The sequence below is a fragment of the Antechinus flavipes genome, chromosome 3 (assembly GCF_016432865.1).
Source record: "Antechinus flavipes isolate AdamAnt ecotype Samford, QLD, Australia chromosome 3, AdamAnt_v2, whole genome shotgun sequence".
Classification (NCBI taxonomy): domain Eukaryota; kingdom Metazoa; phylum Chordata; class Mammalia; order Dasyuromorphia; family Dasyuridae; genus Antechinus; species Antechinus flavipes.
In genome coordinates, this window is record NC_067400.1 from 331,688,636 (window position 1) to 331,760,724 (window position 72,089).

The 72,089-nt window shown below is 35.1% G+C and overlaps 1 protein-coding gene across 1 annotated transcript; it reads right to left on the reverse strand.

Moving 5' to 3' along the window:
• Nucleotides 1-19,133: 19,133 nt before the first annotated feature.
• On the reverse strand, nt 19,134-43,830 carry RBP2 (retinol binding protein 2). The gene is made up of 4 exons (XM_051985639.1): nt 43,692-43,830; nt 30,666-30,844; nt 23,925-24,026; nt 19,134-19,398 (listed from the first exon to the last, which is right to left on the reverse strand). The coding sequence occupies exons 1-4, from the start codon at nt 43,762-43,764 to the stop codon at nt 19,348-19,350; spliced, it is 405 nt and encodes a 134-aa protein (XP_051841599.1). The 5' UTR covers nt 43,765-43,830; the 3' UTR covers nt 19,134-19,347.
• Nucleotides 43,831-72,089: the final 28,259 nt, after the last annotated feature.

The window sequence follows — 72,089 nt, forward strand, 5'->3', positions numbered from 1 at the left end:
CCACATGATTATTTGAGGGCAGCATAAGGTGGGATTTGGACAACCTGACCCTAGAAGAGTGGTCCCTCAGTCTAGCTGGAATTAACCTGGTTCCAAGGGTCAATTCTTTGAATTCCCAGTCATTGCCAGACTAGCCAATTGCTTGGACCAATATATATCTGAAAAGAGGCAGCTGATTCCTAATCAATGCAGTCTCCACAACCTTGCACTGATTAGAGAAAACAGCACCATTGTTTCTAATTATCCTGGCATTTCTGAAAAGGCCATTTTCCCTTAAACCTGCGGGAGCTTCTGAAAGAGCTCCAAGCTTGCGCCAGCTGAGTCACATGGCTTAGACATTGACTTTCAATGTTTCTAGTGGAATTTGAAGTTGGAAGTACATTAACATTCACAAAAGGGCCATAAGACTGATGGCACAGGGAGCCAAAGGGAGAGGGCACTTTTGGAGGGCATCATTTCAAATATCACTGCTAGGAAACTTCTACCTGGAAGAAAGTACTTCATGGACCAAATCCTAAGTTTTGTTTTGTTTTGTTGATAAGGAAGCATACCGGGTTTAGCAGTGACATCCTAAGAGAGCTAACATGATGGGACATCTATCAGGGAGTGTATAATGGAAACACAATGGAAAACACACCCAACAGAAAGAAACCAGGAAACAAAGTATGTGTATAAATTGGGGAATGATTAAACAAATTATGGCTTGTGGACGCAATGAAATATTATTGAAATAGTATTGTTCAATAGGGCAGGAATTCTAGGAAGAAAGCAATGAATCACTGAAGATTACATAATCCCAGAGTGATGAATCAAAGTCAAAAGAGCGAGCTATACAATGAAGACAATAATATAAACTAATGTCAGCCCTGAGAAGCAACAGAATTCGGGTCAAGTACAACAGTTAATGGACAGAATGTTTCTTAATGTTAATAGGTAGTAAAATATGGAAAATATAATGTGGTTTCATTTGTAATCAGTGGTTTTGTTTATCTGTTTTAATGTTTTTTTGGGGGGTGGAGAAGGGAAGAAGGATTTATTAAGCACTTACTATGAGCCAGGTACTATGCTAAGTTCTTTACAACCATTATCTCATTAGACCCTTACAATAAACCTGTGAGATAGGTGCTATTATTATGAACTTTTTACAGAAAAGGGGACCAAGCAAAGAGAATTGAAGTGACTGGAGTTTTGTCTTAGGGCACCAAATGAAAGCATATTAACAATATTTGTCATTTAACATCCTGGAATGAGTTCCTTCCATTCTGCCTTACCCTGTGCCACCATCCCCCATCAGTGCCTTAAATTGGTATTCTGGAGTATCTCTCCCCATTATAGAACAGCATTGCATTTCCAGGATCTTTCACATTATTTTCCCTGCTACAAAAAATGTCAAGTTATGGCTTGAGTCAAAAGCTTCAGTCTCATTCTCTTCATCAAATATTCCCCAAATGCTTTACTTTTCCTCTGACTTCTCTAGGCTTTCATCTCCCTTAATACTTAGAGTTTGTGCTCCATTTTGTGATTTAATTATGCACTGGCTAAATATGCTGATATGTGCTGGCTAATTATTTATTGGCTTGTATTATTTTGAAAAGTTTTTATGTGTAGAGATTTTATCTCCTCTATCAGAGTAAACTCCCACACAACAGAGACATCATTTTCTCTTGTACATCCTCTAACATCTAGCATAGAGCAGGGGTTAGGCGCATAGGTTCTCAATACTTGGATTATAAAAGATTAGAGTTGGAAAAAACTTTAGAAATCATTTAATTCAACCTGTTCATTTTACAGAATAGAAACTGAGGATCAAGAGAGTATAAATTGGGTAAGGTTACATTTTTGTCCTTATTCAATCATTTCACTAATGTCTGACTCTTTGTAAGTTCATTTGGGTTTTCTTGGCAAAGATACTGAAATGGTTTGTCATTTCCTTCTCCAGCTCCTTTTACAGATGAGGAAACTAAGGCAAACAGGATCAAGTGATTTTCCCTGAGTCATACAGCATTTTATGTCCGAGGGCAAATTTAAATTCAGAAACTGTCTCTGGGGCCAGCACTCTATCCACTGTTCTACCTCATTGCCCACAAGTCATATAGCTAGTATCAGTCCTTTCTTCGGCTACCATCTGATTTCCTCTCTTTTCTACATCACGTTTTATACTGATTAACATTATTTAACTATATAAATGAGTGAAAACTATATTTCTTCAAGTAGGAGAGCAATTAGGTAGTATATTTAATAGATTCCTGGGACTGAAACCAAAAAGACCTGAGTTCAATTCTGGCCTTGTCACTAACTATATGATCTTGGCCAAGTCACATAAGCTCTATTGGTTTGTTTCCTCAATTGTAAAAAGGGGATGATAATAGCATCTACCTCATAGGTTTGTTGTGAGAGTCAAATTTGTAAAGAATTTAGTATAATATCTGGTTCATAGTAAATAAGTGCTTAATAAATGCTTATTCCTTTCTTCCCTTCTCCCTAAAAATAAACATTGATTTTAAGACTACTAAGCAAAACCACCTGATTAAAAATTAAAAAAAAAATTCCTGACTCTTTGTATAATGTGCTTCTGGCATGGTCTCAGGAAAACTAACTCTCAGAACATCATGTCCCCATGGCCCTGGGTCTTTGGAGCAGTGGTCATGCAGCATCCCTATCTTCCTAACTAATTTCAAAAGTATCACTCAATTAATATCAAATGGTGAGATTGGATCCCTAGAAAAAAAATCCTCGACTCAGTCATAGTTTCTATTACAGTCCTGAGGGCCTCAATGCATGCACAATTTAAATGATAAACAACTGTCATATAGAGCAATATTGTGAAGAAGAAATAAGAAGCAGTGTTTTTAAAGAAGGGCACTTATCTATTTGCAGCACGGACAGTTCCTATTAGAAATAAATAGACATTAATCATCAACAAATATTCAAGTGCATTTTTCTTTTATGGGTAAATTCATTCCATTTGTATTTGCAGTTATGAATAAGCATTTACTCTTGTACTTTTCCCTCTCTCTCTTTCTCCCTCCCTCTTATTTTTAATGAGAAAGAAAGCAGTGACAGAAAAGCTTGCTTAACTTGACATTAGTGATCTATTAATAACATGATCTCTTTCTTCTCTTTTTCCCTTGTTTTTTTCTTTACTCCATCATCAATGACAAAATTTTGCAATTTCTTAATTTTTAATTCTTTCTTTCTACTTCATCCTCTGACATTAGATTTTTTTTTTTGCTTATGATGACTGCCTCAACAATTTTGTTTAACCCCCCTTTTTTCTGTCCCTATCTTATTCTATTAAGTTTAAATGTCATGCTATATGTGTGTTTTTATGTATGCATCATATCTTCCTTTTCACAGTTCAGATGAAAATGAGATTCATAGGAAACCAATTCTGTATATGGTTCTTGTCATGCTCCCCACCCCCCCTCCCCTGTTGTATAAGGTAATGCATTTTTCACCTTTCCACTTCCTTCACTCTCCAATATAGTCCTCTAGCCAGATGTGTTGCAGCCAGATCTAACGTTTATGAAAACACATGGCTAAATTTTCAGTGTGAGCATTTACACTTCAGAAATCAGCAACTGCTACAAACCAAGGCTTGATTTATGGTTTTACCGATTGTCTGGATTTAAGAAAGCATTAATAATAGAGATTAAACTTAAAAGTGTGTGTATATACATTGCCCCTGCTCTCCAGCTTAGACATTAAACATTTTTTGGCACACCCTGTGTTACTCTATAATAAACATTCTTAAACTCAGCAGGAGTTCAGTAGAAGGCTCAGGGAATAAAGTTATCACACAGCCCTTGTGATTGTAGACTAATTATAATAATAAGAGAAAGTGGCATTTGCTGCAAAATTCTGAAAGTGCTTTACAATCAGTTATCTCATTGGAGCTTCACAAAGCCTTTGCTTCTAACAGTACACTTTTTCTGCTCTGAAGACCATCAATAAAACAAAAACACTCTTAGTGACTGCAGTTGTATATAGAGCATTGGACATGGATGGATTCAGGAAGTTCTGAGTTGGAATATGCCTTCAGTTACTTACTATCTGTGTGACCTCAGACAAATCACTTAAACATTGCCTGCTTTAGTTTCTTCAAGTGTAAAATAAGCAAATACTAGCACCTACTTCACAGGTTTTTTTGCAAGCATCAAATAAGATAGTACTTCTAAAATACTTAACATTGTACTTGATACATAGCAAGCACTTAATAATTATTTCTTTCCTTCTCTTCCTTCAGCCTTGCTTAAACCTTTTTCTGTGATTTCTGAAGGTATTTTGGTTCTGAGAGAACACTTATTACTTCTCTCCTATTACCATGTAAATAATTCATCTTCACACATTCCCTTTTTATTGGGAATTCTTGGTAATCTGTAGAAATACTTAGAAATCTTTTTTTTTCAATTAATGATTCATTTTTTTCCTCCATATAATTACACTCAGTTTTGCTAGTAGGTTATTCTTCATCATAAGTATTTTTTGCCTTTTTGAATTTATCATATTCCAAGTTTATATCTCTTTTATATAGTGGCTGCCACTTCCTATAGAATCTTAACTTTGGCTCCTTGATTCATGCTTTCATTTTAACAGGTTCATTTAACTTTTTTATCTTTATTTTTTCCTGTTACATGTAAAAAATCAAGCATTTTAAAATTTTTGAATTCTAATTCTAATTGCCTCCTTCCCTCAAGATGGCAAGCAGATTGATATAGATTATACACATATAGTCATGTAAAACATTTCCATGTTAGTTATTGCCAAAGAAAATGCAGACCCCCCCAAATCCCAAGAATAATAGTTATAGATATAGATATAGATATAGATATAGATATAGATATAGATAGATAGATAGATAGATAGATAGATATAGGCACACAATACATATACATTATTATGAATTTAGACTCCATAAGTTCTTTCTCTGTAGGTAATTTTTCATCATAATCCTTTGGAATTTTCTTGGATGTCTGTATTGTTGAAAATAGCTATTTATTGTGATAAAATGTTGCTATTGATATGTACAATGTTCTCCTGGTTCTGCTCATTTCACTTTGCATCAGTTTGTGTAAGTCTTCCTAGGTTTTTCTGAAGGCATCCTGTTTGTCCTTCCTCCCTCCCTCCCTCCCTCCTTCTTTTCCTTCCTTCCTTCCTTCCTTCCTTCCTTCCTTCCTTCCTTCCTTCCTTCCTTCCTTCCTTCCTTCCTTCCTTCCTTTCTTCCTTCTTTCCTTTCTTTCTTTCTTTCTTTTTTTCTTTCTTGTTGGGAAATAGTTTTTTTTTAATTAAAGTTTTTTTTATTTTTAAAACATATGCATAGATAATTTTCAATAATCACTCTTGCAAAACCTTGTGTTCCAAATTTTTTCCCTTCTTTTCCCCTATGCCCTTCCCTAAATGGAAAGTAATCTTATACATGTTAAACGTGTGCAATTCTTCTATATATATTTATACAATTATCTTGCTGCACAAGAAAAACCATATCAAAAAAGGGAAAAATGAGAAACAAAACAAAATGCAAATAACATTTAAAAAAGCGAAAATATTATGTTTTAATCTACCCTCAGATGCCATGGTCTTCTGCGTGGGTGTAAATGGCTCTATCACAAGATCATTGGAAATGGCCTGACTCACCTCACAATTGAAAAGAGCCATGTCCATGATTGATCATTATAAAATCTTTCTGTTGCTGTGTACAATTTGTCCTGTTTCTATTCACTTCATTTAGCATCAGTTCATGTAAGTTTCTCCAAGCATCTCTGAAATCATCCTGCTCATTGTTTCTTATAGAACAATAATATTTCATAATATTCACATACCATAACTAATTCAGGCATTCTCCAGTTGATGGACATCTACTCAGCTTCCAGTTCCTTGCCACTACAGAAAGGACTGCTACAAATATTTTTGTATATGTGTGTTCTTTTCCCTTTATATGATCTCTTTTGGATACAGGCCTAGTAGAGACACTGCTGGATCAAATGGGATGCACAGTTTGATAGCCCTTGGGCAGCTTGTCATTTCTTATAGGACAATAATATTCCATCACATCCTATATCACATCTTGTTCAATCATTCTTCAGTTGAAAGGTATCCCCACAATTTCCAATTTTTTGTGATCACAAATAGAACTGCACTAATTATTTTTGCACATATTGATCCTTTTCTTTGATTTTCTTTGTTCTTTTGAGGATACAGTCTTAAGAGTAGTTTTGTTTGGTTAAAGTGTATGCAGAGTTTTATAGCTCCTTGAGCATAATTCCAAATTGTTTTTTAAAACATTGATTAATCTCTTTCTTTTTAGCTGTGCATTATATTTTTTTCTTTGAGCTGGATCCTCTGAATTTGGACTATAATTTGATTCTTTCCATTTTTACTTGCCTACTTATTATGAGAGATCTATGTAGTTTTCTTTTAAGAATTTTTGGTAATATTAGCCATACTTTTTTTTGGAGGGGATTCCATTTTAATTTTTATGGAGTCCTTAGGTAAGGTTTTCCACTGTATTTTCTAAATTATCGATTTTCTTTTCCCTCCCTTCTCCTACCCTTCTGTTTTTCCATTTTGTGCTTCTTATTTTATTTCTTCTCAGTATCCTCACTGCCAAACATTCTTTTTTTCTGAGGATGTATTTAGATTTAATTTGTACTTCCTCTCTTTTATCTCTTAGACTTTTCTCAATTCAATGCATTTTTTTTTCATTCTGTATAGTGCCTCCATTTCTGCCTTTCCCCCCTCCCTTTAATTCTCCCCTCCCAATTAATTCATCTTTCTGGGCTCGGTTTCTGGTTTGGGGCTTTATATTTGGACAAAAATTTGCTCCCAATTTCTGGGCAGTGTATTTAGGCCCTGCATGATCTTCACTTAATTAAGATCAGGCCCATCTTTGCCAGAATTTAGTTTTGTCTCCTCCTATGGCTCAGAACTAGGCTTCCTGGATACTAGTTTTTGCTTTTGCCATAGGTCAAGAATGGAGATGAAGTTTTTGGGTATAGCACAGTGAACTGATTGTGTCCTATGTCCTGCCCTGAATGAGGATGAAATCCTGAATTTTTCCTTGCTTTTCTGGTCACTGATCTGCTCCCTCCCATTTCCTTACTGCCCCTTCCCTTCTCCCCTCCCATCCCTCCCATTATCTTGTTGCTGTGTACAATGATTTCCTGGTTCTGCTTACTTCATTTAGCATGAATGCATGTAAGTCTCTCCAGGGCTTTCTGAAATCCTCCTGCTGATCATTTTTTATAGAACATATTCCATAACATTCATATACCATAATTTATTCAGCCATTTCCCAACTGATGGGCATCCACTCAGTTTCCAGTTCCTTAGTATTACAAAAAGAGCTGCCACAAACATTTTTGCACATATGGCTCCCTTTCTCTCCTTTAAGATCTCTTTGGGATATAAGCCCAGTAATAACACTGCTGGATCAAAGGGTATGCACAGTTTGATAACTTTTTGAGCATAGTTCCAAATTGCTCTCCAGAATGGTTGGATCCATTCACAACTCCAACAATGTTATCAGTGTCCCAGTTTTCCTGCATCCCTTCCAACATTCATCATTATCTTTTCCTGTCATTCTAGCCAATCTGAGAGGTGTGTAGTGGTATCTCAGAGTTGTCTTAATTTGCATTTCTTTGATCATAGTAATTTAGAACATTTTTTCATGACTAGAAATGGTTTCAATTTCTTCATCTGAAAGTTGTCTGTTTATATTCTTTGACAGGGTAGTAAATTTAAAGAATTTTGATAACACTATCAGTGTATGTATAAATATAAAGTTTACACAAATTAGCAGAAATAATTAAAATAGGAATCTACCAGATTATAGATTAGGAATAATGCACCTACACAATCCCCACAACATTCCCTCTCCATACTCTGCTCTGGACTTCATAGTGATGGTATCACACTGGTTTTCCAGTATCTTTCCTTCTCCTCTCCCCACCCCCCCTGCAAATTACTATATATTTCATGCCATTTACTGTGGTACTTGTCCTAATCATAAAATTTATAAGTATTAGCTCTGTATTTGAAAGGCAGAAATTAAACTCTTGAAGTTGGAGCAGAGGGTTTAATATAGAAGATTAGTGATGTTGAGGACAGAAAGGTGAGTAGTTGTGGTCAGATTATAGAGCATTTTGAATTCTGCTTTTAAAAAAGAGGCTAACCACAATTCATGTAATCACTCTTCTGCGGTGAAATCATTACTTGTAAAGGATAACCATACAATAAGGTCTAAGTTAGAATATTTGCCCAACTACTTTTGGCCAGCTATCTCTCATTCATCAAGGGAACTTGCCAAAACCCCAGAGAAAATCTTAAAGAAAATTAAGTGGAGATCCCCATTGCTTCATTGCTTCTTAATCTTAAAACAATAAGGTTAATAAAAATAAAACATTCCTATTGAGTTCTTTGAAAATAGTGTTAAAACAAGTCAATAAAGTAATCTGCTTTTTTCTTGCTCAATACTGTTTTCTTTTATTAACTTCATTGTATTTTAAGCATTGAATTAAGATCCTTTCTGCATTTGGGAAAGGTCACATTAGTCAAAACACAGATGGACTGATCAGATCATATAGTTGGGTAGATACTCTCACTTTAATTATAAGTATCTATATCTCCTTTCCAATTCTAATTCTGCAATTCTTTCTACCTCTGTCTGCTTATCTATCTTACACATGACTGCCCTTTGTTATACTCCAACATTATTTAATCACAGCAACAACAGAGCACATGCTTTAATTAAGTGTGAAGCTCAGAAAAAAAATTATAAAATCTTTTCAGCTCTTAAAATTTTTGCCTGATTCTATTTTCCCTTTAATATCTCATTTTCACAAAACCTAATCTTCTAATTGTATCCATCTATTTATCAAGTATAATCAGCAAACCAAAATTAAACTATTCTCAATCCTGCCCTTCTAATCAATCACAAATTAAAAGGGAAAGAGCCAAATCAAGTGGGGAAATCTGCATTAGGGGCCCAAATGTTTCTATCCATTATATCAGACTCTCCACATGGAGGTTAAATGTATAGGCACTAATTAGAGAGAATGCAAATAAATGACTTTAAGTGACTTTCTGTCTGAGGTGGAATTAGTTTTACAGGTACAGATATCGACTTAGAAAATGAAACTTGATTTAAAGGAGAACAAGAAGCAAAGATATTCTATACTAGGCCAAGGATTCAAAGGCTATAGGTAGAGGATGGATAGGGTGTTCTATCACCTCCATATTTAGTGGTGTTCTGCATATAGGAAGTAATTTGATAAATTCTTGTTAAATTGAACTTTTTTGAAACTTTCTCTGCTGTGTGATAAAACTTCTGTTCAGAAGGCTCAACCTGCTAAAAAGATATGAAGGGATAGGGTTGAGTGGTTTTATTGTCATCAAGGATGCTCTCGATATGAGTCAAGGTAATTCTCATAAAGATTAAAAATCTCTGTGTAAGCTGTGAGAAAGTAGGTATAGAAGGTAAATCCTGATTTCTCCTTGAACACTTAAAAAAAGTAATCAAACTATCCGTGAATGTTTTTCCCAATTTGGGAGGGAATGTTTCCCTATATGAGATGTCTTGAAAACTCACTCCTTTATGCCCTTAAAATTTACCACATGGGAATTGTGAACTGATTCAACCATTCTATAGAGCAATTTGGAACTACACCCAAAGGGCTACAAAGCCGTACATATCCTTTGACCCAGCAATACCATTATTAGGTCTATGTCCCAAGAAATGGAAAAAAAGGGGAAAGGACTTATTTATACAAAAATATTTATAAAAGCTTTTTGTGGTGGAAAAGAATTGGAAATTGAGGGAATACACATCAACTGGGGAAAGCCAGAAAAAGTTGTATTATAAGATTCTAATGGAATATCATTATATTATAAGAAATGATGAGCAGAATGCTTTCAGAAAACCTCAAAAGACTCACACGAACTGATGCTGAGTGAATTAAGCACAACCAGAAGAACATTGTACACAATATCGTAAGATTATCAACTGTGAATGACTACTATTTTTGACAATACAATGATCCAAGTCTATTCCAAAGGATTCACAATGAAAAATGCTATCCTACTCCAAAGAAAGAACTGATAAGAATCTGAAAGCAAATCAAACTTAATTATTTTTCACTTCATTATTTTCATGGTTTTTCTGGGGAGTCTGTATTTTTTTTTTTACAACATGACTAATATGAAAATATGTTTGCATGGTTTCACATGCATAACCAGGGATAAAAGGAGAAAATTTGGGACTCAAAATTTTTAAAAAGGGAAATGTCAAAATTATTTTCCCACAAGATTAGAAAAGCAAAATAGTATGCAAAATTTTTAAAAAATTTACTGCATAGATTTTTTTCTGTATATATTTGGTCATGTCTTACTACTCATCTTGACGTCATCTTTTTCTTAAATGCCTTTTTAATGTCCTCACATAGCACATCCTTTATCAATTCACTAAAGGGTCTCTTTTATTTCTCTTCAAACTTTCCATCTATCATTCAGATGCCTTCTGCCATTCTCCTCTACTCCTAGTTCACATGATAAGGTGGACTTACACTTTACCCAAGGCTAAGCCACATACAAGCAATTCTATTTCATTCCATTTCCTCTAATAGATTGCCTCTTCTGCCATCCTCTCTGGTACTTACTTTCCATCTCTTTCTCTCCTCTACCTCTTTCCCTACTATTTACAAACATTTCCATGTCTCCCACATCTTCAAAAATTTCTCATTTGATCCTTCCATTTGGGTTAATTGGAATTTAACCACAAAAAAACTGTCTACAACAGGTGGAACATTCTTATCTCTCATTCTCTTTTTAATCTCTTGTCATCTGTCTTCTGAATTTATCCCACTGAAAGTGTTTTCTTCAAAGTTATGAATTATATCTTAGTTACCAACTCCAATAGTCATTTCTCAATCCTCATTTTCTTGACTTCTCTAAAGTCTTTTGTCACTATTGATTACCCTCTCCTCTTTGTACTCTCTTCTCATAAGGTTTCCTTATTCTTCTCATTTCTCTTTATCTTTCTTTAAATGAGATAGCTAGATGGCTTAGTAAATAAAGCACAGGGCTGGAAATCAAGAAGACTCATTCTTGTGAGCTCAAACCTGGTCTCAAATACTGTGTGATCTTGTATAAGTCCCATTTATCTCAGTTTCCTCATCTGTAAAAAATGAGCTGGAGAAGGAAATGGCAAAAACCACACCAGAAAACTTCAAATGAGGTCACAAAGAGACAGACAGGACTGAACAACAACAAGCTTTCAAATCATGCCCTCCAACCGTAGAAATCCCTGGGCTCTCCTTCTCTCTGGACTAGTTCATTAGTAATCTCATCAGCTCTCATGGACTTATTTACCATCTCTATGTTGACAATTCTCAAAATCTACTTCCACTGCCCCATCCTCTCAGCTGACCTCTAATTACCTTTTAGACATCTCAAATTGTATATCCAGTTAGCATTTAAACTAAATATGTTAAAAAGAATTCAATATCTTTTCCCCTAAACACTAACTTTATCCAAATTTTCCTATTATTATAGATGGCAGCAGCGTCTTTGCATTCCCTTAGACTTTCAACTTAGTAGTTATCTTTAAGTCTCACTATCTCTCATCCAGTTTGTTGGTAAGAACTGTTGATTTTACCTTTGCAATTTTACCTTCTATATAACCTCTTTATTCCTGCCACCACTCTAGTGCAAGCAAACTTTATCACTTAATGCCTGGATTTTTGCAATAGCCTACTGATGGTCTATCTGCCTCAATTCCCTCCCTCTCCATTTTCCACTCAGTCTCTAAAGTGATTTTCCTAAAGCACATGTTGGATCATGTTACTCCACTACTCAATAAACTCTAGTGGCTCCCTATTGCCTCCAAGATCAAAAGCAAAATCCTCTGTTTGGCATTCAAAGCCCCTCCTAACTTAACCCCCTCCTACCTTTTCAGTCTTCTTAAACCTTATTCCCTGAAATGTACTCCTTGAAACTGGCTACTTGGTTATTCCATGAACAACACACTCGATCTCTCAGCTCTAGGAATTTTCTCTGGCTGTTCACATGCCTAGAATTTTTTTCCTCCCCAACTCTGTTGGGACATCCTTCAAATTGTAAATAAAATCCCATCTTTTACGAAAAGACTTTCCTAATTCTTCTTAATTCTAGTGCCTTCCTTTTGTAATTATTTTCCTATTCATTCTATAGATAGCTTGTTTGTATTTTTTTTCCCATATTTCTCCAGCAATAGATTGTATGATCCTTAAGGGCAGAGATTACTTCCTTCCCCCAAATCCTCCCCCCCCCCCCTGCTTTTTTTTACATCTCCAGTGCTTAGCACAATGCTTGGCACATAGGAGATACTTAATAAATTGAGTAAATTTTTTTTCGCTATTACAAGTAGTGATATTAATCAAAAAAATGCTTGTAGACATATGCCTTTTCATGTCTATTTATTGTCCTTTTAGCTCCATATATAAATATTAGGATAATTTGAAATTTTACCTTCTATAGACTTACATTCTTCCCCACTACTTTTACCAATTATATTAGATAGTACTGCTCATAATTTTCCATCTTTCTACTTTGTTATATTTTGCAAATGAGCTTATACACTAAAGCAGAAAGTATAAATTAATTGCCCTTCAGCAAGTTAAAAACTCCCAAATGTAGATAATGTAATACAGATAATATTAATTCATGGTTTTCTAAGTCATATATATGTTAGGTAGGGATATAAACATAAATAAAAATTTATTTGAGTTTAACATGACTTCTCTAAAGCAATGTTGGCTATGGTTGTCATATATCTCTATACATTGCCTGTTGATTGATCTTTTGATTTACTTATGATGCATTGATTATACCTCTCAAAGAAATGTTGATAATTAATGTCTTCACTTTTATCCATTTTTCATTTTTAAGAGTTAACAATTTATTTACATAGGTTAAATCAGGACTAACGTGGTTTGAAATGATATATTTTCCTCATCTTTAGCCTTTAATAAGATATCAGTTTTGAACTTTGTTCTAAAAAGTCCATTTGTTCCAACAAACCAATCTGATTATATAGATAACTGATTATGAAATTACTTCCTATTCTGGAACAAATCATTTCTTAGTTATTAAGATATGGGCAATATCACTTTAGGTTCTTTTGTTTGATTCTGGCAGAGCCAAGGCCTTTGGACTCTATTTCTTAAAGAAAGCTTTCATGATATCTAGATGTAAGACTTCTAAGTCACCTGCAAACTACTGTTCTCTGATATATTAATTGCAAACAATATTTTCAATGTATTTTTCATCATTCTTCCCTCTTCCCACCCTCATAATGTATCACAAAGTATCAAAAAATATTTTGATTTCCTTTGGGAGATCTTGACATGCTCCTTATTGAATTGATCTACTTCATCTTTTGAGCTAACATTGGAAAAATTTTCCTTGCAGTCTTGTTGCTTATGCTTACTGTGAACAATCTAAAGATAAAGAATCTCATGACATGACGGATTTTGGGGTGTTGATGACTGCATGATAAAACCAACTCTGTCAACTCCTATATTTAGCCCTCTGAGAAGTTAGAAGCTGGCCCTCTATTTAACTGGAATTTTGTTGTATATTCTCATTTCCTTGATAGCAAGAATATCCATCATAATGTATTTCAATTCCCCTAAAAGTTCATCAGCTCATTAACCATTAACCAAGGCTTTTTCACTGATTTCATGCCTCTAATATTCTTTCTCCTTCTAAAGTGTTATAGAATACCTTGACCTCCTTCAAAACTCAGCTCAGATCCTACATAGTTCAGGGAGCCTTTTAGGTCCTACTTCTTCTCCCATTCCCCCAATGGCTAGCACCTTGTCTCTGAAATTACCTCCCCTTTACACTATATATGTATGTGCATAGTTATTTTATGTTGTTTTTATAGTGATTTTTAATGTTTCTATTAGTACATAAGCTCCTTAAAGTCAGGGACTGTGTTTTAGCTTTTCTTTAGATCCTTAACACTTAGTGTAGTGTCTGCCAAATAGTAAGAGCTTAATAAATGCTCTTTGAATGACTAGTGTATTTAGGCCCTGCTTACATAGTTCCTGAGACATGCAGTAGTTCTGCAATATGAATCGATAAATATACAGCAGGATTGAAGACTTTGGAGAGAGAACTTACATGAAAGGGGCTAGAGAAATGATTATCAACTGGGAAATCTGCTGTGCCTGGGACTTCAAAAGACAGGTAACTAAGGGGTTAATGGAGGTAGCTCATACCATGTCTCTCAAAAAATAATTATTAGATTTTCTTTTTTCCTCTTAGAAATCACACACATACAAACACACACACACACACACACACACACACACACACTTTTGGATAAGAGGCTAAAATGTGGATATCTGAATTATTTCGTATATAATGTTTTTCTTTTTAAAATTTATTTTCTTTTTAATTTATGGAATAAAACATAATATAATAAGATGGACAAAAAGTCAAGACTGTCAAAGAAACCAATTATTAGATTTTCAATGTAAGCATTTGTACCTCAGAAATTGGTAAATGCTGCAAATTAAGACTTGATTTATTATTTTTATTCATTGTCTAGACTTAAGAAAATGGTAGAGAAAATGTTAATAATTCAGATTAAACTTAAAAATATTTACAGCACACTTTTTGTTTTTCTTGAGATCCATTCTAAAAGATTTAGCAGCATTCTCCTGCAAGCAACCTATTACACATGTTGAGCCCTGAATATGTTTTTCAAAGATCCTGTTATATGCTTTATTTTTCCTTCCATCAAATAAGTTCTGGAGGACATAGGACCTACCAGTCTTTGATATATAGCTAAGGGTTGAGAGGAAGACACAGACTGAGAGAGAGAGAAAGAGACAGACAGAGAGAGGTGGGGAGGGAGGGAAAGAGATCAAGAAAGGGAGGGAGAGAAGGAAGGAAGGGAAGGAGAGAGGGAGAGAGGGAGAAAGAGAGAGACAGAGACAAAGACAGAGAGGGGGAGAGAGAGACAGAGAGATACACAGAGAGAGACACAAAGAGAGAGAGAGAGAGAGAGAGAGAGAGAGAGAGAGAGAGAGAGAGAGAGAGAGAAGAGAGAAAAGGAAATGACATATGAAGTAGGAAAGCAAGATCATCTTTTTATTTAAAATCAATATCTAGTCATCAATGTGGTGATTTTAGAAAGATTCCTTAGCCCAGTGAATTTTTCCCCACCTGTCTAGATCTGTTTCCATTAAAATTTTATGCTTCAGCATCGACCATGTAGACCAAATATATGGATCTGTTACCTGTGTGGAAGTAGGCAAGTCACCATTTCTAGGTTCTCAGCTTCCTCATTTCTAAATTAGAGGAATTGGAACAGAAAATTTCTTTCCAGCTCTAAATCCTATGATTCTAAAGGAGAAATCAATGGACCACATGACACTAAGGAAATTAGAAAGTCTAGTGAAGGAAGAAGGTTAACTTCTAATATAAGTTATTTTATATAAATTAAATTCTATAGGTTTATTCTAATCACTGGGCACTCACTGATCAGGAAGGGAAGACTTGATTGGAACACTGTGGTGTAAGACTCTGAGCCCCCGGGGGATAAGTATGAGAGCTTTGGGCATCATTGGGGCAGAACTGTGTTTGGGGGACAGGTGAAGGTTTCAGAATGGGGAAAGGAGTATAGAAAGGAATAGTGGGAGGAAACCCAAGATAAGTTTTACCTGTTTCACACTTTTGTTGACAACTTTTCACAGAGTTATAGATTTGGAGATATGTTTGCAAATGAGGAAATTGAGACTAAGAATAGTTAAATGCTGAAGTACAGATTGTTACATCTTTTCTATTTCTATTTCCAGCACTCAACCCAGTGACTGGCACATGGCAGATGCTTAAGAAATTCTTGTTGATTGATTGGTTGCTTATCCAAGGTCATGTGGCTTTAAAGTGTCAGAGCTAGGATTCAAATCCAAATCTTCTTATGCCAAATTAAGGGCTCTTGGCACTGATTCATTCTTTTGTTGGCAGGACTTGAATTTATTCCACTGCTTTTTAATTGACGAGTTAGAAAGAACTGTGCCTATGAATAAAGTACCCTAGTGCCCATTTTTTTTCCATCAGACTGAAACAAACACTAACTTTCTCAATTCTTAGTTTTACTGATAAATAGAAATACTGTCTCTAGCACACTTGGGGATGCTTCCCAAATCTGGAGAGAGGCAGTCAGACTCTAGCTCTTCTTCCAAGTAATCAGAAAAGGGCAGAAGCCAGGATTCACTCTCCCCCAAATTATGAAATGAGCACAATTTATCTCTACACATCTTCTTCCAGTCAATCCCTCCCTCCTTAGTCCTTAGGAAACCATCTGATGAGCCAATTCATAGTTTAATTCAACTCCATAAACATTTATTAAATCCCTACTATGAGCAAATCATTGTACTTTTTTGGTTATTTTTGACTCCACCTGAATTATGATTTCATTTGTTTAGGCAACTCCTGGTGAGTAGACATCTACCAATGCAGATAAACAATTGTTTAGCAATTGTTTAGTTTTAAGGAGTTGTTTGGGTGAGGAGGCACCAATAAATTAAGGGATTCACCCAAGGTCACACACGGAGTAGTTAAGAGCATGGACAGGAATCTAGGTCATCCTGACCCTCATAAGCCTTACAAGGCTGCTTTAAATTTTTTTAATGTACTGAAAGGCTGAAATTAGAGAATTACAAACTTTCGATCTAGAACAGAATTTAGATGTTGTTTATTCCAAGTTCTCCCCTCTCCCCCATTTTACAGAATGGAAGTTAGACTTAGAGAGGTAATTGTGACTTGTGGAAAGCCATACAGTCAGCAGGTGGCAGAGATGGGATTCAAACACAGGTTTTCTGATTTCAGGGATCATTTTACTTTACTGTGGTATTTGTGATACAGGGAGCCAGTCTTGCCAGTAGCTCTGTGCCCAGAGGTCTCTGCCAGCCCCATACTCCAGCCCTTGGAGCTTGCTCTGGCTGGTTTTTCTTAACCAATAGCTGAAATGGAAAACTGCTAGGATTAATTAACTGAATGGTTTAAAAGCAGCAGGCAGCCTAGCAAATATTAAGGCATTATTACTTAGTGTCCACTCATCCGGACCCCTGGAATTGTAGATTTAGTGGCCTAGAACTAAATTAATTAGAAAATACAAGCAGTTTGGGCAAGGGCTCAATTATTCCCCTGGGCATGAAGGGGCTCCAGAATAGCCTGGGGATATTTTATACTGGGAGAATTTTGGCCTCCTGTTGGCAACTCTGTGGTTAGAGCCTGGGCTGAGGAGTTTCAGATGCGGTGGAAATGTTTCCAAAGCCATATCTTGAGCCATTCCAAAGTGATTTTTGCAGCTCATCCTCCAGAGGTCTCACACTGGGCACACATCAAGAATCAGGAAATTCTGAAAATCAATCTCATCAAGCAGGATCTTGTCCTTTCCTTACTCTGTACATATATGATATATGCAGTCCTTCCAAACATTATCTAGGCCAATTTCTACTCTTCCTGTCTGTTGATAACCAGAGGAATTTTATGATAGTGTTGGCTTGTACATTAGAATTGACTATTATGTTATTATATATAGAATTAAAAGTGATATCAGAAACCATCTAGCATCCTAGGAGTATAGATTTTCAATAAAGCTGAGTCTTACACTCATTTAATAGATAAAAAAACAATGAGGCCCAGGCAGGGATTTGCCCATAGTCTCATGGCAAAATTAAGTAAGTCCACTTTCTTTGTTCTTTTTCTTGCTTCCAATTAATGGCTAATGTTTAAAAGTCTTTTTTTTTAAGCAAAAAAAAAAAAAAAAAAAGACTAATGCTTTCATGCTCCCTTCCCTTTTACCTCTTCCCTTCAGGGAAGAAAGAGGTCTAGTAATTATTAATAAGCAATAAGGATCTAGAGTTTTAATAGGTTTCCCCTTTTAGGGGAATAAAAGCACAATTTCCTGGAAGTAATGCTTACTTTAAATGAATAAAACTCTACTGGTAGAAAATTAAGAATAGTAAGATATGATTATAATATAGAATGGCAAGGTTCATGTATTAGAAAGAACATTGAACTAACACTAAAGGGGAAAATGATCAAAGAATCTAGAACTGGGAGAGACCTTGGTGGTCATCCAGTTCAACCCCTTTCATTGGGGACTTGAGTTCTAACTTCCCATTTCTATTCAGTAACAATATGATCTGGGAACTCTTTGGGATCCACTTTTATGTGTAAAGTGAGAAGTCAGATTACAAGATCTTTAAGATCACTGCCTGAATCAGGAGATCATTATACACTTCAACAACGATACTGTATGAGGATGTATTCTGATGGAAGTGGATTTCTTTGACAAAAAGACCTGAGTTTCAATTGATAAATGATGGACAGAAGCAACTACACCCAAAGAAAGAACACTGGGAAACGAATGTGAACTATTTGCATTTTTGTTTTTCTTCCCAGGTTATTTTTACCTTCTGAATCCAATTCTCCCTGTACAACAAGAGAACTGTTTGGTTCTGCACACATATATTGTATCTAGGATATACTGCAACATATCTAACATATATGGGACTGCTTGCCATCTAGGGGAGGGGGTGGAGGGAGGGAGGGGAAAAATCGGAACAGAAGTGAGTGCAAGGGATAACGTTGTAAAAAAATTACCCTGGCATGGATTCTGTCAATATAAAGTTATTATAAAATTATATATATATATATATATATAAGATCACTGCCTACTCTCCAAGTCAATGAAACAGTTGGGGAGGGGCACTATTCAGGGTCCTTCAGATTATGTCATCTAGGCATTTGCTTACTGTATCAATGCATCTATCTTATTCTGGAAAAATGATGCTCTAAAAGCAAGGTTCTTCACTTGAAGTCCATGCAATGTCAAGTTTAAGGGGTCCATGAGTGTGGCTGGGGGAAAAGTACATTTTATTTCAATATAATCTTCTGTGTTTTATTTTATGTTTATAAAAAACCTTGTTTTAAAAAGGGGTCCATTAGCTTCACAAGCTGATCAAGAGTCCATGAAACACACACACACCCAAACCCCTCCCCATACACAAGTTAGGAACTTTTCATCTAAGCAATTAGTTCTAAACATGAAGTATAGACAGAACTTTCAAGACAACTCATTGAGGTGGGTTTTTTAAAGTTATTTTTATTTTAATGTCAGCTCAGAAAGAGGAAATATTTGTTTGTCGTTCTCACACATTTCCCTCTGCTTAATACTCCACACAGATACATTCCCAAAGCTATGTTAAGAGTAGGAAAAAGTTCTGAAACTTTTTTCACAAAACACAAGAAATAATTCCTAACTGGTAATTCAACAGGTTTCCCAGTCAACTGTTACTTCTTTATAAATACTTGATGGCACACTTGGTCTTCACATGTCAGCTCCTGCAATGTGAAAAATGACCAGTTAATGAGGAACAAGTAGATTTTTATTCCCTTTCAGTGTTTTGGCCTATACTGTGACCCTTGATTTCTCAGGGAGAGATAAAGTGAGTGACCACAGGGAAAAGACTTTCAGAAGCATTTGTTAATGTGTTTTTCATGAATTTAGTGAACCAGCACATACTGTGAGGCTGTGATGATTAGGTTCTGATTGGAGATTGAGCTTTTACAACTCTAAAAATGAAAAATGCATTGAAATCAAGCTCTAATGGTGGGATTGCTGATACTGTATGATTAAAACAACATGGTGTAATTTATTAGAAGTAATGAAGCAACCTAGAAGGTAGGAAATAGAGCAGGAAAAGCTTTTAAAAGTGACGGGAGAGGGAGAAGCTGCTCAATAGAGTGATGTGCCTTCACTCCATTAGGTCTTGTGTTTGTAAGGGAGCTCAGCCCAATGTGGGAGGTAGATAATTAGAACTTTGCCTGGAGGAACTATTGGCAAATTTTGGATTTATGTTGCAGAAAGGTATTAAAACCCTGCCTGTAAGCTGACTAGGACATTGGTTTTGGTTTAGTTAGAGAAAAACAGGCTTTATGTTACTCATAATGAACCTTTGAGAGTGTGAGAGAGATATGGAATCTTAGAATCTACACAAACATTGGAATTGAAGGGAAAATACAACCCCTTGGGGCAGAGACATTTTTGCAACGTTTTTAATATGCAACATCCCCAGAAAAGGCGAAAAGAAAACTATTTTATATTTATCTCTAATTCAGTAAGCTGTGTGATACAATCCATGGTGAATGGTACTTCTAGACCAGGAGTTATGTGAACTATTAAAAAAAAAAAAATGAGGCAGCTAAATGGTGCTGACATGGAATCAGGAGAGTTTTGAGTTCAAATTCTGCCATAATGACTTAATAGCTGTTTAACCCTAGCAAGTCATTTAGACTCTCTTAGCCTTAGTTTCTTAAGACTAATAACAGCAACATACCTCACAAAGTTATTATAAGGATAAAATGAGATGCACTGAATGTAAAACACTTTGCCAAAATTAAAGCACTTATTATTAATTCTTTCTTTAAAAAAATTGAGGAGAAGCTAGATGGCACAATGGATAGAGCACTGGCTCTGGAGTCAGGAGGATCTGAGTTCAAATGTGGCCTCAGACACTAAACTACCTGTGTGACTCTGGGCAAAGCATTAACCCCAACTACCTTAAAAACAACAACAACAACAACAAAAAGAAAACTGAACCCTGAAAAGTAACATTGCAAAACTGAAATATAAATGTTTGGTTGATACTAAACCCACAAATTCCCTGATGGGCACAGAGAAGGCATTGTGGCACTTGATCTTATTTGAGTTTTATTTATTCAGTGCCTATTTTACAATTGATTTACTTTGCATCTTGTATATACTTATGTGTGTTATACATGTGCATGTTCTTTTTTCTCATCCCCCAAGCTTCTTTAGGACAGGGACTATTTTTTTTTTTTTTTTTTTTTTTGGTATCTCTAGCATTCAGCACAATGCCTGTTGTTGATTGGTTGAATGGTTGGAGATTTCTTTTTGCAGATACTACAAAAGCTTGCCTAAACTATCCACATAGAAAAAAAAAAAGTCAAAAGCAAGTGAAGAATGAAAATTGTTTACTCTCTAGACTCTAAGGTGCAGCTGAATGGACAACTTATAGCGCACATCCATCTTGGCAAGACAATGGAAACAGATAATTGAAAGAACCTTTGAAGTAGGACGAAGGGAAGCCTGAATGACTTTTGGGAAATTGCCCAGTTCTTATGATGACCTCAGGTGGTACAGTTGAAGAATAATATAGTCTCTGAAGAAGTGAAGTTGAGTCACCCCAGAATTCAATAAAAAATGAAGGGAAAAAAAATGTGGGAAATGAGTAGACCATTAAACATTACCTGAAAGGAATTATATAGGAGAACTAGTATAATGGTTGTCACCAGAGAGACATGTGACTATTTAAAAATTGATTAATTACATAGGGAGAATGAACAATATTTGCACAACCCAGGTGCTCCATTGGTATTCATGAAATTGTGCATGGTGTTGGAGAACTAACCATGGAACTTGACCTTTTCTGAGTACATATGTCCTTCAGCAAAAGACCAGAGCCATCAAAGGGTTCAACTCCATTATATTTACTACAATCCAAAATCTTGCTACACAATGTTAACATAATTCAATGAATGTCCCTAGTATGTTGGGTTGACCTATGTTAAATATATGGAAAGATGATAGCTAATATTCATGTAGCACTTTTAGATTCACAAAACATTTGCAGATTATGTAATTTTATCTTTACAAATCAGGGAAGTTTGTGTTATTATTAATTCTAATTTCATAGTTGAAAAAACTGAAGCAGACAGAAGAGACCTTCCTACAGTCACAAAATTAGTATCTGAGGCTGGATGTGAACTTGGATCTTCATGACTCTAGGTCCTATCTTTTATCCACTGAATCATCTAGCTGGATGCACATACCTAGGTTGGAATATGAAACACTGGAGGCAGACCAATACCTAACAAAGTGCTTTCCTCAGAGCATGAGGCTTCATAAATATTTGCAGCGTTAAAATAAATTGAAGAAACACATCTCTTTTTACTAAAAGTAGAAGCTGCTTATTGGCATTATACATTTCAAATTTTTGATATTGTAAAACTGTTATGATAGAATTCTGGAGGACCATTAATTAGGGAAATTTGAATAAGGCATCAAAGGGAACCTGGAGGCTGAGTAGAGCCAGCATTCTAAGCCAAGGTTTAGGACTTTGGATGTATCAGTCATCTCTATTCTACAGCAAAACTGAATGCTGAAAACAGTGAAAGGGAAAAGTAGGCAGAGTAGGAAGTCCAACCCAATGTGATAGCTTCTAAAAGGAAATCTGTGAATTCTTTGGCTAGTATAGATAGAGGGAGATTGCATAAACTATTTGGACATCTCCTATAATGATGTCTACCCTCAAGGTCATATATTTACTAGTGAGACTAGACACATATGCTAGTCTAGACCCACAGGAGAAAAACAAAACCTTGCTGAAGAATAATAGATATTCAAGATAGGAAAGAAGTAAAATATCGGTAAAAGCTCAGTATCCCCTAAGTTGTGCTAGCTATGTCATTTTGTAGCTAAACAAAAAATTAGGATGTAAAATCTATACTTTGTCAATTTATATATCTTTTAATTTTAGTTTTTCTTCCAAGAAAGTTCCTGATATTTTCTCAATTTAAAAAAAAAAAAAAAGAGAAGGCTTTGTCTGTTCTTAGGGCAAAAGAACCAGGAGAGCATAGGATCCTGGAAGTCCAGGCCTGGGTAGTGGAAACAGTTCTACCACTCCCTTGGGTAAAGTTATAAAATGGAAGCTAATGGAGAAAACTTAAGAGAATCAAAAATGATGGGCACAGTAGAGATTGTGATTGTCACTACATTTTTTGCTGTCACTCAGTCTATATCAAACTCATTCATTTTATCACATTGAATTGAAAAAGAAACAATTGAATTCACCAACCAGATTCTGGATTCTCAGGATACTAGCAGCTATTTTTTACAATTTAATTTTCCCCTTACTACACTGACTAGATGTTTTATGATATGTAGATATAGCTTCTCTTTGACCAGGATAATTGCAAAATGCTTACTTGTAGAGTTTTTTTGTTTGTTTGTTTGTTTGTTTCAATTATTTTCAATTCTATCTGAATCTTTGTGATTCCATTTGGTATTTTCTTGACAAAGATACTAGAATGGCTTGGCATTTCTTTCTTCAGTTCATTTTGCATATGAGGAAACTGCAGCAAACAGGGTGAAGGGACTTGTTCAAGCTCACAAAGCTAGTAAGTGTCTGAGACCAGATTTGAACTTAGAAAGATGAGTATACTCGATCCACTGTGCAACATAGCTGCCCATCCATAGAGCAGGCATCCTTTTATATCTTTGATTATTTCCCAACTCTCTCCTTTCTAGCTCTGTTTCTAATTTGTTGCATGACTTTATATCACTTTGCTTTTGATCCCTAGTTTCCCTCATTTGTAAAATGAGGGTATTGCATCTCTAAGATTCATTGCATGTCTGAACATTGGTGATTCTGATTCTTCTCTCTATTCTGTTTCTGATCTCTCTTTTTCAGACAGCAGGATATTTCTGCCAATTCTCCTCGGATTTGCCTTAGCCCCATATTCATTTCTCTCCCCAGATCCAGATGGTCTTTTGCAGGTTCCTTGCTCTTCTCCTTGAATCTTAGATTCCTAACTCAGCAGTTAGAGGTTTAAAAATAATGCAACAGTTCACACAAACTGCTATCGAGATTGTTTCCTATATTCCCTTGGGCAGGATAGAAATGGCTTTCTGGTCTGTGTGATGATGTGCCTTTGGCTGGAACTCAAGAAAGTAGAGTGGGACTGTTGTCTTGTTTTGTTTTTTCTTGTTGAGGAGTCACACTGGGTGAATACTGTGGCTTATTATTGAAAAAATATGGGGAAAGTGAATGAAAACCACTTCTTACCAAGTGCAGTTTTCCTCCTTCAATCCATTGCTTCCATCCCCGGTTATTCTTCTCTCCTTTCTGCACACACACAAGCTTATCTCCTTCCCAGATCACTAGAGTCTGTAAGAGAGTTAGAGCAATCCAGATAAGAAAGCCTAGAACAAACTAATGCAAGATGACTGCTATAATTCCTCGAAGATATTTCAGTCATTTCTTCTTTTCACTTTATCTTACTGATAAAGTCTGGACTTCAGGCATTTAAGCCCCTGACATTTTAAACCTATTATCCCACTACACATACTCCAATCAAATTGGTCTAAACACTGTCTCTCCTATTCCCACTTCCTTTCACACGTCAGACAGTTTACCAATTCTATCTGGTCTCTTTGCTTTTGTTCAATATTCTCTCTATATTTAATCCCCTTACCTTTCCTTTCTACCTATCTGGGAGCAAAGGGTCATAAAGAGCTAGAAGGGGCCTTTGGTCTTATCTTGCCCAACTTTATTTTACAGATGAATAAACTGAAGCCCATGGAGTTTAAATGATTTTCCTAAGATCATAAATGCAGTAAGCACCAAAACCAGAATTTGAACCTATATCCAATGATTATCATTTCAGCAATCTGAGGTGAGCCCTCTTTCTATTAGTTTGCCTCTCTAATTCTTACTTGATCTTAAAGGCTCAGCTCCAGATCAAAATGCAAAACATCTTCAACCATTCATTCCACAATGTCTCCTTTTCTTGATTTGCTATCCCTTTCACTGGCTGTACCTTATTGTGAGAGGAGGGTGGTATAGTGTATAGATGATTGTACCTGGAATCACATTTAAATTTTCCTTCACATACTTACTAGTTGGAGGTAAAACATTTGTATATTTTTTAACCTTGGTTTTCTTATCTATAAAATATGGATGATAACCTACCTCATAGGATTGTTGTTACAACCAAATGAGAGAAAAAGTATACTGTGCTATATAATAATAGATCTAGAAATGGAAGCAACCTCAGGGGATATCAAATGCAACAACTTTCTCTGACAGTAAAAGGAAACAGTCCCAGGAAGTATCAGGGGATCCCCTAAGGTGATATAAGCAATGAGATTTGCATCTAGGATCTCTAATTCCAGAGTCATGAGGATGACTACTAAGACATGAGGCAGTTTTATTATTATCACATGTATCACATATTATGATTCATGTTATCTTTTCATATGTTCTAGTTATCTCCTCAGGCACATTGTAAGCTTCAGTAGGGAAAGAGTGTTTAATCTTTTTTTTTTTTTTTTTTTTGCATCCTCAACCAATTACAATCCAGAGCATCTAATACATTGTTTCACAAACAATAGAACTCTATTGGTTGATTTTTCTGATTTTGTCGAAATGATATTTTATGTAAAAAACTGAACATTTGACTATATTATTAGAAATCCTCTAATAATAATATTCAATAACGATAGTTATTTTGAATAAGGAGACCACCACCACTACTTATTATTTCAAGAATTCAAACTAAAATGGTCAATTTCAAAATTATTCTAACCAGAAAGTAACTGGATATCAATGAATCATAGGAATAAATACAATATTAATATCTTTCCTTCAATGTGAAACAGACAGTAGGAGGGAGGGTAAGAAACTCTTTTAATAGCATTCAATATACCACCATTCAATTCATTTTTATATGGCACCCTTCATCTCCCATATCACAGAACACTTGAAAGAGACTCAATTATCTTCAAAAGAGCAGATGGGAAAGGAGGTTATAAACAGAGATGGAAGTCAGAATCTTGCAGGAAGAAGATAAAGGAAAATCATTTCAAATAGTGCTCAGAGAGCTGGATTCACATATAGTCAGAGTAGATGACTGCCCACATGTGTAATTTGAAGGGTTCCAGGAAAGGCATCCTTCCCCAAAATCTCTCCCCACTGTCCTGTTGGAGTGTCTAAGATCTTCACCACTAAATTTGTTCATTTGTATTAGGGCAATGGATAAAATGCACACCCTACCTGGAAAGGGAACAGATGTCTAGCCATTATTAGCCATTAACACCTTAGGGAAAATTAGGTCACAAGATTATCAAGTCACTTAGTGGGTCCTGAGGGAAAGGAATAAATGAAAATGACTATATTAGGATGAGGAGTAGGATGAAGGAAAGATCTGGAGCACAGAAACTTGTTCAGACAAGCCCAAGTGGGGTGCTGCCATTAGAAGCTCTGAGTAGCATGAAGGTGAGTATCTGTACAGAAGAAAGAAAATTGATATTAAAAAATAAGATAAAAAGAGACACTGCAATCAAATTGTTTTACTTTTCAGTTTGTTCTAGGACTAGTTTTAAAAGATATGTACAATGGAGAGCAGGATAGAAATATGCTACCAATTTATCCTTGCTCTTTTTTTTTTAAATAACTTTTTATTGACAGTTGTCCTTGCTCTTAAGAAAGTACTAGGCCCTATAACCAGTCCCCAACACAACATCCCTAGTTTACTCTGTGACTTTAATATATGCTGAATGACGAAAGGAATGAGGGGAGCATGGAGAAGTTCTGTGTTCCTCCTACAAGGAATAGTCTGATTTGTGTTTGTTTTTTGAAAACAGAAAAACACAGAGACACAGAGAAAGACAGAGACAGAGCTAGACAAAGAAAGACAGTAATACAGAGAGAAAGGGGCAGAGAAAAAGAGAGACAGATTCAGAGAGACAGAGATAGATGGAGAGGCAAAAACAGAGAAAGAGAAACAGACAGAGATAGAGAGAGACAGAGAGATAGAGATTGAGACACAGACAGAAACAAATAGAGAGAAACAGACCCCACATATACACATACACACAGAGTAAGGGAGGGAAGGATGGAGGGAGGAAGAGAAAAAGTGCAAAATGCTTTGTCTACAATAGTGCTCAGTGATGTCCAAAGGTTTTCATTTTATGACACTTCTCCCCAAAGGCATTCTCTTATCTACTCCCTGCCACTATTTTTTTTTTTTTTTGGTCTACATATCTCTTTGCCCCAAAACACACACTTACACACGTACACACACACACACACACACACACACACACACACACACACCTGTATTTATAAAACATTTAAGACACTTTAAGGCTGACAAAATACCTTCTTCACAACTCTCTGAGATAGTATGATTAAACCATATTTTACAGATGAGAAAACTGAATCTAAGACATCTGTAATGAATTGATTAGGGACAGATAGCTACTAAAGATTGAAAGTAACATCAACCCCATTCTTCCTGACTAAACCTGGTCTTACTTCCATTTTCTTATGCTATCTATTATTCAACATATGACTTAGATATACATACCATTTAAGCAAACAGTTACTCAGACTATGTATGTATAAGGTCAGTCCTGTTAATATCAGTTGAAATTCTGTTTATTTCATTCTCTTTCTCCAATATTATTTATGCCTAGAAGAATGCAAGTAGGCTTTGTGGTATGGTGGATAAAGTGCTGGGCTCATGAGCATCAGATCCCACTTCTGACACTCAAATCTACACAGGATCCTAACTTTAGAGCTGGAATGGGCATCTGAAAGTATTTAGTCAACCTTCCTCATTTTGCAGATGAGAGTATGTAGCTTGGAGAGGTCACGTGACTAATCTATGGTCAAACAACTTATAGACCCCTTAGGTCTTTGCCTCCAAGTCTGGCACTTTCTGCACTACATCAGCCACCTCAGAATGATGTTACCGAGCAAGTCACTTAACCTTTACGTGCCTCAGGTAACTCCCTAACATTCATCTACTTATCATGTTCATATAATGTCTTGTGAAGCAACATAGTTCAGGGATAGAGTGCTGGGCTCAGGATCAGGAAAATGTAGATTTGAGCCTTCCATGTGTGCAAGCCAATCTCTAAGACATAACTTGCAGAACAACTGGTAGCATTCCCTCCCTGGAAGTTCCCTATAATGATGAAAATATGCATGATTAAAAATAATAATACATGATACTTTGTGTTATATAAACATGTATACATTTATATATTTACATATATGTATATATTGAAGAAATGGCAAACTCACTCCAGTATCTTTGACAAGATAGGGTGATGAAAAGTTGGATATAAATGACTGAACAGCAATAAATCTGTATATACTTATAGATATATGCACATGTGTATATACATTTATATATATATATATGAAAATGCACACCCACAAATACATAGAAGTATATTATTGTGCTCTCAAATTTGAGAATCTTCTTTTGAAATAAAGAGGCTTGTAACAAATATCCTCAGGCAGAACCTTCTAATAAAATGGATAAAAAAGATTTTTGCCCAGGAATTCTGGGAGAATCCCTATACATTCCATCTTGTCTCTAAAATTACCTTCCTTCCTCCACCTCTTGTGATTGAAAAGAGAGGAGATACTGCAAAAGGGATTTCATATGTTTGACAGGATTAGTAACCGATATTGAGGGTGGACAAGATTTAAAGGGAAGAGAGTCTATTAAAGGCTGAGGAAGAGGCAGGATGGCTATGAACAGATGGGATACTCTTACCATCAGCAAAAAATTTTGGAAAATTGATTATTCTGAAAGAAATGGAGACACTATGTGCTATAAGAGATACTAAAAGAATAAGGCTAGAGGACTGGCCTAGTTTCTAGTGAGCAGACAACCAGATCTGAGAATGGAAATGAATTAAATGATGTATAATATTCATTTTGAGGTGACATTAGAATGATGCAAATACTCAGGCAAGTTTTGGCATTGGTTCTGATTTCTGATTAATTAGTTTTCAGTCTTCATAACACAATAACTCTTCATCTATCCAACTTTATAAGAAAATGATGTTTCCTACAGAAGTGAATTTTCAAAAAAAAAAAAAAGGGTGGGATGGGAAATGAAGTTTGTTTTTTGTTTATTTGTTTTAGCTTTCTTAAATAGAATTCACTAAACAAAATAGAGCTTTTTCTTGGTGCCTTAGGATCTCATCACTTGTGTTTTGCAAAAGCAGGCTCCCATGTTTCACACATACTTCTCCTCACCTACACCTGTTAGAAACATTAGGTTCCTTCAAATCTTGGCTTAGATTCTCCCTCCTAGTTGTATACTCTCTCTCCTGAAATTACTTTGTTTTATTTTTTTAAATCTCTTTTGTACACATGTCCACCTAATAATATAATATATTAATATCATAATATTATATTAACAATTTAATGATTACATATTCCTGCCTACACCCTGAAAGCAGGAACTGTTTCATTTTTTGTCTTTTTATCTCCTGGATCTTGTATGTAGAAGGTACTTAATAAAGGTTTGTTGAATTGACATGTTTGTTGAATCACTATGGATTTAAGTCATTTCTCCACATTGTACATGATATGATATGCTGCCTTCTGAGACTATTAAAATGCATAGAAATTTTTATTCCTTCAGTGAATGGATGGTCTTTGACTGCTGGATTTTTATATTTCATTTCTTATTCTTTTCCATACTGTACTATGTTGCCACTACTTTGAATATATTACTATGTTTTACATGTGATTGTAAGGGTAAAGCTCTATTTTGTAAGGGTCTTAAAGTCCCACCTCATCTACAATGTAAAGGGTAAGAGCATTATTACCATTAAAAGCCACTCTAAGACTTTCTTTAGTTATTTGAATTATTTTGAGGTTCCCAGCTCTGAGGGGAATTATTACTAATAAAATATTACTAATCTGCCCTTGGAATAAGTGGCTCATTTATTTATAGGTATGTACATATACACATATACTTATTATTTATTAATACATACATATCTACACAAAATACAAATAATGCAATAATGTATGGCTATATGTCTATATGAATTTTTGCATGTCTTGTTGCTGTTCAATTATGTCCCATTCTTCCTGATCCCATGTGAGATTTTCTTGGCAAAGATCCTGGACTGTTTTGGCATTTCCTTCTCCAGCCCATTTTATAGATAAGGAAACTGAGGCAAATAGGGTTATGTGACTTGCACAGTGTCACATACTAAATGTCAAGCTAAATTTGAATTCAGGAAGATGTATCTTCCTGACTCTAAATTTAGTGCCCTATCCATTGCCACCTAATTGTTCACTATATGCTACATACTTTGCTAAGAGCTTTAAATTTTTTTATTTCATTTGATTCTCACAATAACTCTGGGATACAGATGATATTATTATCCATATTTTGTAGATGAGGAAATTAAGACAAACAGAGTTAAGTGACTTGTTCAGGGTGTTACAGTAAGCACCTGAGGCTGGATTTGAACTTAGGTCCAGATGCATCATCTACTTACTATAGATAGATAGATAGATATAAATACAGAGATATGCAGATAAAAAGATATGTAGCTATGTAGATAAATATAAATATACATGTGTGCATATATTTATTTATATGTGTACGTATGTTTATATATATATAAATATGTGTATTCATATAATTCAACTATGCTACTAAAATACCATATAAAACATATGTATAACATTATATATACATATACATACATACATACATATACACATGTATTTTATAATCTAAAAATAATCAGGAAATTAGAGCCAGATTTTTAATTCATGACCCACTTTTGCATGAGCAACACCATTCATAGCAAAAAGAGAAAGCTTCATTTGCTCCTATTCATTGCTAGTATCAAAAAATCCTGCTTCCCCCAGCCCAATTCACTTAATTGTTCATGTTATTTTCATATCATGTACCAGAATAGCTTGACCTCCTATTAAATGCTGCATGAAATACAAAATCAAAATCCAGGCTAGTACCTTCACATGTCTGTTATCCAGTCCTTTAGTGTGCTCATCAAATTCAACTCCAACAGTGAAATCCAAATCATAGTTGCGCAATGTGCTGTTTGTTTTTGTCTTGAAGTTATCACCATTTTGTTCGATTATCTTTGTTTGAGTTAGGTGCTTGGCAATTTTGCGGGTGGCAAAATCAATATCTGTTGGCAAAAAGAGCTGTTGAGTTTACAGTGCTCTAAGCAAGATCATTCATTTCTTTAACAAGACCAAACATTCAGCATCTATAATAAAGATCATAGTCAGGTATCTTTCTATTATTTATAAGCTAATTAAGAATTGTCTATCACATGAAGGAGTTGGGTGGGGGTAGTGGAGATAAACTCTAATTTTCTTGTGTCTTGAATGTTGAGTGAACTTCTTGCAGCAGAAAACAAGTTCACAAATTCTTTTTCTCTTAATGCATTCATTCTGAAAGCAAATTGAATGATTTACATGAAATAGTGAACTGAATAAGCTCAGAGCTAGGAAGACCTAGATTCAAACCTAGTTTCTGACGCATACTGGCTGTGTGACCCTCAGCAAGTTTTTGAGCCTTTCCAGTGCTCTAAGCAATTCTAAGATTTAGAGAAGGTTCCAAGATTTAGAGAACCTGCCTTGGGAGAGGGAGTTTCTCACCAGGGAGTTTCTTATACCAATGAAATCAAAGGTCCAGGAAGTAGTTTCTTATTCACAGTAAAAACTTTAATGCTTTATCTATCATCTCTCTGTTTCTGTCTCTCTCCTAATATATTTAGTGAAGATTTTCTACATTGTTAATAGCAATAGTACACATAATTTTCACTAAATAATTAGTTCATTTATATAATGGTGATTCTTAGCAAATGAAAATATTGGCATTTTCAAAAGTACATATAAAATCTATATGTCTTGCAATTTATATATTAGTCAGTCAAATTAACCTAGAACTTATGCCAATAACTCTGGTCATATCAGAATTTTATGCACTACTCTAAGTCTCAGAACTGCTATTAATTAGACAATAGTTTTATAAGCATTCATTAAACACTTGCTATATGCCAGTCATTGTGCTAAGCACTGGAAATCCAAAAAAAGGAAAAAAAAAAAATTCTACCCTAAGGAGCTTACAATCTAATGGAGGAGACATAAAAAAAAAAAAAAATGTACAACAAGTTATATACAGTTTAAATAGGAAATAATTAACAGAGGGAAGGAAGATACTAGAATCCAGGCTTTCTGTAAAAGGTAGGCTTTTAGCTGAAACTTGAAGGAAGGCAGGAAAGCCAGTAAGTAGGCAGAGGTGCAGAGGGAGAGCATTCCAGGCATGAGGGACAGCCAGTGAAAATGCCTGGAGCTGAAAGATGGAGTGTCTTCTTTGAGGAACAGTACAGTGGCCAGTATTCCCATTAGGAATAGAGAATAGCTTATAAGTTGTTTATTGTTCTTCCCTTGTTGTTGATTTAGTTAGAATTTGATTTCTAGCCAAATACAGCTATTAAGTCATATTTGCTATAGCAAATGCTAAAATACATATATTTGTATGAGTGAATTGCTCTAGAATATTTAACCAATACATAAAACCTCCTAGTTTTCTTCAAAATAATTACCTAGCAGTGTCTCATTCTTTAAAAAAAAAAAAAACAAAACTACTGGGACTGACTATATAGCATGAACAATAGTGATTATGGTAATAATAAGAGAGTTTGAATTTTTAAAAGTTATTTTTTTCCAAGAAACTAAAATATTATACCAACACTTTTAAACACTATTATTTCATCTAGCAATAAATAGATAAAATATTATCATATTTATTAAGAAGTTGAAGAAATAGTTTAGCATCTGACATTTCATGCAACCCTGATAATAAAATATTCCTCATATCTTTCTTTGTCTCACCTCCCATTATTCTTTTACATTAAATTATTTATTCTTTCTCCTAATTTCAGAAGATTATAAAATTTTAAGATGTGAGGAGCCTGAGAGTTCATGGAGTAAATACATTCATTAATAAAAAAGTGTTCTTTAAGATGAAAAAACTAAGATGAAATAATTTGGCTAAATTCATACAAGTAGTGAGTACAAGAAATGATTTGATCCTGTGATTTGTGAGTCTCCACCCATTTATCTCAGTAAAATTGGAAGAGATGTCAGATAACCTTGTAATCAATCTCTTCCCTTTTGTTGTTGTTCAGTCATTTTCATTTCATTCTAAATAACGATTTGGGGTCTTCTTAACGGAGAGATGGAATGGTTTGCTACTTTCCTCTTTAGCTCATTTTACAAATGGGGAAAGTTAGGCAAGCAAAGCTAATGACTGGCCCAGGATCACATGGATAGTATCTGAAATATTCCTGACTCCAGGTCTCATACTCTAACTCATACTCATAACTCATTGTACCACCTTGCAGCCCCTTCTTCATTTTATAGACTTAGAAAATGGGGGTTAAGAAAAGTTATAACTTCCCCAAAGTGGAAAATGAGGTAGCAACTGAGAGTTCAGATTCCAAATCTAGGGTTGATTCCATTGAATAATATTTCCTCATGTCAGTGGGTAATAAAAGCAAAGAACAGAAAGTGTAACATATAAACTACTGTAAAGAGTCTCAAATGACAGGGTATTCTATAGACCAGGACTTCTTCAACTTTTTCCACTAGCAACCTCTTTTCACCCAGGAAATTTTTATATGACCTCAGGTATGTAAGTATATAAAATAGTTTATACAAATCAACTAATTACTAATAATGAATTATATTGTTATGATCCCACATTCAGTTATGGTTGTGATCCACAGCTTAAGAAGCTGGGCTATATAGACAAGGATGAGCCAGTGAAAATTTTAATAAGAATATGACATGAATTCAATGCTATTAAAGGATGACTAATCTGACCATGGTACCATGTGAATTTGTGGAATAAGAAACTGGGAGTACGGAGGGAAGTTAGAGAGAATGTTAGGGTTAATAGTCCAGAGGTGAAATGGATAAGAGTTAAATCAGCTTGATAGAAATAAGAAGGGAAAGGGAATGACAGATTAAAGAGATATAGTATTATGAAATGTTAAGAATTGGAAGGAACTTTGGAACCCATCTATCTCTAAAGTCCTCATTTTTATGGATCTAAAAGCTGAAGATCACATAAACCAAGTAACCTGTTGAAAGTCACTCAGGAAGAATGAAAAGGACTTGATAACTAATTGGATAAAGAAGAAAAAGTCAAAGATGATTTTGTTTTTATACCTGGATTCTTTTACTCAGGAAAATGATGGTACAATTGACAGGACAGAAAAGTCAAAAGAGAGAACAAGCTTTGTTGGAAAGTGTGATATTAGACATATTAAATCTTAAGTGATAGAGAAACATCTAATATTAAATGCCTATCAAACAGATAAGGGGAACTAGAGTCCCAGCTCTGGGAGATGAAACTAGGGAGAAGAATAGAACCAATAGAACTCACCATAAATATTTGATTATTATTTACTAAGGAACTCTAGAAACATTTAGGAAAATGTCTCTGATTTTTTGAGATTAATTTTAAAGAAAATGACTCTGTTCTTGGTGGTGGGCACAATATGTATCTTTAGACTGGGCTCGTTTTCTGCAGGTGTTGAAAATGTCAAGATTTACGTGTTTTAGTTTGTCTTAGGAAAGAATGATAAAATATACATGAATATACAGAAGTATACTAAAGAATAAGGGGAGATTTTCCTGCAGATCTACTGAATGTCATATCTATCCCTGTCTATTATTTGTTTTTGAAATAAAAGATAATTTTATTAACAGTTCATGGCTCATATTCTTTGGTAAGTTCACATACCATCTAATTACAATTAGGGGTATCTTTATCTGAAAGGTGATCATCTTAGTGACTGCTAAGAAAAGTTGGTCAGAAAAAAAAAAATGTGTGTGAGAATAGAGAGGTGAAGAGTGGCAATTAAAGATCCTAAGAAACAGCACTTCAGTAAACCCAAATGACTAATATGGGATGGTGACCTTGGTAAGAAGCCTATTAATAACATATGAAATATCAATGCCAGGTTACCAATGACCCCTTGAGCCATTGATATAGCTTCTTGGTCACTTAAATGCAAAAAGTCAGAATTAGAGGAGTCAGTAACTTATTCCTCATGCCCCTGACCAGCAGACCAAGAAGGCTACATCAAACAATGGTATATCCTTGTTGAATATCCTTTTCTCTGTTATGACAAAGTAAATTAATAGTAAGGTAATCTATAGTGGGCAGCTAAGTGACACAGTGGATAGAACACTGGGCCTGGAGTCAGAAAAACCCAAGTTCAAATCCATTTTCAGACCCTTACTAGCTGTATGACCCTAAGCAAGTCACTTAACCCTGTTTGCCCAAGTTTCCACATCTGTAATATAAAATGGAGAAGGAAATGATAAACCACTCCAATGCTTTTGTCAGGAAAACCTCAAGGGGGATCATGAAGAGTTAGACATGACTATAAAATGACTGAACGACAAGATCTGCAAATGCCTTATTTCATTCTAGTTTTTAATCTGCAATAACAGACTAATCTCCATCAGGCCTAACCTACAACATTTTTCTACCACATTTATGTTGATGTTCCCAAAAGAAACTATATTCTGGATTGATTGAACCATGGCTCTTATTCCACACAACATGCAATTTTAAAATGATTCTAGAGAAAGTTTTCTTGAATTATTCTTGAACAATATTGGAGTTGCTCTACTCTTAAAAGTGTCGAAGCTTAAAGATATACTGTCTTGGCTTATGTACCTCCTCTGTCTTGTTGAGATATGAGTGTCTTTATTGTTTGTCCCTCCCCTCATTGCCACAGGGACTTCTGGGACTCAGCTGAATTACAATTCTCCTTCTTTGAAGGTTTATTCTTTACACAGATGGATGAAAGTTATCTTACTCTTGCCATCACATGCCATCCCTGCTCAACACCAATTGCTTCCCATGCCCACGGCTCTTTCTAAAACAAGCCCCAGCTGGAGAAAACACACTTTAAACTCTTTAAATTCTCTGTCAGCTATTTAGGAAACTTCTGGTTTAAGGAATTATCCAGTAACATTTTGAAGTATCATAGCCTGCAGGGTCAAAAGAGAAATAAGGACACAAACAATCTCTGTGACTTTTTTGTACCTCTAATATTTCTATTCTTAACAGCTAGCATTTATGTAGCAGATTCTAAATAGTTCATTTGGCTTGCCTAACACTAGACATATATCACTATCAATATATATGTATATATATATTGATATTGATATATATATATATATCATCTCCCCCCTCCCCCCAAAACACACACACACTGAGACAAAGAGAGAGGGAGAGAAAGAGAAGAAGAAGAAAGAAACTTTCTAAAAATATTTGTTGTTGCCTTTAGAGGAAAAAATATCCTTTATTGAATAAAGTGATCAAGTATTTTGGACTGGTGCTTCCTTTAAAAATCCAGTGAAGTATATCTTCCGGATTCTAAGTATTCAAAAATCTTCCTTTGCAGGAGACAGGAAGGATATGAAAAGGACAATATTTATATCTTCACCCATAATATTCCTGTGTTGCTGTGCTAGAACCAAACAATAAAGAGTAATGATGTCTCTCTCCACCTTCTCTTATTTTTCCTGACTCCCCAGTGTAAACTTTCTGTTTTAAATGGGCCAAATTCCCCTTATTCACTACTCTTGGTCAGATAATTCCTGTCAACACCACATTACTCACACCATTTTCCCTTACCTTGAATTATCTTTTGCCTGCAATCTTTAAGCCCCGACTCCATTGCTAGCTCCTTAATGAAACCTTCCTCACCTATTTCAGTATACTTTGACCTGTTCTTCCTCTAGCATTCTGTGGAACCACACACTAACCATATATTTAATGCTGGAAGTGACATTAAAGGTAATTTTGTCTAACTCCCTCATTTTACAGTAGAGAAAGTTAAAAATGATTGTTTGACTCTGATCACTTGAGACAATTAAAAAAAAAAAAAAAAAAAAAAAAAAAAAACAAAATCTGATACAATCACTTGCTCTTATCCAAAGCTGCTGTTAGACTTCTGGATATTTTGTCTATATGACTCAAGGAAGCAGTTTGGCTGAATGTTTCATCAAACTGAATGAATCATTTTGCCATTATATAGACACAGTCTCAGTTGCCTAGCAGGCCCTATGAACTGAGGCCCAAGACCTGAGCTCCAGTGAGCTGTGCTATTCAAAAATCCAAGGAGCCATATGGGAGAAAGGGAAGAGATCTGGTCTAAAATGAAAGGCAATGGAGTATAGTAGAAAGAGTGTGGGACTTTGAGATTTGAGCCCATATCCTAGATCTATCACTTAGGAAGATCATAAATTCATATTGCTTAATTGTGCAACCATAGGCAAGTCACTTATTTTTTGTGAACCTGTTCCTCCATTTGTAAAATGTCTGAAATCTCTAGATCATCTAGAGACCTCTCCCCTCTACTCCAAGATGAAAACAATTTTTCATCATTAACCTCATAACAATATTGTTATATAGCCCTTTAAGGTTTTTAAAGTGATTTCCCCCCTACACAACACTATTGTTATGATATAATGACCAAAAATTGTTCTCATTTTGGTCTAGAGAGGAGAGACCTGTGGGAGAAAAACATCTTCAAGATCATCCTTATTCTTATAACTGTACTAAAATTTATGAGGAAGGTAAGCACTAAAAACTGGACATAACAGCTACCCAATACCCAAGAGGAAAAGACCCTGATGGCCTTGTCAAAATTGAGATTCAGACTTTATGCTGGCCTTTCTCTACATTCTGCTTAGTAGGCATCTCAAAAAAGGCACATAATAAAAATTAGTTCTTGCCTCTGGGTACCCAGGAAGGAACCAAAATTATATACCTCTCTCCCATGACTCAAGCTGCCCTGGTCGTGCCAATATCCACTGCCAGCTACAATCAATATTTCCAACCAGCTCCCAGGGACTCTGAAAATGGAGCTCTATGCAAATGAAAACATAGTATGGGTTTTAAGTTGCCTTTTTTTTTTTCTTTTCTTAGGGAGTGAAAAATGGCTTGGCCTGATAGCCATTCTTTAGCTTTTTCACATGTGAGTTAATCATGTCACCTCCCACTTCCTCAGGAAAATGGCACCAAATTTTCTATTGGAAGCTACATGGTTCTTCTAATCAAAAGGAGAGGGAGGTTTGACTGAAACAACTGATTACACCCCCACCTCCCTCTCCACACACTTGAACAGAATCATTTTGTTTTTCCACTTACCAGAGGGAATGGTTCTCTTATTTGGTATTTTAGTCCAATAGTTATCAAACATATTTTACCCGCTTTTATGGATTAAAGTTATCTCTAAACCTGATTTATAGCCAGGAAAAGTGAATTTAGATCTCAGAGGAAAGAATCTAAAGGCAAGCTATTTCTGAGTAATATATAATTCTTGTAGCTGCCACACATAGGCACCCCCCAAAAAACCTAACCAGGAGAGACTTTATTGAAGCGTACTTTCCATAGCTGCATTCCGAACAATACAAGTCATAAAATTGATCTATTGGTTGGCCACCTAATATGAAAATGCTTTGTAATGGGCTGGTGGAAAAAAGCTAAGGTTCCTGTTTTAAAGGGCAGCTCTCTTTGTAAATTAAAGAGCCCAGATCCCTATGTACTCATCTTAAGAGATGTGCGAACATCTAGAAGCTCAGCTTAAATGGGCTTTGAACCTGAACTCCTTAATACTCAAAACATCAACCATCTTTAAAATCATGAGAAACAGAGTGGAAGAACAATCTTCTTCTTATTTCCATGCCATTTCTTTTTGCTGCTTACACATTTAGAGAAGGATTATATATTTAGAATTTTAGACTGAACAGGCTCTTATTCTACCATCATGCACATATTCATAAACATGTAAACATATTTACATATCAACACATATGTCCATACATTCTCACATGTATTCCCACATACACTCACACATACTTATACATATATTCACATGCCGTGCAGTTTAAATAAGGTTTGAAGGTCTCAAGGCTAATAATTAACAAAGGAAAGATTCAAATACAGATCTTGTGAGATCAAGTCATAGGATGGTAGAGTTAGAACTAGAGCCTAGAAAGCCCAGCCATCTCATTTTACAAATGAGAAACTGAGGTATGAAGAGATTAAGTGATTTGCCTAGGGTAACATAGCTAGAAAGTAGGATTTTAACCTCAGTTTTTCTCATTCCAAATCCAGGACCCTACTCATTAGCTGATGTTATCTTTCACAGTGAGTGAAATCTATGATCAGAATATTAGAAAGCTACAAAACAGTTTTATATCAGATCTGAAAAGAAAGGTTATGTAAAAGGAAGGGAGGCTTCCTTTTTTAGGATATATCCCTTTGTCCTCTATCCCAGTGTCTCACCTGCTACTCCCTACAAAGGAAAGAAATAAGAATTTATTAAGCATCTACTATGTATACTACATAAGTTTAAATATTATTACTATACTATTTTCGATTGAGGAAACTGAGGCAAATAGAGGCCAGAGTAAAGCAACTAATAAATGTCAGATCATATTAGAAGTAGTGTTCCTGAGTCCAGACCCAGCTGCCCTAGCTGTCCTATTACTCATCCTAGCCTAAGGCAAAGAGAAATTCGGTCGCCCCAGTAGCTATCCACTTTCATTCCTTATTTCCTTCATTCCTTATTCCCCTACAGGGATTGTAAACTCCCTGAAGGCAAGAATTTTCTTATCTAAGCTTCTCATCTTTCTAAGCATTTAGGGCAGGGATTTTCAAAGAGACAAGAGCTTTCACCATATCATCAATGTGGACTGGAAAAACAGTTTGGATAGCTAGAAGGCTTGCTAGTTACTACAGCTGTAACTTTCCCTAGTTTTAAGAGATTTCTCCCAAATTAAGATCATCACCTCTAATCCCATCACTGTGTAGCTAATTCAAGTCTTGACTGACATCTCCTCTCCCCACTGAGTGTAGGGCTGGAGGGTAGAATACAAACTCTTTCCATTGCTTTCTTTTATGAAGGACAGAAATTAGACTCAACTCCTTTCACTTTGCATCTATTGTTCCCTCTGGTTTCAACTCTTTGGAACACATTTATACATGGTACATCTTACTTTCCTGCCTTCTTTTTATATGTTACCAGCTCCACCCCCACCTCCTTTTAGATTGCTAGATCCTTGAGGGCAAGGACTGTCCTTTTTATTCTTTGTATCCCCGGAGCTTAGTATAGTACCTGGCATATAACAAGCACTTAATATATGTTTATTGAGTTATTTTGCCCAGTATGCACATATTAAATTATATGCTTTTTTTTTTAAATAAAAAGAAAGATGATTTTTATAGGCTAAAGTCTGCTGATTTTACTTTTTTTGAATTAGAGAAAAAAATTGATTTTATAGAAGCATTAACATTTGTGGGCTAAACTGTGTGCATCAAAAAAAAAAAAAAAAAAAAAAGCATCTGAATTTAGCTCGTGGTCCTGTTATTTACGAGTAGCTCTAGGACATACATACAAGTTCCAGCATATGTTTGTATCATTGTGTCTTAGGATGCACTTGGCAATTCCCATTTTAAAGATTTTCTTCCTACAGTAAGGGCTGGGCTCACACACAAGGTAGCTTCCCACCCTCCTTCAATCTCTCCCAACTCTCTCTCTCTCTCTCTCTCTCTCTCTCTCTCTCTCTCTTACACACACACACACACACACACATGCACAAACTTCTGAAAACCTATTCCCCACCATTAATTATAAGGAATGAAATTCCTTTTTAAACTGTGAATCCCCTTTGGAATGGAAACCAGTCAAGTTCCAAATGTCTCAAGGTGACAGAAATTTCAGATCTACCTACCTTACTATAGGATCTGAGTTTAGTATGAGGGCCCCGGTGTCTTGCAACCCACTTTAAGAACAGAACGGCCCTAGAGAAGGAAGTTGGAGGCAACAAAGACAAGCTTTACAGACTTGACTCTTCTGTGACCAGCCAGACCAGCCCAAAGGCTTAGATTAGTGGGATCTTTTATATATGGAATTAAACTCATCTTTTTAAATTGGTTGCAATAAAAGAAGAAAAAGGGATGGAAAATAATAAATATCAAACATATAATACTTTAAAATTGTGGATAGCTTTACATACATTCTTTTATCTGACTGACCCTCACAATGATCCTGTTAAGTTCTATAATCCATATAACTTATTTATAACTATAGTACACTATAGAAATCATCTTTGGAAAATAAGAAACAGGTTTATGGGGTTTTTTTTCCTCTCATCCAATTCCTTGTTCATGAGACAAGAGACTAGATGTCTATAGTAAATTGCAAGCATATTATCCCCATTTGACAGATGAGAAAAATCAGGCCTAGAGAGGTATAGTGACTTGCCTTGGCCTTTATTTTTAATAGGTGTCTAAGGTAGGATTTGAACCTGGATCTTCCACTTTGGAGAGCCGAGACTCAGGCTATACCACGATGTTATCAGAACTGAGAAGCCAAATGAAGGTAGAATAGAAAAACAGCAAAAAGTGGCATCACAAGCCCTAAGTGTGAGTGCTGACTGTGCCACTTGAGCAAGGCACTCAAGCTTTCTGGGTCTTAGTTTCCTCATCTATATGATATAGGGGTGGGACATAGATGGCTTTAAAAGTCTCTTCTAGCTTTAAGTCTATGATCCTATGAGTACCTTATTTCTTTTTGCCCCATCTCCTACTCTAACAGACACTAACAAATTCATTTTCATATTATTCCTTTGGTGAATAGGTGAATATAGATTATATTCTATCATTCTATGGTCCTTATTTCATAATAAAAAACAACTTTGATCAAGGCCAAGGCTCTACTACACATAGGAAGTTTGGAGAACAATTCCTGGACAGTGCAGATCATGTAGCTGGGTAAACCAAAGCACCGACATGAATTTGGGTTCATAAATCTTCCACAGAAGCTGTCAGAGTAGCTAAACTCACTGGCCAATGGCCAAGTCACCAATCTGTTTTATGGAGACTCAGGTGCATAAAAGTTAGACAATTTGTTAATTATAGAGAAATGGAAATAGTCATAATAAAAGAAACTCTTATTGTGTAAGACTTGATATTAAGAAACAGACATAAATTTTCATAAACATCACCTCTATACCTACTGACTAACTGATCTTGACAATATGCCTGTGAGGTAGACAAGGAAGTTATAATTTCTATTTGAAAAATAAGGAAATGAAGGCTGTGGGAGGTTAAATGCCCAAGATCACACTGACTTGATGAAAAAACCTGAACTCAGGTTCCTTGACTTCCATTATAATGCTTACCCCACTGCTCTGAGTCAATGGACTAGCAGAAAGAAAGTATATCCATAGGACGAGTGAGACTATATCCAGGACTTCTGATTTCCAATTTTATGTTGTAAGTCTTCCCCCTCCAAATCTAAATGGAATATGAAACTCCAGCATATATATTATTTCCCTTTATAAAGTCCTGATTTCAATAACTATTCTGTTTCTATATATTTTCAAATGAAGCCTATTATAGTATCACAGCTAAAAAATGATGACCACTGGTGGTATATAAGTTGAAGGTGTCATTGATTTGTAATATAGACGCCACAAAGAGAATTGCCAGGGGCATTCTCCTATAACAGTTTCTGAGGTTAGGTAAAGAATATAAAAGTTGGAAGGGACATTCAGTATCATTCTCCAATTCCTTTCTGAACAGAAATTCCCTCTAAAACAGAAAAGACAGTAAATTATAGAAGAAAAACTGCTGGATTTTAATACAAAACACTTGGGTCCCTGTTCTGCTGTGTGACTGACCATATCACTTAGTAATGATAAACCTTGATTTTTCTCATCAATAAAAATGAGGTAACTGGACCAAATGCTCTTAGGGTCTTTCCTAGCTTTAATAGTATATAAAATTATCTATATCAAAAGGACCAAAAGGTCATAGACCTAGAATTGGAAGGGTCCTCCAAAGTCACATAGACCAACCTCATTTTACAGTGAAGAAACAGACCAATGGAAGTTAAGTAAATAGTTCAAAGTCATGTAGGCAGTAAACATCAGAGGTTGAATTCATTTATTTCAATATAGACATACTTAGACTTTCATTTCTTTTGTTGTTGTTGTTATAAACATAATTTTTACTTTAATATCATTTCTTTTGATCATTCAAAATGTTATAAGGTAGTAATATCGTGCTGAGGGCAGGAAAGTATAGTTAAAAGGAAAGGTGACCTTAGGATCAAGAAAGTTTGAGTTCAGATTCTACCTCTGAAATGTACACACATAACAAGTCACTGAAATTAGTAGAGGGAAGTTCCTCATTTAAAGTTCCCAATGACAATGAAATCACAGATCTAGATCTTCTCAAAATCTATTATAATCTTTGTTTTAAAGGAGTTGATAATTTATAAAAGGTAGATGAAGTTGAAAAGAAACTTGGCTTTATCCAAAGTCAAATGGCTGTTTAGGAAGTTATGTCTATTTGTTGACTGCTCTATCTTGGCTTCAGATTTGACCCTTGAGTTTATCAAAAGTCAGATGAAAAACTTCAGAATGCTAATCTGGCTGTTGGCATTCTAGGCGTGCTTACAATTCTGATGAGCAACACATTAGCTGTTCTACACCACTCCAAAGAAAACATTGTCTAATCTTCCCCCTCTATGAATTGAGCAATTATTTCAACATGTATCAACCTTACTGTAATGCTCTTGAATTAATCACTAGACTCAGTAGAAGAATTTTACAGTAACTCAAATGTAACAAAGACTCAAATAGCCAGAGGAATCTTTATCACAGCATATACATATTCATAGAATGTTAGAGTTGGAAAAGACTATGAAGAGCTATTCCAACGTCCTCATTTTATACCTGAGGAAATTGTTGTTCAGAGAAGAAAAATGATTTGTTGAAGGTCTCACAGCAAATAAGTGACATCTCCTGATTCACTAGTCCAGGGATCTTTACATTATCCTAATATTTCTATTTTCCTTTACAATTTAGATAAAGCATTTCACTTTTGGATAGTCCCATCCCTCTTAGAGTATTTATATTTACCTAATGCCTTCATGTAGCCTTCAAAGTTGTCATTGCTTTCCATCTCCCAGGTTCCATTCTGATCACTAGGCATTGTGGCTGGTTCAGACACTGATTTGAGTTGGAACAGAAGTGAAGCTATAGAAGAAACAAGAGCTATAGAAAGCATGAGTTAGAATGTGCTATTTTATATCCTGTTAGAATACAGTTTATGACTTTGGAAATAGATAAGAGAGTTCAAAAGTCAGAAAGACAATCTCCAAAGAACTTTACTTTCATTAGCAAAGTTCAGTGGGACTGCAGGTGAATGAAGAACAAAGTTTGGGAGAGAGTCACCAAGGAAAGGTCCTGGTTCGTGCAGTGACCCTTGTGGAGGGCTGCCATGATGCTTTTAACTATCATTTGCTTTCTATGTTTTCATAAGGGACTTTTTAAAGGCGTAACTTGAAATAATTTGTCTGGCACTTTAAGAAAAAAATGTTGATTCTATACCACTTGGTCATGAGGGCAAATATTTTATTTTGGACTAGCAGACAATGATGACCCTTATGTGGATAAAGTCATATATAAAGTGTTGATGTACCCTAGTGAATTAACACCCAGCTGAATAAACAAATATTAATAGAGGATATACTGTATGTTTTTAAGAATATGGTGTTTAAGATCTAGTCTACTCCCTCAAGTAGAATTCAGTCTGAGAAAATAACACACACACACACACACACACACACATACAATCACAGGAGAGCATCATTGTGGGCTAGTTAATCAAGGAAAATTTTACAAAGGAGATAGAAGTTCAATTGTTCTTTCTGCACACAATAGTTACTTATATCTTAGTTAAATGAATGGACTAGAATGATAGTTTGAGGAAAAGACTAATCTAAGGATGGTACACCACTCAGAAAGTACAAATTAATTTAGTAGAAATATACAAGTACATCCACACTACAGTCGGGAGATAGGTCTGGCTAGAAGGTAAAATTCATGTAGTTCATCCCATGGGAGCTGTTTGTAACTAAAGGTTAGTTGCCTAGGTAGGTGGAATAGTGAATAGAGTACTAGACCTAAAGTTAGGAAGAGCTGAGTTCAAATGTGACCTCAGATACTTACTTGCTGAGTAATCCTGGGTAAATTGGTTAACCAATATCTGCCTCAGTTTTCTCAACTGTAAAATGGTTTCATAATAGCACCTACATCACAGAGTTGTTGTGAGGATCAAATGAGATAATATTTGTGCAAGTGTCTGTGTGCTGACACATAGCAGATGTCAATCACCTGCTTATTTCCTTACTTTCCAGTGAATCACTGCTAGGCAAAGTAAGAATTTTGATTTAATCCTATAAGCAAAGGGAAGCCAGTAAAGGTTTGGCTATTAAAGTGACATGATTAAAGTGTTAAGGGAAAGATAGGATGAATTTAAATAAACAAGATTTTCAGTAGCTAGGAACAAACTCAATTACCACATTGAATGGGCCTTATACTTCATATCTCTAAACATAGTGATCAAATATCATAGCTCTAAGAAATTCATGGTAATGTATGCTAATTGTTGGGAAACTGTACTGAAGGAAATGTAAAACAATGTATTCGTTTTTTAGTAAACAGTTATTTGAGCTAGGTAAAAGCAGGAGAGAATAAAAAAGTACCCAGCTGCTCAGAAATAGAATCAAAATGCAGTGAAGGAAGTCAAGAGCAAGCAGAGAAGATGTTAATGGCTTAACCACAAACTGGAAAATCAAGTGATGGAGGCAGTAGTGGACAAGGAAATACATTGTAAGAATTCACATATAGATATTTTCAAAGTTCAATTCCAAGCTGGGTTATAAAAAGAGAAAATTGATAATTTTAGTTATAGAAAATCAAAAGCTTCTACATTAACAAAACCAGTGCAGTCAGAAGAAGATAAGAAGTCATTAAATAGGGAAAAAAAATCTTTCCAATGAAATATCTCTTATATAGCAGCACTTCTTGAAGTAGTAAAAAAAATTGAATTGAAGCAAAAGCCTATTGATGAGGAAATTGATAAAGAAATTGTGATATAGAAATGGAATGGAATGGAATGCTGTAGGTAAAGATGGATGGATTGATAGATAGATAGATAGATGATGGATGGATAGAGAGAGCACTTATTACATTCAAAATATGTATCCCAACACTATGCTAGTAAGAAAATTATTATGAAGAATAGAGATACATGAGAAAACATATGAACCGATTCAAAAGTGAAGCAAGAAGAACCAGAAAAACAATATAAAAATGATAATAATAATATAAATGAAAACAAAGCTAGCAACAACAAAGCAGTGAAACAAATAAATCCAATTATAATGACCAAGCTTGGCATTAAAGCAAAATACATTACTCCCTTCTCTACCGAAATGGGGACTTATGGTTGTGGAGCACTACTTACACTATTGGATTTGATTGACATGTTAGTTAATTGTATTGAATTGATTTTTCTTCTTTTTAAAAAATTCCTATAAGGTATGATTTGTTGGGAAAGGGAAAGTAGAGGGATACTTTAGAAAATAAAGATAATTGAAAGTCAAAAGATAGAAACATTAAAAAATATGCTTGGGAGAGAATTGTGAATTGATCCACACATTCTGTAATACAATTTGGAATTATTCAATTAAAGTCAGGAAACCATTCATTTTCTTTGATTCATTGCTGCTATAATTGGGGTTATACCTCCAAAGAAGTCAAAAAGCTCTCTCTATATTTATCTATCTATAAATCAATTTGTATATATGTATATATAAAATCTATATCAAAGTATTCATAATAGTTTTGGTGGTAGCAAAAAAAAAAAAAAGGAAATAGTGATCAATTGGAAGGGGAAAAGACAAAAAAAATTTGTAGTATAAAAGTGGAATATTGATAAAAATGTATTTTTTTAAAGATACAAGGCTAGCAAACAGGACCAGAGGAATGAGATCCCAAATATATGTAAACAAAGGTAATTGGATCCCATAAAGAAAAAACCCATGAAAAACAGTATCTAAACTTATATTTGTACCCTTACAAAAATGCAAGTGGGGATAGATAATTTTTGATAGGTGTTATGAGCCAGAACTTGAAACAAGGTGATAACTCAATGGAATTGATAGAAATAATGCCTAAGTTAACACCTTTGAGAGTTCACTCATTAGCTCACACATTTGGGAGATTTCAGGGTTCAGTATAAGATATCCAAATTCACACCTCCCACAATCCCACTCTCAGAGGAGGAGTCAACCTTTGAGTTTATCCTCTAAAAGAGCATAAAAACAGCTGAGCTTAGTCAGGAGAGTTCAGTTGAAAAGATTGAGAGGGGAGCGTCAGTTGGAGATTGAAGAAGCCACAAGTTGGAGTTGAGCTAGAGGCAGAAGCTGGAAGATCTAAAAGACAAGCTGCAAGAGCTCTTGGAACCAAGGAGGGAGAGAGGCCTCTAAGAAAGCTAATGGGGCCCAAGGAAAAAGACAAGACTTGGAAGGAGAAAATAAACGTTTGGATTTTATCAGCTGGCTGCATTTGAGGTGATTATTGATCTGAACTGATACTAAGCTGCCTCCAGAAAACCCCGCTCCCACAGTGAACCATCATATATTATAAAAAAGAAGAGAATACCACAGGTAGGGACACTAGTTTAATCCTCCATGCTGATACAGTCTCCTAGTGTCCTGTTTGTGACAAGGTATACCTAACAATTAGTTTCTGAGAGAAAGAAAAAGAATTAGAAGGTAAGCAAAAATGAAAATTAAGCTAACCAAGTCCTAGGGTTTCCTTGGTAATTCAATGAAAGCAAAAGGTCCCCAAAGCCATAAAATAACTTAACAAAAGAGAAAAAAAAATTTTAGCTACTGTAGGAAAAAAGTGAATAATGACTTCTCCTAATCTTTTCATCTATTCAGAATCTGTACTCTTCAAAGCTCAGCTGAAGAATGACTTCTCCTCCCATTAAGTTTCCTGATTACTTTGGCCATCAATATCTCCCTCTCTCTGAATTTTTATATTTAATATAACATTTGCTATATTTCTACATTAATACAATTCATTTATCCTTTTACATGTTAGTCTTGTTTCTCCACATAGATTGTAGTTATTTGAAGTTAACAGTTAAAGACTCTTTGGGTTTTAAAATTAGAGTCCTCTAGTTCTAAATCAATCCTTTCTTAAAAAAAAAAAAGATGAGAGAAAAAGAGTGGAATGAAGTGGAGTGGAAGTGGAATGAAAGAGGTAGTAATTTAGCAAATAACTTCCTAATTTTTAAATGTTTCCATTTTTCTGTATATTCCATATGGTCTAGTAAAATGCTGAGCACATGACATACTTTCAATAAATACTTGTTTATTGATTTACTGAATATTTATACAGAAAAGGTCATTATTTTTCTAAGTTGTTAAGTAAGGTAAATCAGAATGAGAATTGCCTAGAACTAAGAATGCTGGGGATTTTTCATGAAGAGGCTAACTTGGTTATCACCACAGTGCAATACATAAAAGTATTGTGATATCAGTACCTCAACCTCATGGAATCATCAAGGAAAATGGACTCTGTAGAGTTGCAATGTTCTAAATGCAGTACTAAGAATGGAGAAATCATATCTACAATACTCCATTTTCCTTATAATAATTTATGGACCTCAGATACTCCACAAATGGGTTGTGGTCCACACTCAGTTCTCACACTCCTCTCGCTGGGTTTAGATCGCTCTCTTCATCACAAGATTATTGGAACTTAGATGACTTATTTAACAAGTATGTTTGAGCCCTAACATTTTTCTCCCTAATTTCTTACCTTAGTCTCCTTAGTAATTTGTGTGGCTCAGTCATGTATCAATCTAGCTCAGTCTCTCAGGTGGATGTCACATCTAGGATAGCTCACAGGTCCAAAATTTATTTAAATTACAAGAGACTTTCCTAGGGACACTTTTTTTTTAGTGGGTCCAAATTTGAATTCATTTAATAGAATATACCCAACAAATGATGTCCAGAATGATAAGATCTATTAGCTACTTAGAATTAATGAAAGAAAAAGTTTAAGAAAAATACCCAACCATTTTACCTTTAGTCTCAGGGAGAGTGGTTTTCCAGATGCTGGATTCACTGCATTCTGATGTCTTCAGTAAGGTATTTTCTTACCCAGATCTGTCCACACCCATACTGTCACTCTAATCCTGCCCTTTCCCTCCCTTGCTCCAAAAATGCAAGGGCAAGGTTCCTTTAGCTTCACAAGGATGAGATAGTAAACACCACAAATCTAATGTAGGGCAATTCCTCTAAGATTCAACAATCTGGCAAGACTGGTTCATTAGCCAGTCAATAATGAGGTTTAAGAATCAGTAATGGAATAGTAACATGACTCATCTGTCACTAAAACTTTAAATCCTAGGATCCTGAAGAGGAAATATATTTTGAAAGTTCTATTAGTCTATCTCTTATTTCTAAATATGGTTTCACCTATTTAATTTTATCCAGCTAAAGAGCTACTTTGGTTTTAGAACCTTAAGGTTCTAATTATTCCACAAATTTCCTTCAATTAATTAAATATTAATTGGGCACCTGCAATGTACATAGCACGCTGTTAGTTCCTATGGGATATATAAGAAAAATACAAGATTAAGTTCTCACAAGAACTTAAAATTAAATTCAGAAAAAGAAAATTAACCTTTATGAAACAGTGAATAATACTAGAATACATACATCATATAATATAGTGATATAATAAATAACTTAGGAAATTAGATAATAGGCAAGTATGCAAAATTCCTTACAATTTTGTTGATTGAATAGCATGGCCAATTAATTCAAAATTAATTCAAGAGAAAGAGAAATCATGAAAAGTGTCCATGATAGAGTAGGTTTCTCTCTCTCTCTCTCTCTCTCTCTCTCTCTCTCTCTCTCTCTCTCTGTATATATAGATATATATATCTATATATACATATACATATAGAATGCTTTTTCCCTTTTCCCACCCTTTCATGTAAAAAAAAAATTAAACTGCAATATCTTTGAAAGATAAGCAATATAGGTAAAAAGAAAGAAGAACGAAGAAATTCCAGCAGGAAAAACATCACTAAGGCCAAAATCACAGCATTGTGAAGTGAAAAAACGTTGTAGATTTGGGAATCAAATAATCTAAATTCAACTTGTGTTTCCTTCATTTGCTGGCTATGCAATCCTGGGTAAGTTAGATAATCACAGAATCTCAGAGTTGGGATGGACAATCATGAGAAACCCGTTCTTCTACATGAGTCCCTTCAAGAAAATAATCATCCAAAATTTACTAGAATACCTCTAGTTAAGGGAAACTACTATCTTCCAAAGTAGTCCATTCCACTTTGGGATAGGACCAGAGATCTTAATCTGTAAGGGAGTGCAGAGGACACTGAGTCCAATCACATATATACAGATGATATCATATAGTATGCATGTGTATATTTGTGTATGTTCATAGGTCACATCATAATACATGCTATTTACATGTATGTAATTGTGTGTTCCTGAAAGGAAACTAGATACTAGAAGAGTAGGTAATGCAATATAGATAGATTTACACACACTTATACACATATACACTTATATACACTAGACAGTACACATTCATGTAATATGTGTATTTACACATACATATTATATGATTGTAATGACCACATATTTAAAATCAGCCAGAATCAGGAATTCAGGTTAAGGGAAAAATCTTCAATCTTTATTGAAGTGAAGAGGTGAAAAAAGATTGTGATAGCAATATGGGCAAAAAGGATTGTGATAGCAATATGGGCAGCTGCGACAGGAAGCCAGCTAGCAGAGAGAGATCTGAGCTGAAGGGCCGTTGCAATGGCAATGCGAGCAGCTGTGACAAAACGCCAGCCAGCAGTCTCTCCTTCCACTTCCCTTTCTACTCCCTTGCCTCCACCCACCAAAAACGTCATTTCCTATACAACACATCAGGACTTGCACAAAGAGTGGACGGGGGCCATTTTTTCTCCAAGCATATATATTAATAGAGTATGGTCCAATTACTATTTAGCCTCACGTGCTTGGGACCTCAGTGCATCAACTCAAGCCTCAACCCATTAAATATGATGTAGCCTGTATGTATATGAATCTCTGTGTATACATAAATATATTCATTTTATAGAGGGACTTTTCACTTTACAAGAGAATTCTTTGCAGCTTTGCATCATTGCAGTAAGTTTTAAACATATAATATGGCATTTAATGTAAGATAATTCCATTTATACATAACTTTTCATATCACTTACATAAAATAGGAAATAGGAGCAGTTTTCTTTAAAATTAGTGTTAGTGGGCTATTGGTATTGTTAATTTCTTACATAATTATTTCATTTCTAGGGATATGCTTTGATCTATGTATACTATAAATGACTTCTTATATGTGTTATATGGTTTAGTAAAATGAAATATATTATATATGATATATAATTATACATAAATATATTTTATGTAAAGCCATAATATATTATATAAACATATAAAACATATTCTATATTATATACACTTAGTTGCATAGGCCAAATCATATATAATATATGTAATACCTACATACATATACCTAGGTCAAAATCATATTCCTAGAAATATAATAATTATGTGGGAAATTAATTATATATATAATGTGCATAATTAAATATACAAATACACATGTAATACATGAAATTAATAATATGTGAAATTTACATACACAGATATACATATAATATGTATATACATATACATAGGCTAAATCTTATCCCTAGATATAGAATAATTATATATTAAATTAATATAACACCAATAGCCCATTAAAACCAGTCTTGTAGAAGGATGATCCTATATCCTATTTTATGCAATGGATGAGTTGCTGGAAAATTATGTGCAAATTCAAATTTCATATATTGAATATTGTTATATATATCTAAAATTTGATGTTGAAGGAGAAATCTGCAACAACAACAAAAAAACTTCTTATAAAATGAAAAGTCCTTCTATAAAGTGCTTAAGATAATCCCATTTTACTTTCTTAAATATTAATGATTCTTTATAGGGCATATATATATGCATGCATATATACAGGTCATATCATGTAACATGTTGTTTCCATGTGTGTGTATATGGGTGTGTGTGTGTGCTCATGCTCCAACTACCTCACACTCTGATGAAAGTTTAATGAGATAATATTATATTGCTCTCTCTGGAATCATGGTGCTCAAAAGGGAGAACATTTCAGGCAGGGAGGAAAGCCAAAAAAAAATGCTGGGAGTGGAAAATGCAGTGTCTTGTTCAATAACTAACTTGAATACCAATGTCATCAGATCAAAGAGTTCATGTAGGGAGGTAAGCTGTAAATATACCAGAAAGGTAAGAAGGGACTATATTGTGAAAGGCTTTGAAACAGAGCACTTTGTATTTGATCCCGGAACCACTAGAAAGCCACTGGAATTTAGAGAGTGGTGGAGGAGTGATTAAATGGAATACGGATTGGAACAGAGGAAAAACTTGAGGTTGAGGTAGGAAGATCCACTAGCAAGCAAAAAGCCCTAAGTAAATGGCAACCTATTTATTATGTCTATAATATCCTTTAGAACTTAGAAACAGATGTAAGAGAGTTGGATTATATTACAAAGTCACAACATAAATAAATTATGGTACTTTTTTTTGTTGTTGTTTTTGTTTTTGCCATAAAATTCATTATGAGCTAATGGCCACCTCTTTCAGAGATTAATCAATTAACATACAGTTGCTAAGCAATTGATTTGTTTGAATTTATGATAAGAACTGGGCTATAGATACAAAGTAAAAATAGTTCCTACTTTTAAGAAAGTTACATTGTAATGGAATAGGAAAACAGGTACATATATAAGTATAAATGAGATACATATAGGATGAATACCCAGTAACATTAGTGAAGACTAATAGTTAGGTGATCAGGAAAGGTCTCCTGCACAAAGTAGAGTGTGAGCTAAGTTCTAAAAGAAGTCATGGACTATAAGAGGTAGAGATTAGGAAGGAGAACATTTTTAGGCATGGGATATATTCCATACTGTCTGCCATGCCTGAAATGTCAAGGCATGAAAATGGGAATCAGAATACCACGTATGGGTTATAACAAGAAGAACTTTATTTTGGGACCACAGAGTTAATAGAAAGGATTAATGTTTTAAAAGACTGGGAAAATAGGAAGGATCCGGGTTGTAAAACATTTTACATGCAAAAGGAGAAGTTTGTATTTGATTCCAAAGGCAACAGGGTACTACTGAATTTTAATGAATAAGAGGTGGTATAGTCAGACCTGTTCTTTGGGTAAATTGCTTTAGTAGTTTTGTGGAGAATGGACTAGAGTAAGGAGGGAAGTTGAGGTAGGAAGCCAAGAGGCAATAAGGTGATACTAGAGTAGTAATTGTGTGAATAGAAAAAAAGAAATGGATTAAAAATATTTTGGACATAGAAAAAACAAGATTTGGCAATCAGTTGGGGAGATGAGTAAGAGAGAGTTAAGGTTGATACCAAATTGTAAATCTGGATCATTAGAAGAATAGTGATATCCTTATAAATAAAAGGAAAGTTTGGAAGAAGATAGTCTTGAGGAAAAAGAGAATGATTTTAATTTTAGATTCTAATTGCATTTGAAATGAATATGATATCTAGTTTGAAATGCTTGATAAGAAGTTAGTTGGAAAGCAGTGCTGGAGAAATATTGGGAATGCATATATAAATCTGTAAAATCATTTGCATAGAGATGATAATTGAATTAATGGAAATTGTTGAGCTCACCATTAGAAAAATATGGAGAAAAAAGAGAAGAAAGCCTAAGCCAGAGTCTTGGGATATAGTACCAAGTATTGGATATAGTATAGCTGAAGATCCAGAAAAAAGAAACTGGAAAAGAGCAGTCAGACAGATAAGAAGAAAATCAAGAAAGAACAGTTTCATGAAATCCAAAGAGAACAGAGTATCCAGGAGAAGAGTGTGATGAACAATATTAAATTACAGAGAAAGCAAAAAGAAAGAAAGAAAAGAGGCTACTAGATTTGGCAATTTAGAAAGGGCACTTTGGAGAGAGCTGTTTCAATTGAATGAAGAGGTTAGAAGTCATATTGCAGAAGTTTAGGGAAGAAGAGACACCATATGTTGATGGTTTTTCTCAAGGAGTTTAATTGAGAGAGCATGTGGAAGAAGAAATGATTAAGAATCTTAAGGGGAATGTTTAAAAAAATGGGAAGAAAGAAAGCCTAGCAGAACTATCTCACACTACAAAGTAGCAATCATCAAAATAATTTGTTATTGATTAAGAGAGGTCAACTAGCTAAATGCTATACAATATAAAGAAATAAATGAAACTTGTAACCTAATGTCATTAAACTCAAAGTTCCCAGTTATTGGAGCAAAGACTTAATGTTAAACAACAATTTCTGACAAAAATAAAATGCAATATGACAGAGATAAAATTTAGAAGAATGCCTCACACCTATATCATTACTCTAAAATGAATAAATGAATTATATATCAAAAGTCATATTAGAAACAAATTAAAATAACAAGGAAGAAATTTACTTTGAGATCAATGGTTAGGAGAAGGATTCATGACCAAAGAGGGAATAGAGAAAATCACAGAAGAAAAATTAGAAAATTATGATTACGTAAAATGGAAAGATTTTGCACAAATAAAACAAATGCAGACAAATTTAGAAGAGAAACAATTAAGAGGAGAAAAGCTCTGCATCAGAGTTCCTTGATAAAAGTCTCATTTCCAAGGCAAATGAGGAATTCATTTAAATTTTTAAAGAACCATTTCCCAATTGATAATCTAAAGATAAAAACAGACTATTTGCAGAGGAAGAAATCCAAGCTATCAATATCTTTATGAAGAAATCCCACCTGTAACAGGTGGAAAAATATAAATTAAAACAACTTTAAGATTCTGCATCATATATATCAGTTTGGCAAAGTTAACAACAACAACAAAAAAAAGGAAAGCCACAAATGGTGAGGGGGATTTGGAAAAAAAAATAAGTACATTATTGGAATTGTAAATTGATAAATCCATTCTGGAAAGCAATTTGTAAGTAGGCTTCAAAATCATTAAACTGTGTCTACCTTTTGACCCAGAGATACCACTAAAGAGATACTCCAAAAATATTAAAAGAGCAAAATTACTCATATGTACAAAAAATGTTTAGAGTAGCTTAACTGAGTCAAGTAAAGTGAGCAGAACCAGGAAAACAATTTATGCAAGATAAATAAAAGTTGATAAAACAAAAAATTTTAAAAGACTTAAAAACTCTGAACAATTCAAGACCAACTATGATTCCAGAAGACCAATGATGAAGAATGATACTTACTTCTTAACAGAGATATAGTAAACTGATTATGTAAAATGAGATACACATTTCTGGACATGGTCAATATGGGAATTTGTTTTGCTTGCCTATGCATATTTGCGATGAGAATTTTCTTTTTCTTTCCTTTCCTTTTTTTTTTTTAATAGAGGTTTATAAAAGGGACAGTGTAATGGACTGAGGCTTGAGTTGATGCACTGAGGTCCCAAGCACGTGAGGCTAAATAATAATTGGACTATACTCTATTAATATATATGCTTGGAGAAAGAATGGCCCCCGCCCACTCTTTATGCAAGTCCTGATGTGTTGTATAGGAAATGATGATTTTGGTGAGTGGAGGCAGGGGAGGGGAGAGGGAAACGAAAGAGAAACTGCTGCCTGGTTTCTTGACACAGCTGCTCACATTGCTATAGTGCCCCCCCTTCACCTGAAATCCTCCTTCACCTCTGCTGGCTGGCTTCCTGTCACAGCTACCCATATTGCTATCACAATCCCCTTTCACCTCAAAAAGAATAAAGATTGAAGATTTTTCACTTAACCTGAATTCCTGACTCCAGCTGATTTTAAACACGTGGTCATCACAGGACAGAAAGTAAATGTTTGTTACTTGGGGGGAAAAATGAAGAAAATTTACCTGAGAAAGAAAGGAGAAATATTGAACTAGCAAGGATAAGATATAGAATCAGATATAGGGCAATAGCTAGTAGTATCTAATGAGGATTTCTTAAGGATTGGAAAGAACAGACTTTTTTTTAGGCAGCAGAAAAAAAACCAGTAGATAGGAAGAGATTAAAAATTAGAGGGGAGGATGATAGTGGAAACAATCTGTTAGTGAAAAAAGAAAGAGATGGGATCAAACACACTATAAAGGGATTGCTTTGGCAAGGAGAAGGGCTATCTCTTTCTTCATCAGAAACTAGAGTAAAATAGAACATAGTGGATATTATATCAGAGGGATGCAGTATGAGCAGAAAGGGAGTAGAGGAAACTCACAAAGAACAGCTTCAATTTTTAAAGCAGCATATAAGAGAAAGTCTTCAGCCAAGACTGTTGCTATGGGAGGCATGAGGACAGAAGTTTGGAACAGTTGCTATGGTGAATGTGGTAAAGAATCAATCAGGGAGGAATAAAAGGATAAAGAACTCCACTGAGATGAAATAACACCAAGGACTTTATCAGCACTCCTGTTTCCAAAATTTAAGCAAGACCAAGAGAACTAATCTCATTTGCTCTGAAGACCAACTCAAACATAAACCATGAGAATTACAGATGTTTTTCCTTTTTCCCTTTCTCGCTTCTTTGTCCCTCAAAGAACTACAGTCTTTAAAAACATCAAGGACAGGCACATGGTATGGTAGATAGAGTGCTGGGCTCGAAGTCAGGAAGACCTTTCTGATTCAAATCCTACTTCCAATAGGTCGCTTTATGACCTGGGCAAGTCACTTAACTCTATTTACCTCATTTTCCTTATCTGTAAAATGAATGGGAGAAAGAAATGACAAACCACGCTAGTATCTTTGCCAAGAAAACCCGAAATGGAGAACCATGGAAGAGATCAAGCAAGACAACAAAAGATACCAAGGAGGGATTGAGGAGCAGAGATAAGAGATATATGTCCTTGCTTATCCACTACACTTGAACCTTTGGGAATATAGGAAAATCTGATCAATACATGTGAAAGATGAGGAGACTTCCTTTATAAAAAAGAGAATCTAAGAAAATTATATAGGCAATTGCTATTCGCCCACAACTACATAAATTAAATTTGATTTAGAGATTTCAATCTCTTATTAAGCCCTCCTGAAGCCCATGTGGATTGTAATGAATATCCTTTAATAAATTCCATTTTGATAAGTAAGAATTTATGTGTGGCCTTTTTTCTTCCCCCTTCCTAATATGGATGCTAATTCATTAGAGAACCACTCATTTGGAAAATCATTTGCTACCAAATGATAAAATAAAAATAAAAATAAAAAGATAAAAATTAAAAAAAATTAAAATGAAAAATTAAAATTAAAATTAAAAATAAAAATGATAAAAAAAATAAAAAAGGTGAATCCTCAGTTTTTTTTTTTATTTTAAAGAAAAAAAAATCCTACAAACATAAGGAAATAGCATTAATTATCCAATCGTGGGCAGATTCTTATCAGAAACTACCTTATTATCCATTTCTAAGACTGTCTTTTCCAGCTATCCTGGCAAAATGTCAATATAGCTTGTATTTCCATTTGTAGGAAGCTAGGTGGCATGGGGATGAAGCCTGGACCTGGAAGCAGGAAGATCTGACTTCAAATTCTTCCTCAGATATTTACTAACTTTGTGATCCTGAATAAATTACTCTCTCTGGCTCAGTTTTCTAGTTTTAAAAATAGAGATAATAATAACACTGACCACACAAGGTTGTTGTGAGGTTCAATTGAGATAATATTTGTAAAAACTCTTAGCACAATGCCTGGAACATAATAGGTATTCGATAATTTTTTTCCTTCCTTTCTATACTCCTCTTTATGATCATGTTATCTCTTCTTTGAGAGATTCCATCTTCTTCTTCCACTGCCTAGGCTCTATATGCTTTCTATTGACCAAAACCTGTTCTCAGGATAGGACTTTTCATAAATCACTTAACCATTCATTTAAATATGTTACTATTTCCTCTTCTAGTGGGAGGCAGAGGGGAGTCAGGGGAGGTTAAGTAATAGCAAGGTAAGTTAAGGAGGAGAATTAAATCAAAGGGTCATTAAGGATAGGAAAGATGTGTGTGTAGGTAGGGGGTTATGTATGTGTATGTATGTATGTATGTGGATGTATATATCTACATATGTACACACAAATATATCCTTTCTTAACTATCGCCTGCTTGGCAATGATGGAGGATGAAAGGGGAAAAAAAGAATAAAGAAAAAAAGGTGCACAGAAAAGAACAAAAGAACAATTTATGAAGAAGTAAAGAAAAGATGGACAATTATGAATATAATTTCTTCTACTAATGTGTATATATATATATATATGTTATATGTATATATATATACACACATTGGTAATTTGTTGTTATATATTTTGCCTTCCTGATGTTTTGCTGGGCACATGACAATGTTTTCTTTTATTTTGTTTTGCATGTCTTTTATGATTTTCTTTTTTTTTTTCTTATGCTGTTTTTTAAATAAAATAATAAAAAAGTTAAAAAAAAATTTATATAAACAGTGTGACATAATGGATAGGGACCTAGCTTCTGAGCCATTTCAAGATGACTTCTCAAACCAGAGTTTCACTTTCACCTCTGACATATAATTGTTGTGATACAAAGCAAGTCATTTAACTACTAAGTGTTCTAGAAAGCTAAAGACAACAAACTACAGCAAAGATACTGACCTGAATTGCTAAAGGGAGTTTCTTCATTAGGGAATATTTTACACCAATGAAATCAAAGTTCTAATAGCAGTCTTTTTTTTAAAAGTTTACAATAAGCAGAGGGCAACCACTCAAACCTAGACTTTTCTTTTTAATAAAAGAAACTTTAAAACAATGTTCAAAAAGATTACAGATCCTCCTCTAACATTTTCATGAAAAATTGTGATGACAAATTTTGGATTTTATTGAAATACATTAGAAAACATAGAATATGTGACTATTAAAAACATGTATGATATCATTTGACTTCAATATGGTAGATAAACCAGCAATTAAAAGTTAAGGTATGGGAGTAGCTAGATAGAGCATCTGGCATCAAGAGGACCTGAATACAAATTTGACCTCAGACACTTGACACTTAGTACTGTGCTTCCCTGATAATAAGATACTGTCTTATTTTTTTTTTGGACAGAAAAACACCAGAGGGCTTATTTTCAGGGGAGGGCTTATTTTAATGAACATTGACAGCAATTTTAATAAACAGGTAAATGTGAACAAAAAAAAGTACCTTTATTCAATAATGATCATGTCATCTTCTTCAACAACATCATCATAAGTGTCCATACCTTGAATTCCATCCTGGATGTCTTGCGCCTCTATTTCCTTCAGAAGAAGTGGACCCAATCTGTCATGTCCAGCAATATAGCTCTCTTTTTTAATGTACATGTCTCGTCCAGGTAACCTGCTCGTAGTGCCTTGGCGACACAGCTGTCCGTAATTTTATTCCATGACTTCTTCACCCAAGTCACGATTTCTTGAAGACAGGGCTTCACAAAGTTTCCACGCTGATTTCTTTCCATTCTATTTTCAATGTAGTCATTGACTTCCATGCGCAAATGGTCCTTGAATGGCTTGTTTATTGCAATATCAAGGGTCTGGAGATAGGTAGTCATTCCTGCAGGAATCATTACTTGATCTATTCTTCTCTCTGCAAGGAAGTTTTTCATTTCTTTAGCACGGTGAGTGCTGGCTGAGTTCTTCTTTTATCCTCCATCATGCCCCCTGAGTTCTTTTATCCTCCATCAGGCCCCTTTTATCCTCCATCATGCCCCCTCACTCCTGCTTACATACCAGGTTTTTATGTTGTCCTGCCTCAGCTCTCCTCCGCGGCACTGCTCTCAATGGCGCCAGCAAGCAAATCACTAGGGAAGAACAGAATGACGTGCTCACTGCTGCAGCTCTGATTGGATGCAGCTCAGAGCGCAGTGTGCATTTCACCCGGGGGGGGGGGGATAGAGGGGGGACAGTGCATACAGAGGGTACCATAATGTAGCATGTAGCGCAGGGGATCACCTTCACTACAGTAGCAATCCCAATAGGGCTTATTTTCGGGGGAGGGCTTATTTTAGAGGAATCTTACACAGTAAGGGGAGGGCTTATTTTCGGGATAGGTCTTATTATAGGGGAAACATGGTAGTAATGTGATCCTTAAAAGATTCTTAATCCCGATTGGATGAAAAAATGAACAAACAAAAACTTAAGGTACAGAATCATCTTCATTTCTAATGCACTAATATTAAATTAAAACCAGCCAATGCCTTCAAAATTTATTATGAAAAAGACTGCTGGACACAGGGTGGGTCATGTGTGAAAGATCGAGTGCTAGGAAAGAAACCTTACTTTTTTACCAATGAAAGTCACTCCTTCTATGTCTGCATGCTGATTACAGTCTTCACCACCTAGCTCTATGCTTATACTATGGAGAATTAAAAGCGGTTAACACTGTGCTCAAAAGTCTAGTTGGAGAGTAAAAGTCTATTCTATAAAACAATTACAAAGTATGTAATTAAATAATATATTATGTGGTTCTTGAGAGGCTGGAACAATTTGAAGACATATCATTGGAGCACTGTATCTGTGGAGAGAGGAATGAAAGGGGATTTAAGTTAGACCTCAAAAAAAAAAAAAAGATTGTCCTGGGAAAGGCAGAAGGAAGAAGGAAGTTAAACAATTAGGGTTGGTTATGTAGGGGCATTTTTTTCTTAAATGTTATCACATCTTTGCTCTCCCTGAATTCAACTAGAAGTTTGGTAATCATTAATGGTATGTATCAGAGAGTGATTAAATGCTCTAAAAAAACAAGAAATGTGTTTTAGTCCCAGTTTTGTCCCTAATGGAACTATGTGGCTTTGGGTTACTTTGACTCTCTGGGACTCAGTTTGTTTATTTGTAAAAATGAGGAGATTGGACTAATTAACCTAAGAATTCTCTCTCAGGTCCAAATTCTATGGCTTTATGAAGCTATAAGGCATCTTGGTTACAAGGAAATCAAATATATATAAATATAATAATATAACATAATATAAATATGATATATTATACATTAGTATAACAAATGTAATATATACATATAATATATAAAATCAAACTGTTTAACATTGTCTGGAACTTTGAGGAAACAATTAGAAAAATTGCAAGTAATGGGAGAAGAGAATTTTCCCTTAGCTATAATCAGCAGGATAGTTCATATAGTCTTGGTACTGCTTAATCAAAAGAGTCTATTTTACCCTCTTGTCAAATAAAGGGGGGAAATTAAAAAACAGAAACAAATTGTTTTCTTTTTGAGACAGAAGTTTGGTTTTGATGAACTCCTTTACACAAAAATTCTCATGAGAAGGAAAGAGGAAAGAGAGTAAGGTTTTGGATATCTCAGTCTCTAATCAAGATCTTCCTTTCTTTGACTGAAATTCTGTGGGTCCTAAATATGAACAATATTATCAATGATAATAATGATAATCCCTTATGCTTATTATTGTTATTCAGTCATTTCAGTGACTTCATGAAGTCATTTGGCATTTTCTTGGCAGAGATACTGGAATAATTTGCCATTTCCTTTTCTAGTTTATTTTACACATGAAGAAAGAGAGGCAAATAAGGTTAAATAACTTGTCACATAGCTATTGAATGTCTGAGGCCAGATTTGAATTTAGGAAAAAGGGCCTTCCTAATTTCAACCCTGGCATTCTAGCCAATGTGCCACTTGTACTGTACCTTTATAATCTTCAAAGTACTATTGCAATTCATTTGACTTTACTTGAAATATAAAACAATCTTGTGAATAGAAATGTCAAGGATTATCAACATTGACAGATGAAAAAAATATGACACACAAACGTAACTTGCCCAAAATCCTCCTGGTAAATCAGCGGTCAAATTAAAGCTAAAACCAGACCTTTGGATTTCTATCTCAGTACTCTTTGAATCTGACACAAATATATTCCCCTCTCTGTTATTAAAAGATATATTTTCCTGATTTCTACTAATTTGCTACTAAAGCTACTAAAATATGGAATAGGCTTAAAATCCCAGAGTCACACAGAGTGACTTTATTTTGTTAGAATTCAATTTCCATATTTGATAGAGCAAAATTCAAATATAAGAATAAAAGTACATTAGACTAAGTCAGCTACAAATAAGTGGGGGATTATTTACTCTTTTGAATCCTTTAAGGTTCATGTTATAGAGCAAGGAAGGGAAGTTATCCAAGGGAGGTTGTCCAAGTTACTCCAGAGGACAACATGATGTCCATGGGAGGAGTATTATGTGTGGGCTTCAGAATATCTTAATTCAAATTTTGTCTTGATCATTTCTTGCACTGGTCACTGGATCTGTTTCCTTAGAAATGAAGGGTTAGATTAAGTAGTCTCTGAAGTTTCTTCTACCACTAAATTTAAGTATCCCTAGGAGGCTGAGTCAGGATTTGAATCTAGATCTTTTAATCAGAGTAATGTTTCTACTGTACTGAATTATTACCTGCATTTATCAGCTCAAAATTATTCTTCTCTTTAGGGCTGGGATAAGAAGGACTTCATTAACCAGTGGCTTTAAATTCCAGTCTGAGGAATTCTCTTCCCCTAAAGAAGTAGTGTTTTAAATCCCCTCCTCCTTATAAAAATTCCCTATTTCAAAAGCTAAGTATATTTGCCCCCAGTGTTAGATTCATCTTCAGTGAGGCAGGGATTCACCAAAGTGGGTCAGAATGAAAAAAAGTCACAAAAAGGGATTTAGATAGGGTTTCTGCCTATAGTCAGCCCCCATTTTGGTCCCCAGGATGAGCTATATTAAATTCTACAGGGAGAACTAGAATTTCCAGATCAGTAACTCAAAGAACTACAATGAAAACATCAGACTCCTAGACTCCATTGTGGCAGTATCCTCCCCCATCCTCCCATGGGGGTGTCCTCCTGCTGTGGGAGCTACTGAAACTGGCAGCATGCATTACTTTGAGACACTTGGATTTATGAACCCTTGCCAATACTATTCTTTTTAGCTCCTGGATTCAGTGCAAAGTTTCAGAATGTATCATTCTAATCTTGTGGCAGGTGCAGTGATCCTACAGACTAAATATTTCCTTTGTAGATAACTGCCCATCTGGTAATATTTATGTTGATTATTTAAAAACTAGCCATTAGAAAGTATTGAAAAATGTTCTTAGATTCACTTTTCTTGGAGGTTTACAAAAAGAAAACTGGAATTATTCAGAAGACTTCTGTTTGAGTTCAGCTTGACATGGACTCTGTGATCATAGTTAAGTCAATCTCTGTTTTGTCTTGTGTAAAATGGTGATTACAACAACAACAATAATGATAGTTGATGTTTTCCTAATGATTTAGGGTTTACATGTTTTTCACATGCATCAGTAATCAAGCATTTTCTTAGTTTGGGGTTAAAACTATTTACAGTGATGCTCTTGAGGCCTTACACACCAAATCTCTTCTTCCCTTTCACTAAAAAAAAAACCAAAAACAAAAACAGTCCATTGTAAAGTATGGGCTAACTCCCTTGAGAGCTTCAGGGTCAGCCAGAGTCAGAATGAATAAAGTCCTTGGTCTTTAGTGGGCGAAGTGAAGGACGTAGGCAAGCTGCCATGAGGCTTGCCAAAGATCTCTCCTGGATTCTAGAGTCCAGAATCTCCAGCTTCTCTCCTCTTCATCTTGCCACCAAGTGCCTCTGGCCTCTGTCCCTCTGCCCTCCAATCCTTGCCTATGATTATCTTAACACCAAACATTCTGCAAGCACCAAATAGTGAGAAGAGCCATTTAATCAAACATATGCTAATAGAGTCATTGTCTCACATCGAATAGGTAATTAGAAGTGCTCCCTTGCCTAATTCAAGCACACCTTTTTGGAGTTTCAGCCCTCTACAACCTATGGATATCAGATGACCTTAAGTAATAGCAAGAACAGCTCCCCAAGTGTACTTAAAATCAAAAGCATTTGGTGACAAGCAAATAGTTAAAGAACAAATAGTTTCAAATATATAAAATCCAATAACTGTAGCAAATCACCTCCTGCCACACTCCTCATTCACATCACTCAAGTAATTAAGGTTACAAGACCAATGCTGAATAACTTTATCAGAGCTACTATTTTTCTTCAGGGACAGATAGGGTATCATGTTTGCCCATAAGATGGACACAAAGAATTGTTTTTTGACAACTATGTGGATGGTGCCTTGATACAACCTAATCCCTCCTTAGTCCTATAATGTCCCATGCAAAAGACAAGGTCTCAACTGCTATGTGGCCACAGGGAAGATTCAGGTTTGGCACAGCCATATATGAAAATATTTCAATAATGGCAACATCCTGGAATTCAACATATTTATATGTTCACAAATCCAAGGGCCTTGAAATATTTAATAATGCCAGCTTCAGCAACTCCCCCAAAATGGAGCAGCCCCAACAAGAGGATGGAGCTAATGCTGGCACATAGTAGGAGCTTAATGATTACTGACTGATCAATTATAGTAGGCAAAGAACATTTAAAGCAAGGGAAGGAAATTCAGCAAATATACAACATGAATCCACTTGAATGCAATTTCCCTGTGCCAGGGCTAGTCATGATGGTCATTTGGTCAGAAGCCTAAGGGAAGATCCATTTCTTGTGCCCTGACTTCTTTGTACCTAGGCTTCTAGCAAGCTTTGTCAGTAATCTGTGACATTAGTACCTGCAGCAAATAAGTTTGGAAGATGGTTTCAATATTTTTTAAGGAAGAACCAGCCTATATTTCATGATATTTTATGAAATTGATCCTACTATGGGGATTCATTATTAACATTGCTTTTCACCTCTATCTATCAATTAGTTAAGAAGCATTCATTAAGTGCTTATATACCAGGCACTGGTACAAAATCCCCACGCATTGGGACACAAACAAAAAACATAAAAATTGCCTTTACTTTTTCTTTAGGCTGAGGCAATTGGGGTTAAGTGACTTGCCCAGGGTCACACAGCTAGAAAGTGTTAGATGTCTGAGGTCAGATTTGAACCCAGGTCCTCTCCTTCAGGGCTGGTGCTCTAACCACTGCACCACCTAGCTGCTCCTGCCTTTACTTTTTTTAATTTTTATTTTATAATAACTTTATATTGACAGAATCCATGCCAGGGTAATTTTTTTTTTACAACATTATCCCTTGCACTCGCTTCTGTTCCAATTTTTCCCCTCCCTCCTTCCACCCCCTCCCCTAGATGGCAAGCAGTCCTATATATGTTAAATATGTTGCAGTATATCCTAGATACAATATATGTTTGCAGAACCAAACAGTTCTCTTGTTGCACAGGGAGAATTGGATTCAGAAGGTAAAAAATAACCCGAGATGAAAAACAAAAATCCTGCCTTTACTTTCAAGAATTTTTTGTACTAATATAAGAGACAACATGTAAGCACACATACATTTTAGAAATTGAATATAACTGAGGTAATCTTAGAGGAGGAGGCTCAAGTGACTGTAGAGATCAGTAAGGCTTCCTGTGGAAGGTTATATTTGAGTTGAGTGTGTCAAGTGTGTCAAGAAGCAGAGATGAGAAAGAATATTTAAGGCATGGGGGACAGCTGGTGTAATCAGAGAGATTGGGTGGTAGAGTATACTGTGTGGTTTTTAAATATTTCAGTCATGTCTGACTCTTCATGATTCTTCATGGGGTTTTCTTGGTAAAGATACTAGAGTGTTTTGCCATTTCCTTCTCCAGGTCATTTTACAGATGAAGAAATTGAAGCAAACAGGTTGCCCAGGGTCATATAGTTAATAAGTGTCTGAAACCAGATTTGAACTCAGGTCTTCCTGACTCCAGCCCAGTGCTTTATCTACTGTGCTAGCTAGTTGTCCATTCCTGGTGAGAAATAGCAATTATGATGCTAGTGCTTGACATTAGAGTGCATAGAGACATGTATTATTGTGAGAAGAGTAAAAAGGTAGGAAGATGTTAGGTTGTGAATAGCCTTAAAATATCAGAGGATTTTTTATGTGGCTCTGGAGATAATGGAGAGCTCTTGGATTTTTTGTAAAATGAGTGATACAGTAAATCCTATGCTTTAGGAAAATCATTTTAGCAGCTATATAGAGGAGAGGTTCAAGTGGGAAGAGACTTGAATTAGGGCAATAGTTAGAAGGCAATTATAATAAGTCAGGTAAAGAGTGATGGAGAGTTTGAATTAAGAAAAGTTTTTTGAAGATATTAGAAATGAGTACTTTATTTAGCATTTTGTTTTTTACAAAACATCTTACATGCTCATTTTATTTGATCCTCTGAATAACTTTTTTGTTTTATTTTGTTTTGCATTAAATTGAATTGAATAGTAATGCATGTTAAGATAGTTTTCAACATTCATTTTTATAAAACTTTGTGTTCCATATTTTTCTCCCCCTCTCCCTCACCTCTCTGTAGAGGGCTGAAACTCGAGTTCATGCACTGAGGTTGGATAACCAAGCACTTAAGGCTAATTATCAATTGGACAATACTCTATAAGCATATACTTGGAAAATGGCCCTTCCCACATCCTGTGCTGGCTCAATAATTAGTGTATACAGAGAATTGTAGGAGGGACTAGGGGTGGAGTAAGACTAGCCAGGGTCACTTTGGCAGTAGTTGAGGAAAAAGGAAGTCATGGACATTCTGCATCCATCCAATTCAATCTACCTCTAAAGACCAAGAATAAAGACCAATGACTTTTGCTTATCCTGACTCCAGCTGATTCTAAGGTATCCAGGGTGCTAACACAGTCACCACACCTCTCCCCTCCCCAAAACAGTAAACAATCTGAGATAGGTTATAGGTTTTGTTTTGTTTTCCTGATGTAGTTGGAGTTAAGTGACTTCCCCAAGGTCACACAGCTAGAAAGTGTCTGAGCTCAGATTTGAACTCAGGACCTCCTGATTTCAGGACTGTGCTCTATCCACTGCCACCTAGTTGCCCCCACATTCACTATGAAGAGTGCCCTATGAATGCAGATAACATTTTCCATTGCAAATTTACTAAAATTGCCTTGAATCACCTTGCTGCTGAAAAGTCCATTAGAGTTGATCATCACATAATCTTGTTGTTGCTGTGTACAATATTCTCTTGGTTATGTTCACTTCACTAAGCATCAGTTCATATATGTCTTTCTAGGCTTTTCTGAAATCAACCTGTTCATCATTTCATTTCTTATGAACAATAATATCTATCAGAAGAAGGTACCTTTTGAGTTAAAAGAGTGGAATACATACAAGATATGTTATTAACATAAAACAGAAAGATTTGGCAATGAATTGAATATGTGATGTGAGTGATAGTAAAGTGGAAGTCTGGAAGAGAAACAGTTTTGGCCATATTGAGTTTGAGATGCATGGGTCATTTGAAACTTCCCCTCTAAGATTATCTCCTTTCTACTTTGTTTCTACCATGTATGAACCCATTTAGTTACATGTTGTTTTCTCTAGTTCATATCAATAGGTTGTTGGGCATAGGCTATTTTGTTTTTTTTTTTTTCAATATTTTTAAAGTTCTTTTTAAATCTTTTAATCTTTTTTTTAATCTTTTAATCTCCAATATTTAACATTATATAGTAATTATATAATAGTTGCTTAATAAATGCTTGATTGACCTTTTGATGATCATCACCATCATTTTTGCTCTGAGTATCCTCTCTGTTCTGACTCGGCATTCTCTTTAGATCTTCATATTTCAAACAGATATGACTTCCTTTTGATTCTACCTCTCTCTCTTACATCTCTTGTTTCTTCACTAGTCTCACTCTCATCAGAATAGTAAAGACTCACTACCTTGATTACTGCAATAGTCTCCTAGAAGGTCTTCTCACTTTCACTGAATCCCAGAATTACAGAGTTGGAAGGAGCCTTCATATCTATTAAATCCATTCCATATTTGAAAAAGATTCCCCACTACAACTTGAACAAATACCTACACATATACATATAGGTATATACATTTTTATATATACATATTTATGTACATGTACATATACATAATTTATTTTAAACATTCTTTTCTTTTTAAATTGAGTTCTAAATTCTCTCCCTTCCTCCCATCCTACCCCTAAGTACCTTTGAGGAATTGTTCTTGCTGTTATATGATGTCATATGAAATGTGTAGAGTGATTTTATACATATGAAGTCATGCAAAACACCTCAATATTAGCCATTTATCAAAAAGGTAAGAAAATTATACTTCAATTGCCTTAGAGCCCATCAGTTTTTTCTTTAGAAGTAGATAATATTTTTCATCAAAAGTCTTTTTAAATTATCTTATATCATTGTATTGATCAGAGTAGCCAAGTTTCTCAGTTGATCATTATTGTACAGAATGATCGCCTGAACCTTATAAAGCAATCCATTGTACCTTTGGGTAACTCTCATTAGTAGGGAGTTGTTGGGTTATTGTTGTTTCTGACACTAAGCCTTAAATTATTTATCCCTGCAAGATCTTCTTTATATACTCATCACTATTAACTAAACTTTCTTATATAGAGATTTGATTTTTATTCTTTTGGTGCTACTATGATTTCTCACTCTCTCTAGGGTCCTTGTTTCATGCAATTGGTTATTAAGAATTCCAAATCCTCCTTGGAAGTCATGGCAATGCAGTGAAAACATAAAATGGGGAAGGGAGAAGAAAGGAAGGTTTTGTTCTTATCAGGAACTTTAACTAAAGCTTCAAAAGAATTGCAAAAAAATCTTTTGCTTCCTTGTTTTCCACTTATGCTGACTCACTCTGACTTGGCCACTTGCCAGTTTAGGTGGCCCAGTAAATACAATTTTATATTTAGAATAAAAAAGTACTGTATTCAAATTCTGCTAGCTGTTTGACCCCATGCAGATTACTTAATCTCTTTGTACCTTGGTTTCCTAAAAATGAGGGAGTTGCATATGGGGGCCTCTAAGGATTCTTTTAGATAAATCTAGGAGCATACAATGCAGACCAACCTGCCCATGAACAACCACCTTCCCATGAATAACCACATCCCTATGAACAAAGGTGGGTGATAAATCTAAACTTTTTTTATAATAATCAAACTAGTATTTTTTAAAAAATTAACTTTCTGTGTATTTTCTGCTTTCTTCAATACTCAAGAAATCCATGGTGTCATCACTGTAAATTTTTTCCACTTATGAAATAGCATGGTACATGCCAAAGTCTGACCATCCTGCAGCTAACCTGGTGATGAGCCAGAGGAAGTCAACTCCAGAAAAAAAATCCATTAATATCAGTCCATCAACAATATCACTCCTAAGTGCCAACTGTGTAGCTTTTACTGCTCTAGATTTTAAGGAGGCAGAAAATACAATCCAGGTCCTCAACAAATTTATCATCTAGTTGGAGAGAGAAGAGAAATATGTATAAAACATATATAAAACAGTTCTAATCCTGGCTTTTTCACTAGCTATCTATATGACCTTGGGCAAGTTATAGAACATAACAGTTTCACTTTCTTCATTTGTATAATGGAAAGGCTTGGATTACATGAATTTTTGTATTTTTCTAGGTTCAGAATTTTAATAAGTTGGGTCTTGAAGAAGGAGCCTAGGGAAATACATAAGGGAGTACTCTATAGGCAGAAAGGAGAAATTGAGACCAAGAGAACTCTGAGATCCCACTGAAAAGTTAGTTTTCCTAAGGATGAACTTTTGTTTTCTTAAATGTAAAAATGTCCTAGTCCTTTTTCAAGGGTAGAAACCAACTGATAAATCAAGAATTCTTTGCCACAAAACCTGTCAGGGGCATAGTTATTTTGCTCACTTTATTGTGCAAAGTGGGTCCTACAAGTAGGCAAGCAGAATGAATGCTATCTCTTTCACTGGATTATAGATTTAGAATCTTAGAGGTTCTCAGTTCCACACACATCGTCATTCCAGATTGGGAAACAAACAAGATTTGAAGCCAGATCCTTCTGACTCCAAATGCAGTACTCTACCCATTACACTACACACTATACTACCCCTCTCCTTGAGTCATCTGTAGTCTAAACTATATCGAGTTGCTTGCTGTCTTGGGTAGAGAGGAGAAGAGAGGAAAGGGAGAAAAATTTGGAACATAAGGTTTTGTGGAGGTGAATGTTGAAAACTATCTTTTAAAATATTCAGAAAAATTAAATACTGCTTTTTTTTTTTTTTTAGAAAATAGTCTGTGGTATAGTAGAGTTTTAGGGTAATTAATATTTATTTGGTGGCCAAAAGTTCCCATCAGAGCTTCTGGCTCTTATCTAGGTCAGATAAGCCCTAGACTCTGATGACTTTGAGACATTGACCTCAGAGAATGGAAACCTAAGTTCAGGTTCCACAGTATGCCATGCTGGCATTTCCCCTAAGGAGAATCTCAGAACAACCACAATTTCACTAGTGAAGAAATACACATCCAGGTCCTACCTGGCAATTTTTAGATAGGTTATAGCTCACATTTCCACACTGCTTAATAGAGTTACAAAAGGGCTTCCTCTCAAGACCATGTTGCCAATAGTGAACATCTACTTTTATTCTCATAGAATCATGTGTTGTGTGATGCAATAGAAAGTGCTAGCTTAGTGCTTGATTCTGAAGTGCTTAATTCAAGTCCTAGTTCTATCAGCTTTCTGATTCTACAAGAATTCCTTAACTTTTCTGTGTCTGAAGGGATTAGACAAGATGATTTCTAAGTTTCCTTAATTTTCTAAGTTTTTCATATCTGTGACATAAAGAAGGCATATTAGGATTCACTTAAACCAAACTTCTCATTTTATACATGGCAGAAACTAAGGCTCAATAGTCATACATGGTTATCCAATTGTTAAGTATCAGAGCTTGGATTCAAATTCTGGGTCTCCTAACTCTAAGTCCAATATCTTTCATACATGGTCTTCATACCTTATTCCTTAGATGTCCAGCACTATCAAGAGATTTCTTAAGTGTCCCACCCATTCATGTTTATTTTCCATTATGATACTGGGTTACAAAATCAGCCCCTCCTGATCTATCACAATTCCCATTTCTATGAACAAGAGAGAGGACATGACATAGTGAATAGGCCAGATTGGAATCAGAAAGGGCTGGGTTTGAATCTTTTCTTGTGTATTTACTAAATGTGTGATCCTGGGTAAGTTCCTTAGACTTGTTGAGTTTCATTTTCCTCTTCTAAATGAAGTAGCTTCAAAGACTTCTACATTCCCTTCCACCTCTAAAACTCTAACTTTATAACTGACTGCTGTTGTTTATCCTTTGTTCTAGAATAGGAGGTGATGCTGTGACATGCAAGTGAATTAGATTTAAGTGAGGGAAGGCTGGGCAACGTCACCTGCCTCATGTTCTCCCCTCTTGAGCCATCTGAGTCCAGAAGCCAGATATAGATAAGAATGACTGGAGATGGCCCTGGATGTAGCAGGAAACCTTGCTTTTTTAAGCTTAGGTCTTCAACAGGTCTCAATTCAACTGAGGCTGTACTCATTCAGTTATTAAGGCTAGGTAGTATTTGAGGCAAAGAATGACCTATTTCACCTAGTCAAAAAAAAAAATCTAAATAACTAAATCTGGGAGGAGGCTGGCTGTTAGGAAACAACCGATGATAAACTCAATCACAATTTTGTTTAAGGTATAATGTCTTCTAGTGACATTTGCATGAAATCTAAACCTGGAGAAGTCCCTACCTAACTTAAAGAAATGAATCTCTAGTGGTGGTATTTTAGCTGTCAGAGTAGAGATATTTTGAGGAGGGATGATAGTGCCTCATACCAAGAGTACAGTTATCCAGTGACCTTGTTTAGTTTGACTTAGAGTACTCCCTAAACATTCCTCTAAGAGAGTCTTCCTGAGGACTGAGGTGGCCACAGTGTCCACAGATGGCAAATTAATGAGTGATGGAAAGTTTCTAAAGTAGCTAATTTTCTGAAGGTTAAGAATTCTGATTTTTAGAAAAGGATCCGCATATTTATAGCAGCTCTTTTTGTGATGGCAGATAATTAAAAATTGAGGAGATGCCCATCAATCGAGAGTGGCTGAACAAGTTGTGGTATATGAATGGAATGGAATCCTATTCATCTATAAGAAATGATGAGCTGGTGGATTTCAGAAAAACTAAGAAAGACTTATATGAACTGGTGATGACTGAAATGAATAAAACCAGGAGAACATTGTACATAGTAACAGCAACATTGTATAACATTCAACTATGAACCTTTCTCAGCAATAGTTATCTAAGACAATTCCAAGGGATTCATGATAGAAAATGCCATCCATATCCAGAGAAAGCACTGAATACAGGGCAAAAGACACTACTTTCACCTCTTTGTTGTTTTTATCTTTTTCATGGTTTTTCCTTTTTTTTTCTGAGTCTTCTTTCACAATATGACTAATGTAGAAATAATTTGTATTTTTAAAATGCTTAAAATGATAGCACATGTATGATCTATATTAGATTGCTGTTTAGGAGGAGGAAAGGGA

Excerpts from the sequence above, each read along its gene's own strand:
- RBP2 (XM_051985639.1), bottom strand. The coding sequence starts at position 43,764 with ATGCCTAGTGATCAGAATGGAACCTGGGAGATGGAAAGCAATGACAAC. Across the intron at positions 24,027-30,665 it reads TGGATAACAGACATGTGAAG|ACTCTAGTGATCTGGGAAGG; the intron begins GTACTAGCCTGG and ends ACTCTCTTACAG. Across the intron at positions 19,399-23,924 it reads AAGGAGGAAAACTGCACTTG|GAGCTGACATGTGAAGACCA; the intron begins GTAAGAAGTGGT and ends TTCACATTGCAG.